General features: G+C 41.5%; 1 protein-coding gene across 1 annotated transcript; it reads right to left on the reverse strand.

Annotated features, from left to right (window-relative positions):
- Nucleotides 1-29,942: 29,942 nt before the first annotated feature.
- LOC122658872 (26S proteasome non-ATPase regulatory subunit 4 homolog) lies at nucleotides 29,943-57,789 on the reverse strand. Its single transcript, XM_043854011.1, has 11 exons — nucleotides 57,705-57,789; nucleotides 57,491-57,604; nucleotides 57,263-57,368; nucleotides 55,051-55,165; nucleotides 54,753-54,959; nucleotides 54,355-54,658; nucleotides 48,397-48,517; nucleotides 34,924-35,027; nucleotides 34,775-34,843; nucleotides 30,531-30,604; nucleotides 29,943-30,165 (listed from the first exon to the last, which is right to left on the reverse strand). Exons 1-10 carry the CDS (start codon nucleotides 57,714-57,716, stop codon nucleotides 30,560-30,562), a joined length of 1,197 nt encoding a protein of 398 aa, XP_043709946.1. The 5' UTR covers nucleotides 57,717-57,789; the 3' UTR covers nucleotides 29,943-30,165; nucleotides 30,531-30,559.
- Between the last annotated feature and the right edge of the window lie 14,300 nt (nucleotides 57,790-72,089).

The raw sequence follows: 72,089 nt of genomic DNA on the forward strand, positions 1-72,089 counted from the left end.
ATTTTATTTATTTAAAACTCTTTTTTTAATGATGGATGTGGCGATGGAGCACACGCTACCAACCATCCCCGCACCTAATGCCCCTGCCCATGCCACCTGCCCGCGGCCAGCAAGGCTCACAGACAGCAACCAGCGCACAAGCTGCCCACGAGCAGCCTGTGCACAGGTTGCTGCCTGCGGCCTGTGCATCTGGCGCAAAAGGTAGCTACCTACAGCAAGCCATAGGCAGCACCACGCGCACGTGCGCAGCCTGTCTAGTGCGGGCTGCACGTAACCCGTGGGTGTTGCCCACGGCTTGTGCCCTTATGCGCGTGTGTTTTTTGGTAGATTTGTTCTGCAATGTTTCCCTCCTAGTATTAATTTTAAAAAAAAAAATTTACAAACTAGAATTTTTATTTGTTTTGTTTTTGGAGGATGAAGATGGGTGAAGAGATTCTTCTCTCCACCCACTTGGAATTAGAGTGAGATTTTAATTGGCAATGGGCTTGGATACATGTTATCACATGTGATGTAGTGGTTCAATAATTGAAGAAATCCAGTGTTATGCTTGCTTACTTTAATGATGTTCATGCATGATGTTATATTATGATGTGATTATAGGATTGGCTATCTAATTAAATAGATGGTAATTTGATGTATGTGATGCATTGGGATTATGGGTGGATGTGATGCTTCTCTCTCTTTCTCTTTCTCCCCCTTTCTTTTTTATAAACAAATGTACTCCACCCCATGGGCAACCCAAAATGGTGGGTTGGTTTCTCCATGCGGGGTTTTTTTTTATGGAAAGAAAAGTGTTTAGAATATTTTTCTTAGGTTTCCATTGTAATTTTAGAGGAGTTAGGACTCCCAGGGCGTGTTGATGATGATCCACATGTGGCGCTCAAAGCTTATGGAGATGCAAGTCACCAACTTTGGAGATATGATTAGGCGGAGGAGATGATCAAGGCATGGCATCCATGGCTTGATTGATGCACCCATTATTAAAAAAAAATTATTGGTTTTATTTTTATTGGGAGGGTTCTTTAATTGCTTCTGATAAAAATGTCATCATCCCATAATCACTATTAATTAATGTTGATTAATTATGTTATTTGATTCCATCCATAATATGTATGTGAGAGTTGCTTTATCTCTCTTTGATTATAATACATATATGATATGAACTAGTCTAAGTTAGTAGACATGTCCATGGCCTCCCATTGAAGGTAAATGTAGAGATTGTGTGATATGACCCCGCATACACCGACAGGATATTGCCAGGCTCGTTATTACATGGTTATCTATATTTACCTCTATCTGATACGTTGGGATATGGATAGTGAGAGGGCACTGCGACAGTGGGCCATCTTTCATGATTCTAACTAATGCAATAGGTAAATGCACGACTGGGGTGTATGTGTCACACCCCAAACCATCCCCTGGGAGGATTAGGTAGGTGACCCGAATTGCATAACGAGAATCCGTCAAATCCCACGGATCTAAAAACAGTTAATACATTCACGGTCCCACATTTATCACATTACTACAAGTAAGATTAGAGTGCTGCAGATAAACTACAATTATAATAACAAAAGAGAAAGCGTAGCGATATGGGAATGTTGGTGATATATATACATATGTATGTTCTGAAACATTCCCCATTACAACCCACAACTAAAAAAGTAAAACTGACATATACATAAGCAAAAGAAAAGTACATATATATACAGGGTGAGATAACTCAACCCTAAAAAGGAAAGAAAAGACTAAGATAGAACCAAGGATGGGGATAAACTCCTATCAAAAACAAAAAGGAGTCCTTAAGACAGAAAGCATCAGAAGCACTCCTCACTGGTCTTCATCAATAACCACTGAGAAAGCTCGCATCATCGGTACGACCTCCGTCGAGGTCCACACCAATATCATCATAATCATAAAGGCTCTCCTCCTCGTAATAAGCCGCCACGCCACAGCGGCATCCACTTGCAGAAACATCTAGAAGAAAAACATATATAACAGAGTGTGAGCCCCACTGAGCCCGTGAGCAAAACATATCATCATACATGCATATGCAACCACATTCCACATGTTCCTACATGATATGCAAGTCCAGATTATTTATTAGCCACCTAACAATACAACTAAGTCAGGTTAGTGCTACTATAATCCCCAATACATGTATCCTTGGTGTGGACTTGGTTACCCTTTCCCGCGATACACCCATTGAGTTGTCGGAGAGAACCAGCCGACTCCAGCATCTCCCTACCCAGGTCAGCCCGATCGGCCCTCTAGATTGAACTTATGAGGTAACCGACTTAATATCAATTCACCTTACCGATGCAAAAACTTTATTTGGCATATAGCCATGATTCACCTTTCGGTGCTTCCCAAGCTTGTAGCCCGAGGCTTCCCAGCATATTTGCCCTAGGGCATCCCAGCTGTGCTGAGGCTTCCTGGGATAAACGCCTGAGGTTTTACGGTAGTCCTCACAGTTATCCAACACCTTAACCCCTATTGGCAAGGGTACATAGCACGGGTGATGAAACTCTAGCCCCATGTCTATATGGCATCGTATGAGTCGGGCGGTGTCAACCGTATCCCATACTATGGGCTATCACCGGCCTCATTTCCAAGCCAACTACGGCATCTAGTCTATCAATCACACTCATCATGATTAATTCAAGCAGTGTTGATCAACAGTCACACGATGTGTAATAATTGAGAAATTTTAATTGAATAAGTAACGCAACATCATAATTAAAGAATTTAAATTGCCGGCATAATTAATATTATTACACATACATACACGATAACATTTCACTCACCTGGGTTTGGTTCTAGGAATTCAGTTGTAGTTTCAGTTCTGACTGCAGTTTGGCTGTAGGCCTCCAGCGCGGGATCAAACCCTAGATATAAATAAAAAATATGTCACTTAATACTTTGAACTGGTTTTGGATGTCCTAGGGTTGATCTAGGCTCACTGGGTTGACTTGGTGTACAGTTGGTCATCACTTGGAAATCTCTAGGCCTTGCACTGGGCCTTAGGCCTATGTCCCGATGCATCATCCAGAGTTTGTGGTCTAGAGGCAGAATGGTTATTTATCACATTAGTACATGTCCCCAGGTTATACAAGCTTCACAGTATAGTCCCCAACTTGGTAGTGCTGCAAGACCATCACAGACAGGGTTTCCAAGTCCTACGGGGCCCACTTGGGTACCCAAGGCATTCATACATGTGGACAGATGTGGGGAGGGGCATTTTGGTTATTTTCCCCCTTCCTACACTGATTTATGGCCCATGGGTGAAGATCCCCAAGTCAGATCAGTAATCCAGCAAAATCTCATTCACTGGGTGATGTCTCTGGGTGATGTCTGCATCGCCCAGAGATTGCAAAATTGGAAACAGGCTGAGATTCCAAGGTTGCAGGCCATGGGCAGTGCATGGATCTTCTCCCTATGCATGTTAGGTCATCATGGACCCCCAGGGGTATACTTTGCACTGGTCCTTGTGGATTTTCACTTGGGCCCACCACTTGGTTGCCAGGAGCTGCCCAAACAGCCCAGTAAATAGTAACCCAGCATATCTTTGGTTGCAAATCAGGGTTTTGACTGCATGCAAGGCCGGATTCATGTGTAAATCAGCAATCTAAGCCTGCTACAACCTAGGGTTAGGTTACATGCAGCCAGGGCACACAATCTAGGCCCCAGACTGCCTGTTCTTGGTGTAACAGGGCAGTACAGTCTAGCACAGCCCATGTTTCGGTCTCAGGCTGAAGAACAGTAGCAAAAACACCACAAAAACCTCAGATCCTTCATGCATCAGGTTTGCATGGTGGATCTGAGATGGTTCATGGCAGCCCCCAGCTGTTCTGGGCTGCCAATGGCCAGAAATCCATAAAAAAACACAGAGAATCATGGAGGAAAAATAGAGAACAGCAGCATAGCAGTATGAGGAATATGATGTTTATACCTTGCAAGAGGTCTGGTGACAGATTCAAGCCAAGGTGAGGTTTCCTCCACCTTCTCCTTCTCTTTCCTTCTTCTTCTCCTTCTCTTTTCTCTCTTTTCCTTCTTCTCCTTCCTTCTACAGTTTCAGCAGTGCCAAGAGCTCTAAATGAGCTAAGGCACCCCTATTTATAGCCCAACCCATAACTAGGGTCTGTTTGGCTGTTAAGGCCCTTTTTGAAAATGCATTTTTTACTGCATTCTCAGTCATTTTGGGCACATAGGTGGGGTCCAAAGTGATTCAAGGGTATGAGGTGGTCCCTTAGACTTCCCTCAACCTATGGGGGTGCCCATGTCCAATATGGGTGGTCCCCACATATCAAATCATGGAAAAACTACATTTTCCCACTCTGGGTGATGTCTGCATCGCCCAGAGATTTCAGCAAGGTTGATTCTCGGCTTGCACAGGGGTTTGACCCAAGGTCAGGGCCTTGCACCCACATGTCACTCAGGGCATTTTACACCTATTTTTAGGGGTGGGTCTCATATTTATGGAGATACGAGAGAATACCTGGAGTCCAAGCAGTACATTATGCTGTGGGCCATGCAACTGCAGGGATCAGCAATCCATCTTCTGACAGGTATGTAGGAAGACATCCTCAGGGTTTCTTCATCAAATTCAATCACTAGAGTGATACTCCACAGTGTGCTTGGATGCCATGTCAGGGGTTCATGTCCTTCAGTCAAGATTTCAGTCAGTCAAGGGCAGGGTTTAACATTTCTCCCCACCTTACAAAAATTTTGTCCTCGAAATTTGCTTACCTTGTAGTTCGAAGAGTTGGGAATACTTCTCTTTCATCTCTTCTTCTCGTTCCCACGAAGCCTCTTCTATGGGATTGTTTCCCCATCGAACCTTTACGAAGGCGATCGTGCGGTTACGAAGATTATGCTCTTTTCTGTCCAATATTTTTGTAGGCTGTTCTTCGTAAGTCATGTCCACATCCAACTATTCAGGTTTAGATGAGAGTACATGTGTCGGGTTGTTGATGTATTTTCTTAGCATTGACACATGGAAAACATCGTGGACTCCCAGTAAAGATGGTGGTAATGCCAATTGGTATGCTACGGGTCCTACTTTGTTGAGAAATTCATATGGACCAATGAACCTTGGGCTCAGTTTACCCTTCTTGTTGAAACGTAGCAACCCTTTTGTTGGAGGCACTCAAAGGAATATTTTTTCTCCGACACTGAATTCAATGTCCTTCCTTCGATTATCAGCATAATTCTTCTGCCTTGATTGGGCCACCTTGATTTTCTCCCTAATGACATCCACCTTGTCACAGGTTGCTTGTATCATCTCTGGCCCGAGATATCTCCGTTCACCAACTTCGTCCCAATATAACGGGGTTTGGCACTTATGAATGACCATAGAGAGCTTCAAATGGTGCCATGCCAATGGTGGAGTGGTAACTATTATTATATGCAAGTTCCACCAAGGGTATGTGGGCATCCCAACTATCGTTCATTTCCAAAACACAGGCTCTGAGCATGTCCTCCAGAGTCTGGATAGTTCTTTCTGACTGTCCGTCTGTCTGTGGATGGAAAGTCGTGCTAAGATTTAGTTAAGATCCCAGTGCCTTTTGTAAACTTCTCCAAAACCTTAAGGTAAATAGACGATCTCTATCAGATACAATACTAATAGGCACGCCATGCAAGCGGACTATATTTTCTATGTGTAATTGGGCAAGCTTCTCCATTAAGTAACTTATCTTGATTGGTATGAACTGGGCTGCCCTTGTCAGTCTGTCTACAAGCACCCAAATCACGTTCATGCTCTTCTTGGTGTTGGGAAAATTTGTCATGAAGTCCATAGCAATTCTTTCCCACTTCCACTCAGGTATAGGGAACGGTTGCAATAATCCATGCGGTCTGTGTCTTTCTGCCTTAATTTGTTGATAGGTGAGGCACTTAGACACGTATATCGCTATGGTTTCTTTCATACCAATCCACCAATAGTACTTCTTCAGATCCTTGTACATCTTCGTGCTTCCAGGGTGGATTGTATAGGGTGAGTTGTGTGCCTCTTTAAGGATTCGGTCTTGGACACCATAATCGTCAGGCACGCATAATCTGTCTCGAAACTTCAATGCTCCATCATGGGCCAATGAAAAATCTGAATCCTTATGGACTCCTTGTTGAACTTACCAAATTATTTTGGCTAACTCGGGGTCCAGAGGTTGCTTTGCAATTACTTCTTCTTGTATCGACGGCTATAGATTCATAGTTGCTAATTGTATAGCCGTTCCTTCGATCACGAGTTCCAGATTAAACTTTCGAGCTTCCTCTAACAACTGCTCGCTTACGACCAGGGAAGCGATGGATGCAGTCTGAGATTTTCTGCTTAACGCATCCGCTACAACATTGGCCATACCGGGGTGGTACAGGATCTCACAGTTATAATCCTTTACTAGTTCTAACCACCGCTTCTGTCTCATATTCAGCTCCTTCTGGGTGAAGAAATACTTCAGACTTTTGTGGTCGCTGAAGATTTCACTCTTTTTACCGTATAGGTAATGTCGCCATATCTTCAATGCGAAAACTACCGCTGCCAATTCTAAGTAATGAGTGGGGTAGTTTTTTTCGTGTTCCTTCAGTTGTCTTAAGGCATAAGGGACCACTTTACCCTTCTGCATTAAGATGCCACCCGATCCTATTTTGGATGTGTCGGTGTATACCACCAGTCCTCCAGTTCTATCCGGAATGGTTAAAATTGGAGCCATCACCAACCGGTTTCTTAACTCCTGGAAGCTTTTTATTTGAGTTAAAATAATACCGCAAGCGTACGGGTCAATTGTAGCTATGGGTAAAATACGAGGAGATATACGCTACCCTATTTTACTCACTTTAAAGTAATGCAAAATGAACCAAATTAAAATGTTAAATCAAACTAATTAAACTAACAAACTAACGGATCCTAACTCACAAGCATCAAACGAATTAAATTGGTATGAATTAAAATGGCATCCTAACACATCCATCTAACCTATCAAACTAACGCGGATTGGAAGGGATAAATTGCAGCCACACACCACAACCACATAAAAAGATAAAAGAAGAAGAAGGAGAATGATAAGAAGAAGAGAGAATGAGATAGAAGAGATGGAGAATGAGTTTAAGAGTTTAGAGAGTAAAAATCTGGATACTTGAACAAACCTTGCATGGCTTCGTCTTCTAAATCTCCAAGTCTTGTCATCAACTTAGGAATTTAGACTAGAAAGCTTAAGACTAAATTAGAATTATTACAACCATATTGAAGACATAAAATTAAAGCATGAATCAAAAGCATTACAACCATGGAATTGAAAGCATGAAATCAAACTACAACTTAGAAAGCCAAAAACTAGAAGAAGAGAAGAAGAAATTTCACTAATTAATTGAACTAAAAACTGAATTAAAACTAAACTAAAACTAACTTAAAAACTGAACTAGAACTAACTTGTTACAACCCAAAGGGCAAGGGGTATTTATAGGGGGAAGGGAGAAGAGAGAAGAGAGAAGAGGGAAGTGGTAGGAGAAATATTCCCTAAGAAAAAAGAATATCTCTTCTCCTTTCTCCTTTACAATGCCTTGAATCCCAAGAAAAAAAGAAAAAAATAGAAAGAGGGAGAGAAAAGAATCCTAGATACATAAACCTTCTATTTATTAAAAAGTAACTTTCTAATTCTAACTTGTGCTTCCTTTTCTTTGTAGGTGTCTTCTCCAAGCAATGAGATCAAGGCATCTTTGACTTTTCATCCTTTCATAGATGAGAGAATATCTTTCAAAAGAAATCTATCCCAATTAGAATTCCAAAAGTGCCCTTGAAAAGTTGGAGAAGAGAGGGAGCAAGGGTGATGACTAGGATTCCACTCACAATTAATGAAATGTCAAATCTGTCCTTCAAAAAATGTGGAGCATGGGATGCTTATAAGGGCCTCACTATAGTATTCCTTACGAAAAATCACCCAAAATAGACCCAAATTTCGTCCAATTTGGAGTTCAGGAGCCCAAGATATCTCAAGTTGAAGTTGGACTGCTCCAGAGCCTTCCAAATAGAATCTTTTGGCTGACAGAAAGATAACTTCTGATAATTGCACTAAGGCCCCTAGAATCCGAACTTCTGCTTTACTTTATCCCCGATCGACTGTCAATAATTATAAATAAACTCCTATCCACGAAAACGGCCGTAACTTCTTCGTTTCAACTTGGAATCAAGTGCTGTTTGAAACCGTTGCGAAGCTGACTCGACGGACTACGCTTGCGTACTATTAACACCTCAAAATTATGCTAAGGGGCCCATTGTAATCACATTCAAATTTGATTGATTGGCGTGATTCTTTCAGCGCTCAATCCAAACTTGATTTTCTCAACTCCTAGGCCATTCCGGCTATTCTTAGCATCTTTTGCTCCATTTTCACAAGAATTCACCTAAAACCTGAAAAGCTCAAGAAAACACCGAAGTAACTCTGTCCAATGTGGTAAAATGTATGCTTTATGCCCTATGATTTCACACATAAATGTGTTCATCACTTTTCTCGCATGCTTCATTCCATTCAAACTTGGCGCCCTTCATTATTAGCTTTGTCATTGGTGCCAAGATTCGCGAGAAATTTTCAATAAACCATTGGTAATTTTCGGCCAAGCCCAAGAAACTTCGAATCTCAGTGGCACTCTGTGGTGTTTCCCACTCGAGAACCGCTTTCACCTTATCTGGGTCCACTTTAATGCCGTCCTCGATGATGATGTGTCCCAGAATCTGATCTGGTGAAGCCAAAATTCACATTTGCTGAACTTGGCATAGAACTGGTGTTCCCGCAACTGCTACAGCATGAAAGGAAGGTGCTGAGCATACTCTTCTTCTCTTGGAGTACCCCAGAATGTCATCAATAAATACGATGACGAACTTATCCAACACATCATGGAATACTCTATTCATCATATCCATGAACGCTACCAGGGCGTTGGTCAACCCAAACGATAAGACTAGAAATTCATAATGTCTGTATCGAGTTCTAAACGCCGTTTTGTGAACATTACTACTCTTAATCTTCAACTGATGGTATCTGGACCTAAGGTTAATCTTGGAGAAAACTCTTGCTCCTTGTAGTTGGTCAAATGGGTCGTCAATACGTAGCAAAAGATATCGATTCTTGATGGTCAGCTTGTTTAACTCATGGTAGTCGATACATAGCCGCATGCTACCATCCTTCTTCTTCACGAACAGCACGGGTGCTCCCCAGGAAGATACGCTGGGTCGTATAAATCCTTTCTTCAACAGGTCTTGCAATTGAACCTGCAACTCCTTCAATTCATTAGGTGCCATTCAATATGGTGCCTTGGATACAGGTGCTGCACCAGGAATTAGGTCAATCGCAAATGCTGTCTCTCGATCGGGCGGTAGCTGGGTCAGATCTTCTGAAAAAATATCAGGAAATTCTCTGATGATGTCAAGTTCCTCCAAAGGCTTTATTCTTGCCTCGGTGTCCATCACAGTGGCCAAAAAGCCTTGACATCCTTCGTCTAGGAACTTTCGAGCCTGAAGGGAGAATAACATTATCCTTTTGGGTTTCCTCACTGGCTCACTTTGATAGGTGAATACTGACCCATCTTCCAGCTTAAATACTATCTTCTTTTCCGCACACATGACGTTTGCTCCATAGGCGGACAGCCAATCCATGCCTAATATCACATCAAAATCCTTCATATCGAGCTTTATTATCCGTGTGGTCAAGTTCCTCCCACAAATTTCTACCTGACAGGGGTCATAGACTTCTTTCAAGCTCACGACACTGCCCATCGGTGTGCGAACTACTAATTCATGCCTTATGTCTCTCGGTTGATCTTTCATCCTACTCGCAAAGGTGATAGAAACGAAAGAGTGGGATGCGCCCAAGTCGAATAGTACTCGTGCAGGGATGGTTGAGACACTCAGGGTACCTAGGGTTTGTATACAACTTGAGTCATGAATATACATTGATTATTCCCTAAAACTTAGCAGTGTTTAGTAGACTTACCTATCAATACATCAGGATTCGTCTCAGCTTCTTCATTAGTTAGTGCGAACACCTTTCCTCGTGTCCGATTGTCCCATGGCTGAAAAGGTCTAGCGTAGGGCTGGTTCGGCGAGTTATTGTTGTACCCACGCAGTCTGCATTCTTTGGCCATGTGCCCTTCTTTGTTGCACACGTAACACTTATAAGGTGGAACAATAGGTGTTGAGGCTTGGCTCACTTGGCTTGGGGTTGGTCGGACTGGTGAAGCTGTTGTTGTCGCTTAACTCGTAGCCGGTTGAGCAGGTCGATTGATAGTAGAGCGAAAAGGATTCTGACCCACTTGTGGCCTACAGTACGGAGTCGGATTGGGGCTTGAACTTGTTCCTTGATAAACTTTGTTTGGCCAACCAAAGGTCTGAAAGTTATTTGGCCTTTTATTCAACCCAGGCGACGTCGTAGCCTTCTCTTTAAATCTGCCTTCCATGGTCTTCGCCTTGCCGACCATCTAAGCATAATCCCAGATGTCCATAATTGACAGTACTTACCCGATCTCGGGTTTGAGTCCCTTCTCAAATTTCTTCATCTTACTAACTTCCCCTTTTAAGTGTTCCGGAGCGAAATGGAACAGATCTTCAAATCGTTGCTGATAATCTAGCACCGACTTGGTTCCTTATACCAATGCAGAAAATTCAGCTTCCTTCCTGTCCCTAAAGCTCTCTGGGAATTAGTTCTTGAAGAAAACCTCTTTAAATTGCTCCCACGTGGGATTCGGATGAGTGGCTTTTAGATTTTGCTTATTGGCCTTCCACCAAGCTTCAACCTCGTTCTGTAGCTGATAACCCACACATATCAGCTTTTGTGCATCAAATGCCTTCTTTAAGGCGCTAATCCACCGTTCCGACTACTTTGCCTCGGAGTTTAGTTTGGAAAACACGGGTGGTTGGAGTTTCTTAAATCTCTCCATCACCTTAGCAGTAGAGTTTTTTGCCAAGTGTTGAGGCACAGGTGGTGGGAAAAGTACGGGCCGGTTAGGTGGTGGAGGTGGTGCTGCACGCTCATGCATCATGGTTGCAAACTACGTAGACATTTGACCCAGCAATTCTTGTTGTTGCTGCATGGTTCGCATCATAGTAGTCATGAACACAGTTACCTCACCAGCTGCCATACCCGGCTGAGGTGTCGCAGCAGTGGCTTGAGCAGCCGCTAGTGCTCCTGACAAAGCAGCTGATGCTTCAGAATTTTGGGCCTCAGTTCCATTTGGCAATTCAACCTCCGGTATAACACGAGGGTGTTTTCCTTTACGACCACCTCGAGAACTTCTTGTGTTGACCATGGTTGCTTTTCTGAAAAGAGCAATATACCCAATCATCCAACACTCCTTTTTGAGGTCAACAGAATAATTCCTAGTTATGACATGTACATACCTATTCCACAGTTCCAGTGAAATTTTGTTGTCATACCAGCAAGGTGGATTATTATCTTTATATTTATTATTGCATGTATATTTATTTTTATTTTTTTTAAAGTGTTTCTTTTTACTTGTGTTCTTATCCTTTAGGTATTTTATGCGATGACAAGCTATGCATGACACACTATTTGATAGATTTTAAATTTTTAACCCAAAAAGCTTTTAAGTATATACTTGAGTCTAACAGGCAAGTCTCTGTAACTGCCAACTGGTGATAATGTTCTGCACGTACAGGTAGGCTATATCACCTCTAACCTCGTCAGCTAAGGATAGGTAAATGGCTCGATTTACAGGTTCGCTGGCATCCGCAAGAGCTAAATAGATTACTAGTTGGTTCTCGGCACGAGCTTGTACCACTTGTATCCTGATCAATCTTCTCCTCAGTTGCCTAATATATCGCATGCTGCTAGGGTCTCCAGGCTGGAACGGGGTGGTCTGATCCTATCATGAAAGGTTCTAAGCATCAAGTCACTATAAATACTTAATTAAAAGAATTAAGTACATGGTTGTAGGGATAACTTATGAGCAGGAAAAAATAAAAGGGTTGGCTTAAGGCGTCTTAGCGTCTAATTGTTCAACTTGACTGTATGATCTATTGGATCCTATTCTTGGTTGACCTAGGTGATGGGTAGGATGAGTCCTACATTCCCTAATCTCATAGATACATATTACAACATACCTAAATATCTATGTTCAAGTTTGCACAGCATCACACCACTCGGTTCATACATGCATGGTACTAGGCACATGTCATTAACTATTTATATTCACACTAATTACATATATGTTTAAGCATATTTATTGGTCATTATTTACTTACATACGAAGAAAAATTCCTGAGATCCCTATGTGTCTTATTTTTACATTAGAAATCTCCGAGCATTGGCTATATTCTCCTAAATAGGTTATTAGGTAATATTTAGATTTATTTAATTAATTAATTTAAATAAGTTTTTTTTATACATGTTATTTCCTTTATATGAATATTTTATAAAAATTTATGTTTTTATGTTTATTGAGGTATGTTTAGGCAAAATCCAAGTTTCCATAAGCTGTTATGCAAAAACAACAAAAATTTAATCTCTGGGCGATGTCTCTGGGCGTTAGATACATCGCCCAGTGCTATCGCCCAAAGAATCGGGGCTCAGATATAACAGTCCGAGAGGGCCCCATTTCACTTCATTTCTTTCCTAAAATTCTCTAAACACCTAGGGCAGAGCTTTGGAGCTTTGTGTGACCTTTTCCACACCAATTCCTTCCACTTTCACGGGTCCCCCGCAATTCTATGCAACCCTAGGTAAGATTCTTTACCCTTTTTCCTTACATTAGGTCATTTTCTTTGTTTTTCATGTTTTGGTTAGGGTTTTCTCACTTTCTTTTGCCCTAACTATTTCTTTTCTTCTCTCTTTCCAGCCTCATGTCTACTAGCCACAGAACGGCAAGGAAATCCGTAGCACGCAAGAGGCTACGGTCCGAGAGTGAGCATTCCTCATCCTCATCTGTGCCACCTACTTCTCCTAGGGAGGATTCATCATTAGAGGAGTCGAAGTTCGATCGGTTCCTGTTCTCTAGGTATGAGCACTCTAGGGACTGGGACAAGTTTAGGTCCCTAAAGATTGTAAATGGAGGACAAGTTTAGGTCCCTAAAGATTGTAAATGGAAGGATGGTACAGGTGGATGACTTTCACCAGTACAACTTGTACACTAGGATCAACACTCTAGGTTGGGCCTCTATGCTAGCACCTACAGAACCTTGTTATCCTAACTTGGTTTGTTACTCTTACTGCAACCTAGTGCCATCTGGGGCACGGGAGTTTGGATTGGAGAGCGGGGTCAAGGGGATGGATATTAGACTGACCACCACTACTTTAGTAGGGATCCTAGGGCTGCCTAACACTGGTGAGAGACGCTATTATAATCCCAGGATAGACATTTCAGACATGTTCTCTTTGGAGACCAGGCGGAGGGTCTTCAAAACACTGACAAGTTCAGAGGGTACTCCCAAATCTGAGGCTTTCTATAAGCCCAGTGCCCGAGTTATTAGTAGATGTGTTTCTTACAACATCTACCCGAAAGGCGGGAATAGGGACAGTGTTTCTATGATGAGAGCCTACATTACCTACTGCCTACTGGGAGTGGGCAAGGGGGGGTCCGGTGATAAACCTCCCGTATTTACTTCTTCAGGTCATGTTGCATCACGCTCAAAACCCTTTAGATGGGAACCTTCCATATGGGAAGTTTCTTACTTTGGTTTGCAGACACTTCAAGGTTCCCTTGGATGGTGAGTATATGGAAAGAGACAGGTCTAGGCCCATCAACAAGACCTCAATCTTGAAGATGAAGGTACCAGGGGAGCCAGGTAGTGATCCAAAGGAGGGTGATCAGATGGAGATGCAGGGCGATGAGGAGCAGGGAGAGATGCAGGGTGATGAGGGAGACATTCAGGGAGATGAGCAGGGTGACTTTGAGGGGATGGGTGAGCAATTTACTGACTTGCCCCCATATGGGCGGCAGGTGCCACTAGCTCGCATGTGCCAGAGTCATCTGAGTGGTCACAGGTGATGTCTCGGTTCCAGAGCCTTAGCACTCAGCTCACTGATATGGCGACCAGGATGGATCAGGGCTTCACGTCTCTTGAGGGTAGAGTAGGATCTGTGGAGCGACGCCTGGACTTTTGGGATACATTCTACCGAGTTGACTGGCTCTAGTCTCAGCCTCCACTAAGTGATTTACCACCAATAGAGTAGTACCCTAGCCAGCTTCCATATGCTCCAGACTGACTTGTCACTATGTAGTTCTGACTTTTATCTCACTTTTATAGATTATGTAGTAGGTTTTTTTTTTTATTTATAGTTTATGTATTTTCTTTTGTGTGGTGTATATATATTTTTTTAGCTCATGTAAACTTGAAGGTAGTACCTTCAGTCAAACTTCTTGTAGTGGCTCAGCCACAGTTATCTTTGTATTAATGTAATTATGCATCTTTGTCTCTTAATTACATCTACCTCCCCTGTAATCTTTTACTTTATTACACGTTTTAATGTTGGTAGCTTATTTTTCCTATTCTGCAGTTCGTGAATGTAAGAAGAGTCTCACGCTCTGATACCAAGCTTTGTCACACCCCAAATCATCCCCTGGGAGGATTAGGTAGGTGACCCGAATTGCATAATGGCAATCTGTCAAATCCCACGAATCTAGAAGCAGTTAATACATTCACGGTCCCACATTCATCACATTACTACAAGTAAGATCAGAGTGCTGCAGATAAACTACACTTATAATAACAAAAGAGAAAGCGTAACGATACGGGAATGTTGGTGATATATATACATATGTATGTTTTGAAACATTCCGCAGTACAACCCACAACTGAAAAAGTAAAACTAACATATACATAAGCAAAAGAAAAGTATATATATATACAGGGCGAGATAAATCAATCCCAAAAAGGAAAGAAAAGACAAAGACAGAACCAAGGACGGGGATAAACTCCTATCAAAAATAAAAAGGAGTCCCCAAGACAGAAAGCATCAGAAGCACTCCTCACTGGTCTTCATCAATAACCACTGAGAACGCTCGCATCATCTGTACAACCTCCGTCGGGGTACACACCAATATCATCATAATCACAAGGGCTCTCCTCCTCATAATAAGCCGCCATGCCACAATGGCATCCACCTGCAGAAACATCTAGAAGAAAAACATATATAACAGAGTGTGAGCCCCACTGAGCTCGTGAGCAAAACATATCATCATGCATGCATATGCAACCACATTCCACATGTTCCTACATGATATGCAAGTCCAGATTATTTATTAGCCACCTAACAATACAACTAAGTCAGGTTAGTGCTACTACAATCCCCAATACATGTATCCCTAGTGTGGGCTTGGTTACCCTTTCCTACGATACACCCATTGAGTTGTCGGAGAGAACCAGCCGGCTCCAACATCTCCCTACCCAGGTTAGCCCGACCAGCCCTCTAGATTGAACTTGTGAGGTAACCAACTTAATATCAATTCACCTTACCGGTGCATAAACTTTATTTGGCATATAGCCATGATTCACCTTTCGGTGCTTCCCAAGCTTGTAGCCCGAGGCTTCCCGGTATATTTGCCCTGGGGCATCCCAGTTGTGCTGAGGCTTCCCGATGTAAACGCCCGAGGTTTTACGATAGTCCTCACAGTTATCCAACACCTTAACCCCTGTTGGCAAGGGTGCGTAGCACGGGTGATGAAACTCTAGCCCCATGGCTATATGGCATCGTATGAGTCGGGCGGTGTCAACCGTATCCCATACTACGGGCTATCACCGGCCTCATTTACAAGCCGACTACGACATCTAGTCTATCAATCACATTCACCATGATAAATTCAAGCAGTGTTGATCAACAGTCACACGATGTGTAATAATTGAGAAATTTTAATTGAATAAGTAACACAGCATCATAATTAAAGAATTTAAATTACCGGCATAATTAATATTGTTACACGTACATACACGATAACATTTCACTCACCTGGGTCTGGTTCTAAGAATTCAATTGTAGTTTCAGTTTCGACTTCAGTTTGGCTGTAGGCCTTGAGCACGGGATCAAACCCTAGATATAAATCAGAAATATGTCATTTAATACTTTGAACTGGTTTTGGATGTCCTAGGGTTGATCTAGGCGCACTGGGTTAACTTGGTGTACAGTTGGTCATCACTTGAAAATCTCTGGGCCTTGCACTGGGCCTTAGGCCTATGTCCCAGTGCATCATCCAGAGTTTGTGGTCTAGGGGTAGAATGGTCATTTATCACATTGGTACATGTCCCCAGGTTATACAAGCTTCACAGTATAGTCCCCAACTTGGTAGTGCTGCAGGACCATCACAGACAGGGTTTCCAAGTCCTACGGGGCCCACTTGGGTACGCAAGGCATTCATACATGTGGACAGATGTGGCGAGGTGCATTTTGGCCATTTTCCCCCTTCCTACACTAATTTATGGCCAATGGGTGAAGATCCCCAAGTTAGATCAGCAATCCAGCAAAATTTCATTCACTGGACGATGTCTCTGGGTGATGTCTGCATCGCCCAGTGCATTGCCAAGAGATTGCAAAACCGGAATCAGGCCAGGGCACACAATCTAGGCCCCAGACTGTCTGTTCTTGGTGTAACAGGGTAGTACAGTCTGGCACAGCCCAGATTTCGGTCTCAGGATGAAGAACAGTAGCAAAAACACCACAAAAACCTCAAATCCTTCATGCATTAGGTTTGCATGGTGGATCTGAGATGGTTCATGGCAGCCCCCAGCTGTTCTGGGCTGCCAATGGCCAAAAATCCATTAAAAACACAGAGAATCATGGAGGAAAAATAGAGAACAGCAGCATAGCAGTATGAGGAATATGATGCTTATACCTTGCAGCAGGTCTGGTGACAGATTCAAGCCAAGGTGAGGTTTCCTCCTTCTCCTTCTCTTTCCTTCTTCTTCTCCTTCTCTTTTCTCTCTTTTCCTTCTTCTCCTTCTTTCTACTGTTTCAGCAGTGCCAAGAGTTCTAAATGAGCTAAGGCACCCTATTTATAGCCCAGCCCATAACTAGGGTCTATTTGGCTGTGAAGGTCCTTTTTGAAAATGCATTTTTGACTGCATTCTCAGTCATTCTGGGCACATAGGTGGGGTCCATAGTGATCCAAGGGTATGAGGTGGTCTCTCAGACTTCCCTCAACCTATGGGGGGTGCCCATGTCCAATATGAGTGGTCCCCATAGATCAAATCATGGAAAAACTGCATTTCCCCACTCTGGGCGATGTCTCTGGGTGATGTCTGCATCGCCCAGAGATTTCAGTAAGGCTGATTCTTTGTGGGCTTGCACAGGGGTTTAACCCAAGGTCAGGGCCTTGCACCCACATGTCACTCAGGGCATTTTACACCTATTTTTAAGGGTGGGTCCCACATTTATGGAGAGGAGAGAGAATACCTGGAGTCCAAGCAGTACATTATGTTGTGGGTCATGCAACTATAGGGATTAGCAGTCCATCTTCTGACAAGTATGTAGGAAGACATCCTTAGGGTTTTTTCATCAAATTCAATCACTAGAGTGATACTCCACAATGTGCTTGAATGCCATGTCAGGGGTTCTTGTCCTTCAGTCAAGATTTCACTCAGTCAGAGGTAGGGTTTGATAGTATATTAGCCGACAAGATCTAGGCATGACACCCAGGTGGCCGAAAATATTGGAAGCCCATGAGGCAGACAAATTAGTCCACACTACCACGGAGTGTATAATGACTCTGGACAGAGTAAGTTATGCATGCAAGGGTTGTAGGTATCCAATTCATTTTTTGGGTCATGAGGGAGACCTAAATCATGAAAGACTATTGATGTGTATGCTTAATTTTTATCAATGGTTCTTAATATGCATGTGTTTTTACTTGTACATGTGTAGAATATTACTCAATGACTGTCGTTAATTCTAACCTGTTAACACTCATTAGTGAATACAAATTAAATGATATAAATTATGTCGATTGGTACTGGAGCATTAAATTGCTCCTGACTGCAGAAGGACTTTACACATATCTTGATGAACAAGTTCCTCCTCAACCCGACTCGAATGATTTTGAGGCATATGAGGAGATGCAGGATTTCCTTAAGAGGGACTCCAAGGCATCGCTTTATATCCTAGGATCATTAGAGAAATCAGTATTGGACTCGGTCAAGGATATACGTACCTCAGGCGGTAAAATGGATAAGATTGCTGAATTGTTTAACAAGCAGCTGACACATGCACACTCCGATGTAGTGAGTCAAATCCATAACTATAAGATGTCCCAGGGGACTACAGTGATGGACCATGTCTTGAAAATGATTAATCTATTCGAGGAACAGGAAACTATGGGGACTAGGTTTGAGCAGCGGTACAAAACTGATATAATCTTAGCATCACTCACCTCTGCCTATGCATCCTTTAAGATGTCCTACAAGATGTCAGATAAGGAACTGGAGCTCATCGAGCTTGCTAATGCACTGGTAGAAGCAAAGGCCACCTTGAAATAGGATAAGGCTGAGGTCCATGCTACTGATGTGAAGCCTTCTTCAAATGGGAAGAAGAAGAAAAAGGAAAATAAGGCTAAGGCCTTGAAACCCAATGGTGGGAAGTCTGGCAATAAGAAAGCTAGAGGCAAGTGCTTCTTATGCAAGAAGGAGGGTCACTGGAAACGGAACTATCATGCATTCCTGGCTACTATGAAAGATAAAAAGCCAGATGATACTGAGACTGCTAAAGAAGGTACATGTGATGTTTACATCTTTATGAGTCTAATTTATCCTTTGAACCGACCAATTCTTGATTGGTGGATAGTGGTTCCATTGTTCACATTTGTAATGATTTACAGGGGTTCAAGGAGACAAGGAATCTGGAAAGAAATGAGGTGCCTCTTCGGATGGGCACTGGAGCTGAAGCCATGGTGATGGTTGTGGGAACTTTTATTTTGAATTTTAGTTCTGTTAATTTAGTTTTAAAGGATTGTTACTATGTACCCTCTTTTAAGAGGAAGATTATTTCAGTTTCAAAACTCGTTTTGGATGGGTATAGTTTTTCCTTTAATTCTAAGTTAATTATTCGTTTTAATAATTCTTTTGTGGCATCTGAATACATACAAAGTGGATTGTATTTTCTAGATTGTACTATTAGAACGAATATTGTTTCGAATGTTGATTTGAAATGGAAAGCAGCTCTAGTGAACTTGACATATCTATGACATCTAAGATTATGTCACATTAATTTGGACCGAATCAGTAGATTGGTAAGGGATGGGCCCTTAGAGTGTCTGAGGGTGGAACCATTCCCTACCTGTGAGTCATGCCTTCAGGGCAAAATGACCAAGAAACCCTTTAGCAAGGTATAGATTCAAGTATTTTATACATACTGACGTGTGTGGGCTCATAAATATATAAGCAAGGTATGGATTTGAGTATTTCATAACTTTCACCGATGATTACTCAATATATAGTTACATATATTTTATGCGTAGAAAATCAGAAGCCTTTGATAAATTCAAAGAGTTCCGAGTCGAGGTAAAAAAATAGCTCGATAAATGCGTCAAGTCCTTATGATCAGATCGTGGAGGGGAGTATCTATTGGATGAATTTAATGAACATCTCATATCGTAAGGGATAGTTTGTCAATTAACTAATCCTGGAACACCACAACAAAATGGTGTTTCTGAACGATGCAATCGGACTCTATTGGATATGGTCCGGACGATGCTCACTTATAGTGAGCTACCTCTCCCATTTTGGGGGTACGCTTTAGAAGCGGCTATTTATACTTTGAATAGGGTTCCAACTAAGTCTGCAGCTAAGACACTTTTTGAGTTATAAAAAGGGTGTAAGCCCAGCATTCAACACCTTAGGGTATGAGGTTGCATAACACATGTGCGAAAGCAACAGACAGACAAGTTGGAATCCAGGACTTCAAGATGTTTTTTCTTAGGCTATCCTAAAGTCACGATAGGTTACTACTTCTATGACCCAATTGACCAAAAGGTCATTGTAAATAAACACATCACATTTCTGGAGGAAGAAATGTTGACCAGGAGGTCTGAACCTGTAGTCATTAAAGAGTTATTGAATAACTTAGAAACTTTACTTCTAGAAGTGAGACCAATTGGCATACCTACTGAAATACCAACACCTCAAGAACCTCGACGCATTGGGAGGACTGTAAGACCACCCACCAGGTTTACTTTTCTCACCGAAGAAGAGCACATAGTGGAAGAGTTCCACATAGTGTCGGTTGAAATGGATGATGATCCGATAACATACTCTGAGGCTCTTAAGGATATTGATGCCACTAGGTGGCTGGAGGCAATGCGCTCTGAAATCGATTTGATGCATTCCAACAAGGTTTGGACTCTGGTCGATCCACTAATTGGCATTAAGCCGATTTGGTGTAAATGGATCTTCAAGAGGAAGAAGGGCGTGGATGGAAAGTTTGAAAGATTCAAACCGAGACTGGTGGCAAAGGGCTATACCAAGAAAGAGGGTATAGACTATGAGGAAACCTTTTCATCGGTGGCGATGATGAAGTCCATCAGGATTTTATTGGCTACCGTCGCATACTTTGATTATGAGATATGGCAGATGGATGTGCAAATGGCATTTCTGAATGGATTTCTTCAAGAAGAAATCTACATGCAACAGTCAGAGGGGTTCTCTTCCTTGGGAAGAAAGAAAGGTATGCAAATTACAGAGGTCCATCTATGGACTGAAGCAGGTAGGGGTGTAAATGAATAGCAAAAATTCGTTTCCATATCCGTGTCCGTATTCATTTAGCACTATCCGAATCCGTCCGAAAGCTAAACGGATACAGATACGGATAGGCTATAGCTATCCGAAAAGCTATATTTACATGTAAACCGATAAAATATCCAATCCGTATCCGTGTTCGTATCCATTTAGCACTATCCGAATTCGCCCGAAAGCTAATCGGATGCGGATGCAGATATAGCACTATCCAAGCCGAATCCGATCTGTTTGCATCCTTAGAAGCAGGCTTCCAGAAGCTGGAACATCAGGTTTGATCAATCAATCAAATCCTTTGGTTTTGATCAAAACACGGATGAACCATGCGTTTACAAGAAGATCAGTGGGAGTGCAATATGTTTTCTTGTTTTATAAGTAGATGACATATTACTGATGGGTATCGACGTAGGGTTTCTTTCATCAGTGAAACAATGGTTGTCCACTTTCTCGATGAAAGACCTTGGTGAAGCTAGCTATATCCTTATGATCAAACTCGAAAGAGATTGCCAGAAAAGGATGCTAATCTTATCACAGGCTACCTATATAGACAAGTCCTAGCCAGATTTAGCATAGAGAACTCCAAACGGAAAAGTGTTCCTTTCCGACATGGAGTTGGTCTTTCCAGATCTCAATGTCCCCAATCTCAGACGGATATTGAAGAGATGAAGAGGATTCCCTATACCTCTGTAGTAGGGAGTCTTATGTACGCTATGTTGTGTACGAGTCCGGACATTTACTATGCAGTAGGTATTGTAAGTCGTTACCAGTCTAACCCTGAACGAGAGCATTGGAGTGCTGTCAAGAATATCCTCAAGTACCTAAGAAGGACTAAGGACTATTTCTTGGTTTTTGGATTTGATCAGTTGTCAATTCTGGGTTACACAGATTTAGATTTTCAAACTGAAAAGGATGACAGAAAATCCACGTCTGGGATGGTGTATCTAATGGGTGGAGGTGCCATTGTGTGGCGGAATGCAAAATAGAAATCTACAACCAATTCCACTACCGAAGCAGAATACCTTGCAGCTTGCAATGCAGTAAAAGAATGTGTTTGGCTGAGGAAATTCCTATCAGATTTGGAGGTTGTCCCTGACCTTGTCAAGGGCCCTATTCCCTTGTTATGTGACAACAGAGGGACCATTGCACAAGCCAAGGAGCCTAGGGCTCATCAGAGGAACAAGCACGTGCAGCGGAAGTATCACCTCATCAGAGAGATTATCCAGCAGGGCGATGTGAGTGTCTCCAAAGTGGACACAACTGAAAATGTGTCAGATGCCATGACAAAGGGTTTGTCTCCTGGAGTGTTTGAAAAATACATGGAGGGCATGGGTTCAAAATGTATGGGAAATTGGCTTTAATGTACAAGTGGAAGATTGTTAGATTTATGTGTCTATCAAACCCGGTTCGGTCTGGTTCAATCCGGTTTTACTTTGTATTGAACTTTTATACATTTTGGTTTAATATTATCACATGCGATATAAACTTTTTGAGCATTATGTGTCTGTAAGTATTACTTAAAATGGTAGTCACAACTAGGGTTTGGGCTGGGCACCCTTATCATATAGTCGTCGCATTGGGTATGCCTAGACATGTAATGTCAGGGTACGAATGCGAGTACTCACATGATCGATGTGTGTATTGGCGAAGAATCTATTTTTTCGATTCCCTCATGTATTACTGCCAGATGTAGGAAGGGATAGACATGTGTCACCGATGCCCTGTATCTAATTGGACCCTGTCACTGCAAAGTGTGACCGCATTCTTTGGCTCATCAATGACTGAGGCTTAAGTAAGTCAAAGCCGGTGTTCTGGGAATGCGCAAACACTTTGTGAGTGAAGGAGTTACTCAACATGGTCACCACTGCCCGATTAGGGAACATCGAGATTGAAGTTGTTTGTGTATGGTCGGATCAGAATCTGGATCCAGTACCGTTTTGGAAATGGTTTTTGAAAAACCTATTTTACATAAAATAATAGATTATATACAGTTATTTGATTAAAATGTTTTATCAAGTTTTGCGGGACCCGATCAGTTACATAGACACTCTTATATGGGCATGTACTATGGAATGGGGTTTGCCAGTACAAGTGTACATGCCCTAGATTCCATAATGTTGGTGTTGATTAGTGGGGGGGTTATACACGATAATTTATTATCATATACAGAGTTATTTAGAATTTGCTAAAATACTTGGTTCTTTATTTAATTAATAGATATGGTGCTAATTATAATTATTCATAAATTAAAATAATTAATTAATTATATCATTCCCTATTAGATTCTACTTCTTCACCAATTAGAAGCACATTGAGTTTAAACAGGAAAGCCAACAAGGAGAGAGAGAGAGAGAGAGAGAGAGTCAGACTCTCACTGGGATTTTTTCCCATCTAGAGGGTTTTAAAAACCCTAGCATTATAAAATAACCAAAAATGCAGGAGGGGCCAGTGCTCCATGTTTTTGGCTCCCCCCCCCCCCCCCTCTTGGATGATTTTTGGTTCCCCTCTCTCTCTTGTGATATCTTCTCCTTCTTCTTGCTCTCTACTTTGTTTGAGAGTTAGAGTTTTGAAAACCCAGATTTATGCTTGAAGAACTGAAGAGCATCTAGGATTGGCTTGAAGAACCTTGGCTGCACCATTGGAGGTTCAGATCTGTTTGCTTGGAGTGCTCATCGGAGGAAGAACCATTATCTATTGGAGGAGCAACACTTGAGGCTCATCAGGTTAGCAATTCTATGTTAATTCCTGTTGATTTAATTGTATTGATTATTCATGGGATGTGAAAGTGACCCGAATCGATTGTTTTTCGTTGCGCATTCGGGTGTGGGATGGATTCCTCTATCCATGAGATGGAACAGGGATGATTTTTCTCTATGACATGGATCCCAATGATTTTATGGGACGTCAAAGAGACAGACTAGGCATTGGTTTGTCACACCAAACCCTAATAGGGTTCCAGTAGGGCACCATGGATGACCATGGAAAACCCTAAAATTAAAAATAGGATGCCCAAGCCAAATTAGGGTGCCCTAGGGCAACCCTAGGGTTCCCTAGGAACAACCCTGGAATTCCCTAAAATAGGGAACTCAAACTTATATTATTATTGGTTTCCCAAGGTGAACCACCATGATCCCATGGACCGTAGCATCGACCTACACCTCTGACCTCCCTTCACATATTTGCCCAAGTGTCCTGCCTTTATCATCTCTCCGATCTCTCTCTTCAGCTGAAAACAATCCTTGGTATCATGACCGTGGTCCTTGTAAAACTGGCAGTACTTATTTGGGTTGCGTGATGATCCGGCTTGCATTGGTCGGGGTCAATGAAGATATCCCCAATCCTAGATCTGCATCAGAATCTCCTTCCTAGAAATGTCCAAGGGAGTATAGTCGGGGCTCTTAGCTCTATTAGACTTCTCGGGTTGGTGATCAATGTTCGAATACTTATCTTCCTTATGGTCGTCTGCTTCCAACCTCTTCTTTTCATTCTTTCCTATGTTGCCCTTCCGAGCCTGCAATACTTCTGCCATGTTGGAAAACTTGTTGCACCTCTCCTGTAGTTCGGCCATGTTCTTGGTCGACTTTTGAGCCAGGTCCTTGATGAGCTCCATATTTGAGAGGTCGTTGCTCATTACAGTGTGAGCCGTAGCCTCATCCAAATCCTTTATGTCTAAGGATTCTTTGTTGAAATGGAAAACAAACGCTCGGATAGACTCATCCGATCTTTGCTTTACACTCAAGAGGTTGATCGTAGTCTTCTTGTGTTTCATACTGCTCTGAAAATGAGTAACGAAGGCCTTACAGAGCTCTGAGAAGCTAGTGATGAAGTTCGGCTTCAGCCACAAGAACCAGGAGGTAGCTACATCCTTGAGTGATGCAGGGAACGCTCGGCAAGAGATTATCTCTGACCCTCAGTACATCGTCATCATGGAGTTGAAGTAATTGATATGGTCAATAGGTTGGTAGCCCCGTTATATCTGTCAACGGGAGGAGGTTTGAACCCCAGCGGGAGAGGCACGTTCCTGATCTCGGTAGGATACGGGTGCTGCCCGAATAGTGAATATGTACTCCTGGTCATTTGTTTCTTTAGGCCTTCAAGCTCCTCACCAAGCTTCCACAGTAGCCGTTCTACTTCTGTCTCCTGGGATTGGCCATTACGCTCATCAACCTGAGGTCGGCCGTTATACTCGGCGTTATGGTCAGCTCGGTCGGCTCCTTCTCGTCCATTCCCTCGGGTGCTCATTCCTCGGGGACTCCACCGATGGTCTTCTCAGTGCATGGGACTTCGGCGCAAGTGACTGCGGTGAGACTCTTCCTGGCGCGTGCAACTCCATTGGAAGTCTTCTTGATAGCTTCGGCGGCCCCTCGGGAGACCTTTTTTCCTAGTCACCCCAAGAACACCAACCTTCTAGTGACCAAGTTCATCGGATCAGGGTCTACTCGCGTCCTCGATGCTGCTTGACATTCTTGCTCCCTGAGATTCGACTTTCCATTCTATCAAGGCGAGGGAGTCCGGCTAGGCAGTCTGGATGACCCTACACGGCTTACGTCTCTTCTGGTCATGTCTACTCCAAGTTTATTTGGCACAGGGGCTAACGAGGGTGCTACCGGTAGCTCCGGTAGCTGACCCAAGTTTCCCCCTGGGCCAACTAAACCATGAAGTTTCGGAGTAGCTTTTTGTTGTGGAGCACTTACAGCTGCAAATCCTGGACTTGTTGGTTATTCGTCGGAGCCTCTGGGTCCAAATTCTCTGGCAGTGGTGGTAGCTCCTTCTGTAGCCGACCCTCCTGCGCTGCATTCCTGACATTATTTTCGTTCACGGGCAAAGCCGGGTTTGCCGCGTTTGTGCCATGCCAAACTCCTCCTTGGGGAGGTCGCCTTGCTGTTCCTTAGCAACAAGTCTCGAGTGGGGGCAAATTTCTCGCTCCTCCGTTGGGTTGCGCCTCTTCCCCATGAGAAGCAGCGCTGTGCTGAGCTGATCTCGATCTCGTGTTCACCATCGTCTTGGTTGTTGCTCTTGGTAGAAACGACTGAGCTTAGTTGATGCCATTCCCACAAACGGTGCCAATTCTATTGCGTTTGGAAACCCTCGTCGTCCAGTCCACTCACGGTTATGAGCCTGTAAAAAACCAGGTAAGCACAAGAGAGCCAGTGTGACTCCAACCAAGGAGTCTCCGATGCTTAAGTTAGGTCTCCAAAATAGCAGCAGTTCAACTTAGTGAAATGTGAGTCATGTTTGAATTTCATACCTAGGTATTTATAGGGCAATCCCGGGCGGTTAAGGGGAGAGTCCTCATATGGAAGGAGTCCGCTTCAGGTAGGAGATCTCTCGGCGGAGTTATAGTTGGGAGGGGACTGTTCTTTGGTAAGAGTCCTTATTTGAGTGTGATACGAATTTGTCGATGGATGACGGTTGGATTCGGCTGACTCGGCTTATCCTGAGAATGTCGGGATGCGCTTATGTGGCCCCGCGATTTTCTCGGGTTATAGTTATCACTTCGGCTTTATGGCTCAATGGAGATATCCGACCCTTCGGTCTTGGTGCAGATGTCCGACCTTTCGTTTGAGCCGACCTTAGGCCCAAGCCGCCTAGATCTAAGCCGCCCCTAGACGACTCGTCCTATTAGCCGAACTTACCAGGTGACGACCCACCGTCTGAGTGCGAAGCACTCGGACCCTCAACAATTTGGCCTCAGCCGACCCTATATGGGTCGCCTTTACCTCTCGGCCACATGTGCCTTTTCTTCTAACCTGGCCAACCCTGCTTGATAGACACCGAACCTGGTCTGACCAGGTTCTTCCACTCGGCCTTGGACTTGCCACGTGTCGTTCTCTGATTGGTGATAGTTTTATGGCTCATCAATTTAATTATTATTTAATTACTTTTTATTTGTAATATGTTACATATATTATTATAGTAATTTTGGTAGTTATTTAAGGAAGTTATGAAGTTGTAGGTGAGGAGTGGGAGATGTGGGAGAAGTTTTAGGAGTTTGTAACTACTTCTTTGGTTTTGCCTATTTAATAGGCTAATATGAAATTGAAGGGAGAAGATTGAATCCCTAATTTATCTCTTAGAGATGAGATAGGCTTCCTTACCCAAGCCAAATGCCCTTGCTTCGTCCATAAAGCATAATTTCTCTCTCTCTCTCTCTCTCTCTCTCTCTCTCTCTCTCTCTCTTTCTTCCTCTTTCTGTCCCTATTATTTCTTTATGTTATTTTATTTTATTTTTAAATTATCTTGCACGTAAGAAATGGCATTAGAGCCAAATTTGAGGAAAAAGGTCGAGAAATTGGAAGATGTGGTGCATTCACTTCACATTGGACAACAACAAATTGTGGAAAAACTTACCCAAACCATGGAAAAGCTCACCAAGTTATTTGTCAGAATTGAATGGAGTACCAACCAATAACCTCACAATAGAAGCATCTTCAAGCAAGGTAAGGAGACCGAAGGAAGAAAAGGTAACCATAATAGTGTACCCGACGTAGCCAACGAAGAAGATGGAGAAGATGAAGAAGAAAATGAAGATGTCGAAGAAGATGAAGAAAAATAAGAATATATCATTAAGGAGATTCCATTCTCTACAACAAGATTGGCTCACCATGAGATTATCATTCTAATTTTAGTACTTGAGATATTTCATATTAAGATATGGGATCTTGGCGGAATTATTATTTCCTTAATTTCTTTGTCCTCGAGGACAAGGACACTTTCAAGGGAGAAGAAATGTTACGTATTATTTAATTATTTTTTATTTGTAATATGTTACATACATTATTATAGTTATTTTGATAGTCATTTAGAAAAGTTATGAAGTTGTACGTGAATGAGAGATGTGGGAGAAGTTTTAAGAGTTTGTACCTACTTTTTTGGTTTTGCCTATTTAATAGGCTAATATGAAACGGAAGGGAGAAGATCGAATCCTTAATTTATCTCTTAGAAATGAGGTAGGCTTCCTCATCCAAGCCAAACGCCCTTACTTCGTTTGTAAAGCATCTCTCTCTCTCTCTCTCTCTCTCTCTCTCTCTCTCTCTCTTATTTTTCTATTTTATTTTATTTTTAGATTATCTAGCATGTAATAAATCTCCTCCTTCAATTAATAGCAAATATGGCTCCTTGAGCAAAACCCATCAGATTAATTCCCAATTTGGGATGCCACCATTTGGACTGATTGCGAAGGAATAGTGAAGATGTTGCAGCAGGGAGAGGAAGAATGCCATGGGAGATTTTCCCTTGATGGGTGTTAGGAATTTGTTAGTTCAATTGAAATGTATTAATGTGGAGAAGAAAAACAAAGTCTGGTTTTAGTAGCCACCATTTAGCTAGAAGAGCTAGGAAGGATAATATTCATATTATGTTGATGATACTTCATCTTCAACTTTAATGAATTTGCTTTTCATTTTCTCATAAAAAAAAATTTTTGGGCTGCCAATACAATCCGAATCTATCACGTCCAGTGGTGAGACAACAAGGTCATGTTAGCAGCAGCCGTCTTGAAGACTAGCCATCAAACCTCCGGTGTAAGATCAAGAAACAAGGAGCAAAGACCGACCCTCCCATGTAGGTCTCTATTGCCATTGTCTGGGGCAATGAGAAAATGAAAAAAGGACTGTACCCAATGCACAAGGCTCCTGCATTTCGCAAGGTCTGGGAGAGGTAGATGGTAGGCAGCCTTACCCCCTTTGTGGAGAGGCTGATTCCCAGGACTTGAACCTGTACCACTGCGATGGCGGTAACGAGACCTTGCCATCGCACCAAACGACAACCCTCCAGCAATGAGAAAATGAAGTTATTCCAAAAAAGAATGACAGCTTAAAATATAAGGAAATATTTTGTATATTTGGAAGATTTATGATTGGATTTCAATCTAAAATTTGACATGTAGTCAATCTAGACTGTTCTAAATTTCCATATAGTCACATCACCCATCCACATGGCAAAATTCTATGTCGGTTAAGAGAAACTCTCTAGTCGTACATAGCTAATAAAACTCTTTACAACAATATTTACCCAGCGACATACATTCGTTCATTCACGTCATACACTAACGATGGTCCAAGGTGGGTATTAGAGTGGGCTAATCACCCTGCATCATTCTTAAAGCAGCAGCATCAGACACCCGGCTAGCATTATTCTGTCCCCTAATTAGTATTCGGTTACCCACACCAAGATGGGCTTGAGAAATTTTGAACCAAATGGTCCCTTACCATGCTTGAATGGGAGTGTAGATCATTAAGCTTACAAGCACTACCGTCAAGATTGTGGACAAACAGAAGACCAACAAACCAACCATAAAAACCTGAACCATGGCCTGCTTCAATTGCACAACTGCATGCATTGAGTTTTATTTTCCCCAGGAGGGGGAGCTGGAGCATAAAGATCAAAATAGTGGCCTAAGAGCTGAACATGAAAATTAGATGAACTGGGGTTGCTCATTGCTTATATGAGGCCAGAGACAAACATGTTGGGAAAATAAGATGTCGGCCCGACTCCCAGTCCAGCTTTCGCTTTATCCAAGCCAACCGACATTTATAAGATTGGTGACCATGTGAGCAAGGTTTTAATGTATGGTATCGGATCAGGTATTGGACACCTTCAAAACCGATATGACACCAATACAAATCGGCCTGTATCAAATAAGTTTCCCCTACCTAAAGATAGAGATGTTTTTTAACTATTTTACCCCTGGTCCATACCATTTCACTGTTACGGTATTGGCACGGTATCAGGATCTCAGTGGCTAGCGATACAGATTGCGAATCAGATACTGATACCTCGCACCATGCATGTGAGAGTTGCTAGGATGGCGGTGAAGTGCAGGCATGGAGTTTAGCCAATAATGGACTGACCGATTATGAAACATGATGTGGGCTGGTTTAACCCACGACCATAGCTGCAACTGAATCCATAATTCACCACCTAAACAAACACAACCTGGGCCTGACACCCCCTCCATCCAATTTTCTCTTCATAATCTATTTGAATTTTGCACAATCCTGACTACTTTATCAAATTTTATCGTCTTATCCCATTCAACCTAAACTGGAATGTTGCACAGTTCTTACTTTATTATCAAATTTTATTGTCTTATCCCGTTCAATCTACATTAACTTCCATAAATGTTCTTTCATCCAATGAACCAAACTGAGTTTGAGAGTATTCCATTTCCAATCATGACAAACTGCCCTCTCCACAATAGTTACATTCATTGAATTTACCGCTAATAGTTGCACGAAGACAGCTTATATGACTTAAATATGTGAAACATAAAACGAGACCACAGAGAAGATGAAGTTTATTTGAGCTTTATGGAAAAAATGCAGTTCTGAATGGGCAAACCTGTCCATGCAAAGTCCTCTATAGTTTATAAGAAACACTCCATCCATGCACATCCCACAAAGACACATGAACCATCAATGCTTCATCGTAACTACAACTATGGGCTCTCTTACCTGAAACAGAACAATCCATACATTTAAGCTTTGCAAGATTTGTACATACATTAGGATTATGTCTGCTTAATTTCTAATCAATTACTCAATTTGTGTATTACAAGAATACAATATCCCTCCAAGCATGGATTCTGAAGTCCATGTGAAACCTGGGATCAAATCCCTTAGCATCCTTCTGTTTCCAGGCCTTATGCATGTCGCCTACCTTTGAGAAACTCTTGCAGAGGGTGAACCACCAAGTGATACCGGAGGGACATCCAACTATGGGCATGCTTCCCTTCCATAGGAGCCCCATAGTGAGCCCAAAATAAATTAAAAAGAGGTCATGTACTGAGGTTTGGATTTCAAAAACAAAAATATTTTACCTCAAAGAATTAGCAGCGAATGAGCACCATTATCTTTCATCTTCACTCGGTGGCTTATCTTCATCCTCCTTTTGCTGGGACAATCGATTATGATGTTGCAATCAGCAATGACGTAAAGATCAAATATCTATACTATATGGGCATTTGACTTGTACAAGTAATGGTAGTCTTCAACAAAAATTTGCAAATTAGAATGACTTAAGTTTTGAGTTGAGAGCATCAGTTCTTCAAGGCTCTAATCTTTACTATTGCCATATTGTTGCTGCTTCATAATGTGCTAATGTATTTGCTGTAGCTTATCAATTCTACTGGTTATAGTTCAGTTTCTTTGTCTTTAATGGAATTAACACTGGGATCTGGCAAGGGGTTTCTACTTCTGATTCCTTCTTATATCAATGTTCTTGAAGTTCATTCATCCAAAAAAAAAAATCTTCTTGAAGTTCAATTGATCAGAGAAATTGGCCTCCAAGATCTGTCACTCATTTGAGTTGTAACATTTTTAGTCATAGCTGGGAGTAGGAATAGCCTCAGTCTCAGTTTTAAATTAGTCTTAAGGAGTCTAAATCAATGGCTGAGTGTTGTGTGCAACTCAAAAAATGTGCAAAGGCCAGAGTCCATGGAAAAATATCACCTCAATTTACCTGCCCGTCAATTTCCTCAATTCTCTCTAATAGAGGGAGGTGGACCCCACTCCGGGCAGTGTGTTCGGGCAGGGGATAGGGTGGTCATTTCTGCCCCAATTATATGGAATTGAGGAAATTGAAGGGCAGGCAAATTGAGGGGATAAAGATCCAGAGTCCATACCCACAATTTTATGAGTACAGTTTTTTGTGTTGTGGGAAATTTTCAGTACTAGTTGGGTGAGATTCTCAGGTGGCTTACCTGGTGAGATTTCAGTAGCATCGCAGGTGGACTTCCTGCTCCTCCATTTTTTTTTTGGTGAATAAAAAATTCATTACCAAAAGGGAGAATACACAAGGAAAGAGAGGGGGGGGAGCTATACAAAAAGATAAGCCCTAAGAAGCCGGGCCATCATAACGAAAAAGGGAAACATAAAAACCCCAGGATATAACAATATGCCTGTTCCTTGGGGTATCAACAAGAGGCTTAAGGGGGAGCATGTGGAGCTTAGAGCTAACATCAAAGTAGATGGCTTTCCAAATCATGTCAATAGAGCAAGAATTGGAGGTCCATCTACAGAGATTCCGCTCCATCCAAATGTGAGAAATAGCAGCCCCAAACACAAGCTTGCCGGCGGTATCACATATTGTACTACCCGAAAAGACCCTACTCAACCAAAGCCACTCCCTCTCGAATGGGAGGGGTCTCCTGCTACGGTGCCAAATAGAGGCCAAGGCTTTTTTTTCCAGATGGAAAGGGCTAAGGGGCAAGGGAGAAAAAGGTGGTAGATGTCCTCATTTCCATTCCAATAAAGAACACAAGAGGAGGAAACAAGGATGTGGCGGTGAAGAAGAATTGATTGGATGGGGAGGCAATGGCTAAGGGTTCTCCAAATGTTAAAGCTGTGGCGGGGGATGTGGCCTTTGAACCAAACAATGTTGTACCAGGGGACAGGGGGGGTATGGAATCTGAGAAAGTCCAAGGCTGAAGAAGTGCTAAAAAACCTTTTAGGGGAGGGGAGCTAAGTAACCTTGTCCGAGAGAGAAGGGTTGGGGGTAGGAGGGGAGGGAGAGACACCCAGACCTGGGTGAGAACGGAGGAAGGGGGAGTGGGGAGACCAAGATCCTAGGGAGATGATTGTGGAAGAAGAGGGGGAGGGGGGAGAGACGCACAGACCTGGGTAAGAAAAGGGGCGAAGGGGGAGGGGGAAGACCAAGATCTAGTGTCAGGGGAGAACCCTTGTGCATCCCTTCCTGACCTCAGATTTCTGAGATCTTCTGCAGGCCAGTAGAACTATTCATATAGACCACTCAACCTAAGTTTTAGGTTATTTTGAAATTTCTATCTGCAATACATGTCATTCACGCATTGATCAGGGATAAATGATTTCAAGCCAGGGAGAACTGATGTAATATTGGGTACCAGCTCAAGTACCATTGCAGACAGAAGACCAGGCCAGAAAAATAGTGTGGTTCTTGTTTGAACCAGTTTTCTGGTTCAAAATCTCTGCGGTTTCAAATTTCTACCTCTCCTTAAAACCAGAATGATGGGGCTTGCTTTTAGGCTATTACTTTCTTCATTTTATTATTACTATGGTTTTTTGTCAAGGCTGGAATGACAATTATAAATTCCAGACCTTATTTGAATCAGTTTCCTTTTCAAAGTCCTAGTTGTGTTAGGATACTTCTAAAGCATCCTGTGAATGGGAAGGTTCCCAATTCTGTTTTGTTTTATTTCATTCTTTGTTGGATCAGTCTTTCCTTGTTTGAGTCTGGGACTGTCCAACCCTATTCTATATAAGCATGCAAGGGACTACAGCCTCCCCACGATTCTAATGAATGGAATAGAGTTTTTGCTTGCTGCTTCTGTGGATTTCAGATCAATATTCTGCTGTGAGATTCAGTAGAAATCCCAGTGGATCCCAGATTAGGGTACTGGTGGGATTACAGCCCTACAATTCAGGTGGATTCCTGATTGCTACCTTCTCTTCTTTCTCCTCTCTCTTTTCCATTGATTCAGGTCAGGTTTCTGAACCTTTCTTTCCCCTATGACTGCAAGTTTCTATTTTCTTTCATTCTGTTCTGCTGTGCTAAAATACTAAACTGATGGGTAATATTATGCTCTATTTTTCTTCAGTTTACTACTCTGGTTTCCTGTTGCTATTTGCTAATTCTAGTTTCAGTTTCTCTATTGGTTTCTAAAATCCTTTTTCAATTCTACTTTCGAAAATTTTGGTTTCTAAATCCAAGATACTAATTCTGGTTTTGGGTTTTGTGTTTGCTGTTTAATCATAAAATTAATTCATTCAATTAATTCTTTTCTGAACCACTTGGAAACTGCTATCGGTTTACTGTTCTGGATTTCTACTCTAGAATCCAACTCCCAGTAGAACTGTAGAAGTACTCCATATCTTTGAATCTGACCAGCTAATTTTATTCAAAATTTGCATACCTATTTATCCTTCTAAAACAGACCTTCGACCAGAGATCCTGTTTTGAAAGAGCTTTTAAGTTTTCTCCTAAATCTGATTTGTTCCACCAGCGGTTTTGGATTTTCTCCTGGTTTTCTAAATCCTAACCCTATCAGGTGATTAGAATTCAATTACTCTCAAATACTGAATCAATTCTACTTGAATATTTAGGCGGGTTCAGTGGCAAGCAAAATTTGGCTGCATCTGGTCCGCCATTCTTGCTATTTTTAAGATCATATAATTACCACTTTGAATTCTTCACTTCTTTGGTGTTTCTGTCAATCAACATTAAATTTGCTCGCTGTCTGGTTTGATTCCTCCAATCTGGTGAGACGTTTCCAGATCTCAGATTTAACTCTTGGATCTATTTGTTGATTGGGAATTTGATTTCTACAAGGTGACGGTTTCTGCCATGATAAAAGATTAAATTTAAGTTACTGTTCACATTTCTGTTTACGTGCTACTGTATCACTGGTTCTTATTTCTTTTATTTGTTTTTCTAAACAAGAATGCCCATGTTAGGTGTGTTTAAATAGGGCTATAAGATTCTTTTATCTTTCAGTTAAGTTATTTGTTGTTTTGGACAAAAATGTCCCTATTATTAGAGTTATTGTAATTCAAGTTTGCTAAGCTTATATATATGCCGTTACCTCTCGTAATTGCTCATTCTTCTTCAATCAATTAACAGAAATTGCAGAGGAGCAGCTCTTTCTAGGGCTTTTCTATTCCTTCTCCCTGGGTTTCGTTAGATTTCAGCCAGATAAATCAAAGCAGACGACAATGGTTATCGAGTCCTTCAAGTTTACCCTAGATTAAGTTCACTTGAACTTTGAAACCTTAGGCTGACTGGAATCAATCTTGCTCCATGGAGAATGTACAATTCAAGAGAAAAACTAATGAGGCACAATATTATTCTGCATCATGGTTGACTGGTTAAGAGAAAAACTAATGATGCACAAAATTATTCAGCATCATGGTTGACTGGTTAGAGATTAACAAATACCAATATATACTATAGCTAAAAGATGAAGTTAATATGGAATCATATCAATCCACAATAAAAATCAAATGAGCCTACAGAAACAAAAGAAATCACATAGACCACATGTAACCAACATTATTTAATGTAAAGATTCAGATCAAATGAGCTCACTTCTGATTGCCCCTGCAGAGATACAAGCAAATCTTTCACAGAAGGATCATTTGGGTCAACTCCTGGAAGCTGAGAGAGAAAAGTTCCATGACATTAGCAGGTAAGTTAATACTGATCATTTATGGAGTTGGTAGATGTAAGTGACATACCGAACCAAGTATAGATGACAGAAATGACTGGTCTCCCAACACTTTGCTCATCTCTGTCTGAGTTGCTGAATCTTTTGCACCGTCTTGGACAGACATTTGAAGAGCTTCATGCAGCAGACAAAGGGTAACAGATTAGCAAATAATAGAACTAAATCCCAGACAACTTTATCAGATGGGAGACAACATTGCTCAGTCATCCCTTTCATATACCTAGTCACCCATTATTACATATAAAACATGAACTAAGTTAGTAATGCCAACCTCCCGAGTACTCCCAAAAGATTCAAGACACCAATATTGCTAGATGCCAGGAGTAACCAGAACTTCAGGAAATTTTGTTGAAATAATCCAAAAATAAAGGGCAAAAGAAGAAATATTTGAGAAACAATGGGAAAAAATAAAATTTCCCTATGCTTTAAAATAAGCATGGATACGGAATAGGAGCCAAAAAGTATCTATATAAAAAATCCATGAATGGAAAACAAAAGGAGGACAAGTACGCTCAAAGTAATCTTATTTTGAGCACAAAAGATCATGGTACTGCTTCCCCACAAAGTCAACATACTGAGAATATTTTTTTAATTTAATAATTTCATTCCTTAAACTCACGAACATAATGCTCAGTTTCATACCAATCAGTTCATTATTTTAGAATAGCACTATCAGAAGTATATTAGGTCTATAAATGTACATGTGGATATACATTTAGATCTCAACTCAACTCAAGTACTCAACAGAAGTCCTTATCCAACTGAATGGGGTTAGCTACATAAATCCTCCTTTGCCATTCAACTTTATTAAAAGTCACACTCATTTTTAATCCAAAACCATCTATGCTTAATCTCACCACTTCTACCAAAAGCCTTTTCAGTGTACCCATTGTTCAAAGGTCTTCTAATGTAAGACAGTACGACAGTAAGAAAGCTAGGACATTGATGCGGAAGCATGCTAGAGAGAAATTCCTCTGGTTTGATAAACCATTGCATCAGTTTTGATATTTGGGAGCATTATTGCAGAGAATCGGACTATTACTGTCAATTTCCCATGGGTCTAATTTTGAACTCATCCTTCAAGTGTGATTTTGGTGCCTTTTGAAAGGTTATCAAGTTAGCTATCCAACAAGCTAAGATCTTGCCATTCAGAGCTATATTTGGAAATTTATGACCAATTTTCCAGAGTAGTGCCAATCTGAGACAGCATTACTATTTTAAAAAGTCTCATCAGATCAGGAGTTTTATCTTGAGTTTATTTAAAAACTAATAGTTTTATTTGTTTAGGAAAGGGGTTAAGCACCAAGGAGTTTGCTAAAATTGTAATCAGGGTCAAATAAGAAATTCTAATAGGAGTCAAAAAGTAAAACTCGTGTAGGAAATTAGGGGATGTAGGGTATAAGGAATGGTTCAGCTTTTGGTTATGGTGGGAATGTAATGGGGGACCGGAAAGGAGAAAGGAAAGGCTTGATAGAAATCAGAATTAGCAGGGAGGGAAAGAGAAGAAACAGAAGAAGAAGAAGAGTGCGCACGCACACAGCCTTAGGCTTCAATTCATTCTTCAATAATCTGTCCAATACGTTGATTCCAACCATATAAATAAGAAAATAAAAGACTTGAAAAAAAGGAAACAACTACTCTAGGACTCTTAACAAAAAAGATAATTTAAAACTTACTAAAACTCATCCTATGAATCCTACCCAAATTAAAAGATCTCCTTACATAATTATCACAATAAAATAAATAATAAAATCCTAAATATCTACCAGAATAAAACCATATTTGGATCCGGTTAATCTCCATCTGGATACGCAACTGAATTTGGGTTGGTCCAAGGTAGTGCACCAGTTGGATCGGCCCGGTCCAAGATTCTCCTGCATTAGAATGGTTCTCTTCCAAGTCGTTTCATGTTCAAACCCTACCTTTGTTCATGGTGAGCTAACCCTATCTGATGCAGATAAGTCACCTAAAGGGTTTATTTTATTAAAAGTAAGCTTTAGGTTGGGTTATGTACGTGTTGGGCTTTTGATCTCATGGGCTTACTTTGTATTGGCCAATTTAATGAGCCTAAAATATGGGTAGAAAGTAGGAAAACGGAATTTACTTCATTAATTTAGTTAGACTCCTGTTTTGAGTCCATTTTTTCATTATTTTAGTTTCCTTGTCAATATATGTTACCTTATTAGTTAAGGATTGGGTTAGGCCTTTCCATTTTACTGTTTGTTTATAAGGGACTACAGCCTTGTACATGAATTTGATTAATGAGATTGAGGGGGGAAAAAACATAGCCTTGTGCATTGCTCTGTGAGAGCGTATAGTAAGATGCCATTGGTCAGAGGCCGTGGGTATGAGACCTGGGAGAGAGTGGGATACTCGATCCAATCCTATTCTTCTTTTCTATTTTCCTCTTTGTTTCTATATTTCAATCAATTTCGTTGTGTGATCTGCTACAAGTTCTTCAATTGTTGCCCAGATTTTTGAAAACCAAATCAGCATTAAATTTTATTCAAGAAGATCCTGCCTGGGGCTAGGTCCTTCGTGATCCAGCTCTATATTATTTGGTTAAGCAAAGGCGGTGGGCAAGATCGACGGTTGTGGCATTCTACTTCAAATTGAAGATTCATCATGCAAGTTAGATTTGACATCTCTACCAAACTCAAGGACGAGTTTTTTTTCAAGATGGGAAGAACTGATGTAGATCACAAGTCCACGTATAGCCGCAAGAACAAGCCCCAAAACCAGCCCAGTGTAGTTGTAGCCTTGTAGGATTCAACTGCTGTAAGAGGCAGCCTGGCCTGATGATGTGACAGGTTTTGTTGGTTCGATGGAGCATTTCTATAAAACTCGTGGTCGATTTTTTTTTCCAAGCAGGGGAGAATTGATGCAGAGAAGTCACCTAAAGGTTTTATTTTATTGAAAATAAGTTTTGGGTTGGGTTATGTAGGTGTTGGGCTTTTGATCCCATGGGTTTACTTTGTAATTGGCCAATATAATGAGCCTAAAATATGAGTAAAAAGCAGGAAAAAGGAATTTACTTCATTAATTTAGTAAAGACTCTTGTTTTGAGTCAATTTCTTTCATTATTTTAGTTTCCTAGTCAATTTATGTTACCTTATTAGTTAAGGATTGGGTTAGGCCTTTCCGTTTTACTGTTTGTTTATAAGGGCCTACAGCCTTGTACACGAATTTGATTAATGAGATTGAGGGGGAAAAAACCATAGCCTTGTGCATTGCTCTATGAGCATGGACCAAGAACTCGCAAGATCTCGCCGAGATTCTCGGTTTTTTGAAATAGCGAATCGAGATGCCCATCGAGTGATTAAATTACATTTTCTCGTCGAGATCTCGGCGAGATCTTGGTTCAACATCGTTTCAAGTGAGATGGGAGATAAATGAAAAAAAATTCAAAATCTCGCCAAGATCTCGGGTCATGGGGCATGGTTTCGGGTCTCGGGCCATGTTTTTGATCCATTTAACTCATTAAAAGAAGCCATCTCCACGGAACTTGCTAATCTCGACGAGTTCTGTCAAGAGGCCTCTTTAGCTCTCTCTTCTCACTTCTTCTCTCAAATCCTCTCTTCTACTCTTCATTTTTTCCATGGATTGAAAGCTTTTGGAAGGCGATTTTGCTGCCAAACTGAAGATTGAAACTCACTATTGCAAGATTGATCAAGTTTTTGAAGGATTTTTGAAAGGTAACCCATTTTCCCTAAATCTATTTTTTTCCAAAAAAATTGATGAAACCTTGGTAGATTCATGTGATTTTGAGTTATGTTACACAACATTGGCCGATCTATCACTTGATGGAGTCCGAATTAATTTTTTTTAATTAAATTTTTTATTATAATTTCTGGAAAAAAAATAACTTTTTTCAAAAAAGAAATTGAAAAAAAATGACTTTTTTCAAAAAAGAAATTGAAAAAAATAGGATAAATACTTATTGTTTGGATGTGATTTTCATGTATGTTAGACAAGTTTGCATGCTCTACAGCCTCATGGAGTCATTATTTTTTTTCACCTATTAAAAAAAAAAAAAATTTCAGATTTAATAATAATATTATTAAAATGTTTTAAAAATATATAAAATTAAAGAAAAAAACCTGTTTTTGTTGGAAAATTATGCACAACATATGTACATAATGTCCAACTTCAAATGGTATCAAATACATCATTATGTTATAATATTTTATACTTTAAGGTATAATTATTTTTAATAAAAATTGTAAATATTATTTTTAATTAAGTAATAAATACTAGGGTTAGGGAATAAATAAGAGATAGGTATTTGATTGTTCTAGTAGCTTCATATTATGTTTAATAGTTATGAATACAATACTTTAAGTGTTTAATACTTTACTTTAAGTTTGTAATAGTTACTAATACATGTTTTTTTATGTAACAGTGTCAAAAATAAGATATTTCTTACACAATGGGAGATATAGCATGGTTACATGGAGTCCCGATGTCTGAAGACAAAAAGAAGTCAAAGTGTAACTACTGCGGAAAGATTCCAATTCTGGAGGAGCAACTAGGTTAAAGCAACATTTGTCTGGTACAGGCAAGGATGTTGCCTCATGCTGAAATGTTCCGAGCCAAGTGAAACTGGCAATGGCACAAAACTTGAGAGGAGTACGAACAAAGAAAGCTGAGAGGGAAAGACAACAAATAATTTTTGATGAGGCAGTTCTAGAGAGGCCTCGTGTAGAGATCCGTGGAGCAGTAGGAGATGATACTGAATATAGGCCTACACCTGGTGAGTTCGAATCAGAGGCTGAATGGAGGATTTACCAGCAGACTTTGGCAGAGAGTAGACAAAGTTTTCATTTTGAGAATATAAGAGCATATGAGCAACCAAGAGGAGCTGGTGGATCTGGCTCAGCTGCACCAGTGCAAGAAGATGAGAGGAGGAGAAGCACTGGCACAAGAGATATCCCACGGCCCCAAGCCCGACCACGAGCACGTTCCCCAGATCCCATTTCTTAGCAGGATCCATCTACCTTTAGGCAACAAGATGCTTACCAGCCAACCATCCCGCAAGTGTTTGGTGGTAAACAAGAGGAAGCACGGAAAGCCTTCAGCAAGTTCATGCTATACAATGGCATTCCAGCTAATGTAGCACAAGGAACATATTATAATGCATTCCTTGACGCTGCAGGGAGGGCTGGCCCAGGATGGAAGGGGCCTACACCATATGAGTTATATAATGTATATTTGCCTCAAGAGGCAGAGGAGCTGAAAGAGTACATAGAGGGTCTGAAGCCAAAGTGGGACACATATGGGGTTACTCTTATGGCTGATGGTTGGGCTGGACCTACTAGACAGTCCATTATAAATTTCATTGTGAGTTGTAATGGGAAGACTGTATTCTTGAAGTCTGTTGATGCATCAAGCATGTAAAGGATGCATTACACTTGTATAAGTTACTGAAGCAAGTGGTGGAGGAAGATATAGGAGCAAAGAACGTTTCCAAATTGTGACGGATAACGGTTCTAATTTTAAGAAGGCTTGAGAGAAATTGATGAACAAGAAGAGTAAGAGGATCCGCCTCTTTTGGACTCCATGTGCAGCCTATTCTATTGATTTAATGCTGAAGGACATGGGGAAAAAAGCTTTGGTGGCTGGTGTGGTCAATAGGGCAAGGCAAGTCACCAACTTTGTGTATAACCATGGTTATGCTTTAGCCATAATGAGGGAAAAATGCAAAGGGGATTTAATGAGGCCTGGTGTCACTCGATTTGCCACCAATTACATTGCATTGAAGAGCTTTCAGACGAAGGTGATAGGTCTGAGGTCAATGTTTGCAAGTGAACAATGGTTTGGTTGGCAAGGTTCTAGGACAAAAGAAGGGAAGGCAGCACAACAGAACATTACAAGTGATCAATTTTGGAAGGACTTGTATAAAGTTGTTACCATATTAGAGCCAGTGGTGACAGTACTAAGGATGGTTGATACGGAGAAAAGCCTACCTTGCCCCACATATATGCTGCCCTGGAGAAGATGAAGGAAATGGTCCGAGCTGCAATACCCCGAAGTGCTCGGTCATACAACATCATTAATGAGCGGTGGGAGAAGCACTTGAGTCATCCATTGCATAAAGCTAGTGAGTTCAACACTTCAACATACTTTAAACTTTATATGAGTTTTTACATTTACATATTCAAAACTCAAAAGTTCTAAGTCACTAACAACTTATATTTGTGGTTTCCCCTTTACTAGCATACTATTTGAATCCAAAGTACCAGTACTCACATAATCTTGGGCTAGACACAGATTTGTTGGTGGCAGTTCAAACTGTTATTGAGAAGTTGGAGCCCAATGCCATGACACAAGCTGACTGCAATGATGAGGTGAGAGTATGGGACTTTGGTACTTTGGTAGTAAGTAAAGGAATGTAATTATTAAATAGCAAATACTAATGCCTCTAACAATGTTTGAAATTTAAAATGAAAATAGATTAAATTCTTCAGAGAGGCCTCAGCAAGTTTTGGTCGAAAAGCTGCAGTGGAAGGTAGACAAAAGTCAGACCCTGGTAGGTGGCAATGTGGCATGACATTACATTTATGAATTATAATTTTATCCCTTTAGAATGCACATATTCTTAATATTCTATGTTTATAATGCAACTGACTGGTGGGTGCATTATGGTACAAGTTCACCCAACCTGAGGAAGGTAGCAGTCAAAGTGCTCTCACAAACTTGTTCATCCTCTGGGTGCGAGCGCAACTGGAGTACATTCGCATTGATACACTCAAAGAGGCGGAACAGATTGGGTAGTCAACGACTGGAGCAGCTGGTGTATGTGCATTATAATATGAGACTAAGGATGAGGCACATACGTGAAGAATTTGAGACCAATGACAAAGATCCTATCGAACTAGCCAACATATTCCAAGAGGACTCTGATGATGATGAGGATCCCCTATTCCAATGGGTGAGGGATCGTGGTGCACCAGATATGAATGAGCCTGGAGGTAGGCCCGACTCCACCATTGCGTCCGTAATCGGTACAGATGTTGACGACTATATGTCGCAAGAGGGGCGTGCACATTCAGAGTCACCGAGACCTTTTGAGGCTGCAACAGGAACTGCTCCTGATGATGATGGCGGTGATGGTGATGGTGATTGTGATGACCCTGCTGGTGGTAATGCTGGTGGTGGTGGTGGTGGTGGTGGTGGTGGTAGTGGTGGTAGTGGCATGTAGAGTGGTGGTTATTATGATGATCGTCATGAGGGGATGCGCGAGCAATACCAGCATGAAGTGGGAACGTAGGAGGACCCTGTGCGTTTCATAGGTGAGCCTCAGTTTACACATGCCACACAAGATCAAGACCATGGTGGTCACAGAAAAACGTACAAGAGAAGGACGGGTCGCAAACACAATCAACCTCAGCATGATGACACGAGTATGAACACCATGCTAGCAAGTTTTGGAAGCATGAGTATGGATACTGATAGTGAGCATCAGTCGTGGCATTCATCTCAACCTCATCATCACTATGATTATGGTCAGGAGAGCACCGGTTCTGAATATAGTGCCTATGGTCAGTTTGGCCAGTCAACACATGAGTATGACTATCAAAGCAGTGGGTCTGGCATTGGGTCCACATTCCCAGTCCCATACATTCCTCAATATGACAGTAACAGAAGCAGTGGCTCTCACACTTCATGGCAACCGTCTCACGCCACTGTGCAACAGCTATACCCTAGGATAGGGGCCTTGCTATATGTGGATGACAACTCTTATATGACTGTTGTGGAGAACTATATGCAACAGTGGAGCAACAATATGTCATGGGAAGACTATGTGGGACAAGTAGGGAATGAATATGTGATTCAATCTCATTTTATGTGATGATAGTTGTAACTTGTAACATTGTTAAACTTAAGCAATTTGATGTATCACTTATTCACTTTAACATTTGTAATGCTTATTAAGTTGTTTTACTATTAATTGAATGTTTTGCTAACTTTCTATTACTAAATCATGTCATTAATGTATATAGTATGGTATTTTAGTACGTAGTCGCCTACCAACTTAGGGTCCGATGTAAAACAGAGATTTGGACTTTGTTTTTGCAAATTATGATAATGCCATTGTGTTTAAATGGCCTAAATTAGGCTGTATACCAATTTTCAAACCCAAAAGAGGTCTAAAACCCACCGAGATAGGCTTCCGAGTCGGAAAAAAAAAATACACAAACTCGCCGAGATCTTCGAGCCGAGATCTTCGAGCCGAGGAGATCTCGGCTCGACTCAGTTTTGGTCTGGGCCGAGATGGCTCCAAGACCCGAGTATTCGAACCTTGTCTATGAGAGCGTATAGTGAGATGCCATTGGTGAGAGGCCGTGGGTGAGAGACCCAGGAGAGTGGGATACTCGATCCAATCCTATTCTTCTTTTCTATTTTCTTCTCTGCTTCTATTTCAATCGATTTCGTTGCGTGATCTGCTACAAGTTCTTCAATTGTTGCCCAGATTTTTAAAAACCAAATCAGCATTAAATTTTATTCAAGAAGATCCTGCCTGGGGCTAGGTCCTTCGTGATCCAGCTCTATATTATTTGGTATCAAAGTTAAGCAGAGGCGATGGGCAAGATCAACGGTTGTGGCAGTCTACTTCAAATTGAAGATTCATCATGCAAGTTAGATTTGACATCTCTACCAAACTCAAGGACGAGTTTTTTTTCAAGATGGGGAGAACTGATGTAGATCACATGTCCATGTGTAGCCGTAGGAACAAACCCCAAAACCAGCCTAGTGTCATTGTAGGATTCAACTACTGTGTGCCGCCTGGTCTGATGATGTGACAGGTTTTGTTGGTTCGATGGTGCATCTCTATAAAACTCGTGGAGGATTTTTTTTTTCAAGCAGGGGAGAATTGATGCAAAGAAGTCACCTAAAGGGTTTGTTTTATTGAAAATAAGTTTTGGGTTGGGTTATGTAGGTGTTGGGCTTTTGATCCCATGGGTTTACTTTGTAATTGGCCAATATAATGGGCCTAAAATATGGGTAAAAAGTAGGAAAACGGAATTTACTTCATTAGTTTAGTTAAAGTCCAATTTTGAGTCAATTTCTTTCATTATTTTAGTTTCCTAGTCAATTTATGTTGCCTCATTAGTGAAGGAGGGGGTTAGGCCTTTGCTTTTTAGTGTTTTGAGTCTGTTTACAAGTCTTCTATGTAAGTTTATAAGGGACTACAGCCTTGTACACGAATTTGATTAATGAGATTAAGGAAAAAACACATAGCCTTGTGCTTTGCTCTGTGAGAGAGTATGGTGAGATGCCATTGGTGAGAGACCAAAATATGATGAGAGGCCATGGGTGAGAGACCCAGAAGAGAGTGGGATACTAGATCCAATCCTATCCTTCTTTTCTATTTTCTATTTTCTTCTTATTTTCTATTTCAATCGATTTTGTTGTGTGATCTGCTACAAGTTCTTCAATTGTTGCCTAGATTTTTGAAAACCAAATCAGCATTAAATTTTATTCAAGAAGATCCTGCCTGGGGCTAGGTCCTTTGAGATCCAGCTCTACAATACTATCTTTTTTCTTACTCGGTTTACAGTTCTATTTGGGCCCATTGCCCACAGATTTCGTAAATCTCCTACATCAAATATTTTGTCTGGAGTGTGGCTCATAGCCATGCAATTTGGCTCATCGCATGTGGGACCCGCCTCGATTAATTGATTAAAAGTTAGTTATGATAATTCTAAATATGTTTGGTGGTTCTCCCATTAGTTAAGAAGTGGATCAATGATGCATTTACGTCCAATATGGGCAAGTAGGAGTTTTTGTTTTAGGCTGCTCGGTTATTTTTGTAAAACTCCGCCAGTGTTTTGCTGCCGGTCCCAAGCCCAGATAAAGGAGGAGGGTTGATTCGTCGGGTCAGCAGCCTGCACCCAAAAAACTTGAGCCAAACTCTTTTTCATGGATTCTAGGACCTTATATTTTCGACTTCATGCTAGGGCGTTAATGTAGAAAAGCTAGGCTGCAAGAGAACAACACTAACAGACCTACAGAAATCCAGAATTGCAGTGACCAAAGTAACAGAACATATGGACAGAAAATAAAAGAACTAATAACTCTGGATCAAACCAATGCATGGAACTGATATTATAACTGAGGAATGGTCTAAGACCTAAATCTTGGACTCATCCAATGGGAAGATTTAAATAAACGGGTAGGAACAGAAATTAGAGAGTTAAGGAAACAGAATTAGGAAGTGACAGGAAAATCTTGTAACTTTCAAGCCAGCAATCACACAGGCTTTAGACTTGGATCGAAGATAGTAGAGTAGGAGAGGAACACCATATCAGAACCTCAACACAATCCAACAGTTAGATGTTCAGTAATCAAAGACTGAAGTTCGACATACAGGGCTATCGCATACACAAACAGGATGACAAAATTATCAGGATTTCTAAAAAGATCAAGGAGCAGAAATAATCAATTAATAAGGAATAAAAGAGAACTGATATTACCTGAACTTCAACCACGATAATGAAGAATTGGGGCTGGGTATCACAGGAACTGGTATGAAATAGGGAAGAAAAAAATAAAGAGAAAAGAAGAGAAAAAGAAAAGGATATGTTCAAGTCTCCCACTTGAACTGCAGAGCAGCCTCCCACCTAACTAGTCTTCCACTAGGGTTTCTGCATCCCACAAACCTGCCTCTCAAAGTCACAGCATAACTCTGGGAGAAGCGGTGAGGAAAGATATGGATAACCAAGGCCTTGTATCAAGTGTGACCTCAAATGGAACTGATTGGAGGGTAAGGGTCCATGCAGACAACCCCATTTTGTTGGGATAAGGCTGAGTTGTTGTTGTTGGGTTATTTTTGTAAGTTGACAAACAGTATTTTAATTATGTTTAGCAACCATGGAGTTGAGTTTGTTTCAAACTCTTTGTCAGTTCTTCCTGTTTAGATTACGATTAGGACTTTGCTTTCTTTCCCTTATATACATAAGCATCGATGGATACAGGATTTGGATTTTTCGAATGAAGTTTTTTTTATACTGTTCCTTCCAGGAGCTGTGGGTGCGCAAGTCTATTTCCTCTCCTCTGATCTCCTCATCTGTTACAGGTGCGATCTATCCCTTCTCTCTCCTTCATTCCTTCCATTGACCCTTGTTAGTCTTCATCATCTTCTATGTTTATTTCTTCCTTCCTCGTTTCTTCCTCTTCTGTTAAAGTTTTCTTTTGATTTCTCAGTTGAACTCTGTTTGGGCGGTACTTGCAGCCCCAAACATTGAAACCAATCTTCTTCTGGTTCTCATCGGATCAACTACAGATTTTGAGGTGGTGTTGGTGCTAAGAATGTAGGGTCAAAATCTGGTCACGGTTGGAAGTTCTAGAAGGTTCCTAATCTACTATTCCTACTGATTTCAGAAATTATTTTCAATTTCAATAACCAAATACCAGCCTACCGGTCTGTTACTGGTTGTATTCAGGAGGGCTGGGGGTTGCGATAACCTCAAACCAATCAGTTGTCTTATGAACAGAATCCTCCATTTGAATCAAGTCTGACTTCTGTGTATAGTGAGGACTGAGGAAGAAGAAGGTTATTACTTCTTAATTACATATAAGGATAGTTTCTTATACAGTTACTCAAAAGCCCTTCTGACCTGAGTTTCGATTCTAATTTCTCCCACTCTTGTGATATTCCAGTTTAGTCCTTCTCTTTAAAATTTATTATCTTCTATTCCTTGATTCTGTTTACCTTTATTTCAAGGGTCCTGGACTTTGGCATATTTACAGAATTACCACTAGCATCTTGTGTTTGGATTTATTCATTCTTGAGGGGCCATAGCAATCCAAATTTAACGGTTCAAAACCCAGGATTGCATTTAAGAGTTACTCAAAAAAATGTTCTACCTTATCCCCAAAAAAAAATCCTTCTAGAAATATAAGTTTGCCAGAGATGGGTCTCTATAATGGAATAGATTCCATCCGGTGATGTAGATCAATGGTGGTTAGAGAATCCAACAATGACCTGTCCAAGTTCATCCCCCCATTATCCTAGAGCATTTTTGGGAGAGATTTTTTTTAATTTCTGTGTGACCCATGCCAGCTTGTGTTAGAGAAAGATGCTGCCAAGAAGCCATAATGCGTGAGAGATTTTCTGGTGAGGCCCAGATGCTAAGAGATGTGATGGTTTCCTATAATTTAGGATTTTAACTGTATTTATTATCTAGTCCTTGCGTGGGGGACTTAGTAGCTTTAAGATAGATTCTTTTTTTAATTAGATTTGTTTATGTAATTAATAGTTTTTAATCCTAGGACTCTTTCTATTTCAGTTAACTAAATAAATTGGATTTGATTTCTAAGTAGTTTCCAATTAGGATAACGTTTAGCTTGTAAGGGGATTTCTTAGGAAGGATTCAATTGCCGTAATTAATTAACAATTATAAGTAAGGTAAAGCTGATGGATTTCAGTAGCCAACGAATTGAAAAAAAAAAAGAGTTTTGGTTTTGAAACCATTCCATGCAGTGAGATGCAGTGAGATGCAGTGAGGTGGGAGACCTCTGGGTGAGATACCCTTGGCTGAGACAGCCTTTCCCCTTCTCTTCTCCAATCAATACCTCTCTTTTCCCCTATTCTGGTTTTATTTCCCTGCAAATCTGAGAGCAACCGAGGTTCCAAACTACTGCTGGGATTCATTAAATCAATAGAAGATTTCATGCTGTACTGCTACCATAGTTGCTGATTGAAGAAGGCCTCCAAATATCCTGTAGATGCTTCTGTTCATTGAAGAGTCTACGATCCTCCTGTAGAGTTGGTTGCAGCCTACCTATTCTATATTTCCTGGAGCTCATCTCTAGATCCCCAAGCCACTCTTTTTAAGTATTGAGAAACGAAGAAATAGGACCCCTCATTGAAGCACAAGGAGCCCAACCTGAGGCCCATCAAAGGCCCATGTAAAGCAGAATGTCCAAAATCGAGGCTCAGGGGCAATGGAACCGTACAGGACAAATCCTCCTGGTCCAGTTGTTTTATGGTAGCTCTGCATTTTTACTGAGATCTGATAGTCTACATTAGATTACAGATGACAAAACAATAAACCCAGCTTCCATAGAAAAATGTTATAACTAATAGCAATGCATACATAAGCTGATAAGGATAAGCAGATTGACAACATATATTTAAAAAAATAAAATGAAAGTAATAAAACAAAAAACAAAACACGTTGACAAATATAAGGACTTTTTCTTCTTTTGGGTACTCTACACATAGAAGTGCATGCACAAGAAAACACATATAATGAATAATTCTAATAAATGTTGCCCCTTCAACAGAACTTATACTTCAAACCTTTTATCATGACTTATATTTAGCTTCATGTTTCTACTACATGAAACTACATAAGTACGAGTGTACGACTCAATAGACATCAGAATTGAATAATAAACAAATGGTAGAAGCTAATTGTGTTTGAGACATACATTAAAAAAAAAAAAAGCATCTCAATAGGAAATAAGAGCTTACCAAAAGCCAAATCTTGATCCTCTCTAGTTGCCTCCAACATATCTGTGTCCACTGAGGGACCAGACTTAGCATCATCCATGGACATTGCAATAGCCTGCTCTAGTAATGCTGCCTCATCATCCTATTACCAGTAAAAGAGCAGTTAAAGAAAAAATAATTGGTTGCATATCTAAAGACAAAGAGGATCAGTAAGTGCAGTTGTCCAACAACTTTTGGGAAATCCAATCTCTATCAGATGCACCATTGACAAAAGGATCTAGAAAAAATAAAATTTGGAATTTGTGAATTAATAACATCTTCTATCAGTAGCATCCAAGATTTCCTCTCATTTATACCCCATGAAAATTTTCAGGTGACTACTACACAGATATCCTAAAACTTGTGTCAGGTCAAGAAACAAAAGTCTGGATGTCGTATGTTTTGTAATGACTCCTGCTGTAGCAGTGATTTCCGCCCAGGTTGTGGAATCTGCTATCGTTTACCCAAGGGAGTGTGATTTGTACAATCTGGTCTTCTACTGTTAGCTGGTGTCATAGTTCCAATGTTTCGTCAACGGCCTGCAGTTTACAGTGCATCTCTGCTATCATCTTGGTGTCTCCCATAACCTACCATCATGTTGTTGCTGCTGGTATCTCTGCCGCTGCAACTTTTTGCTTCTGCTGCTGTCCCTGACGCTTTGATGTGTTACTGCTGCTGTAGTCCCTGCCACTGTCTTTCTGCAATGCTCCCGCAAGCTACCCCTCCGGCTGAGTTTGCTTCCACCCCCTCTGGCTATTTGCTTCCACTGCTCCTACCCTATTTTGTTGGTTGAAGGTTGAAGACAACCTTTACGGTGGGTTGGTACAAAACCCTTTCTTCTGTTGTTCAAAAAGCACCCCTCCTTTCTTCATTTATTCCTTAGTTTGTCCTTATTTTATTTTCCTTCCTACTTTGTCCTATTATCATTATTTCTTAATCTCCATTCTGTCCCTCCCTATTCTTATCTTAGGTCTCACTAGCCCTCCAAGATTCTGTTATATTACTAAATCGCCACCCCCTAGTGTAACCTTCAGCATGTTTACTGGATTGCCATTACTTCTCATATTAGAGTGATTTAATCCTTAAGGGCCTCTTTGGTATCACTTCTCATTTTCATTTTCTGACAATTTTTCACTTTTTCATGTGTTTGGTATCGCTTTGGAAACTCTTTTTTTTTTAAATAATTGAAAACACCCCCAAAATGATAATAGACTCTTGAGTCTATTATGGATTATGGTCAAAATCTGTTTTTCCTTCATTTTTTCACTCTTTAATGAGCATGTGCTCATATGACCCAAATATGAGGGTTAAAATAGACATTTGATCGTTAAAATAGAAAGTTAAGTCCCTTTTTCAACTGCTTCTTCTTCTCCTTCTTCTTATTCCTGAAACGAGAACTCTGGGTCATCCAGTGTAAATGGTTATGCCGTTTATGGTGAATAGTGAGAGATTGAAGATGGCCGAGTCTGGTTACATTTTTTTTGTCGTGGGATTTCTTCCTGCAACGAGAACTCTGGGTCATCCAGGGACTCGAAGTCATGCTTGCCGGCAACTATGAAAGTCACGGCTACCAACTTCTGCCCTCCAAACTACAGCAAGCCTGATGTTCAGCACTGGTGTAACCCACCACTAAGACATTTTGATCTCTACATGCCCACGTTTGTGAAAATTGCTCAGTATAAGGCAGGCATTGTCCCTATCCGTTACCACAGGGTTCCATGTGTTAAGACCAGAGGCATTACTTCGAGATAAAGGGAAACCCTTATTGGATCCTTGTGCTCGTTTACAATGTTGCCGGTGCTGGAGATATTATAGATGTGAAGGATGGGGAGAAATGAAACGAATTTGGAGCCAAAACTGGTTAGCGAGTGTTTATTTGCAAGGGCAAAGCTTGTCATTCCAAGTGACTACTAGTGATGTTAGGATGGTTCAATCAAGCAATGTTGCACCGGCTAATTGGCAATTTGGTCAGACCTTTGAAGAAAAACAGTACACTTGAGAGACCTTTGAAGGAAATTAAAACAGCTTTTTATTTTAATTGCAGCCATAGGGGTTTGGCAGAGGGAGACTAAGAGTAGTGAGACGGGTGGTGCCTGAGAAGAAAAGGGTTTGTTCGCAATTGAGGTCTGATGCAGAAGGGGTTGAGGGTAGTGACGTACTGGGTAGTCTGAGTTTTATCTGAATTCTTGCGCTTCACCGTTCCGTACTACAAGGGAAGAAGATGGGTGAAGAGTTGATTTGGGGAAGAAGATGGGTGACCAGTTAAAGAAATTGTAATTAAAATTATTTACACAGGTAGTTACCAAACGGTTTCTCATTCTATATTCTTTTATGTCTAGTAGCTACCAAACAGTTTTTCATTTTTATCAAAAATGATTTTTATTTTTAAATAGGCCATAATAAAATGAAAAGTGATACCAAAGAGGCCCTATGTGAGCCCATGACCAATCCTAAGGAAGGTTATTGCATCAAACATAGGCACACACTCACCAGATGTCGCCCTGGACTATTTATCTACTCTGATCTGATCTATTGCTGCTATTGATGCTCTTGTGATGCTCGGATGTTGTTCTTTGCTCAGATTTGTTTAAATCTGGCCTATCTAGGATCTTATTTGCTACGGCTGTTTTTGGTTTGGGGTTCAAGTGTTGCCGATCTTTCATGATGCTGGTTATTGATGTCATATGATGATGGATTATCTTTTGGTGTCCTCCACTGCATTCTTTGTCCATATGTAGTGATGTAGATTCTGGCCAGAGGAAGAGGCAAAAGACCCATCGGACCAGGCCCCCTTTTGGGCCAGAGCTGGACCAGCTCGAGCCAGCCAAGGATCCACCAAATATGCCCCACGATTTTGAGAAGATTCCCCTTTGACCAGTCAACTAGGATTGGTGCACTTTAGTAGTTATTATATTTAGTAGTTTCTAATTTGTTCAGTTATAAAATTTAGTAGATTCTCCCGACTTGCTGGGCTGTGCCTCTTTCCTCTTTCAGTTTTTTTGTATTTTCCTTTGATCATTTGTCGTTTTTCTTTTTTTCACTTCTCATATCATTTTCCCATTCTTCTCTTTCACTTTGCAGTTTTTACCTACTTTGTTCAACTGGATCCATGTAGCCGACCCCATTAAGTTGGGATAAGGCTGAGTTTGTTGTTGTTGTTGTTGTTGTTTATAAAATTTAGTAGTTTCTAATTTGTTCCTTGCATGTGGCTGAATTATAAAGCCTAGTAGTTCTAATTTAGTTACCTTCTATTTTAGTTAGGATTTAGTAGTTTCTATTTTGCTAAGTTTCTATTTTAGATTAGCCTCTATTTTGGAAAGTTTATATTCGATTGTTAGCTTGCGGCATCACATTATAATAAGGAACAGAATTTGAAAAAATAATTTTCTGGCCAAATTAGCCATTGAATTATGGGAGTTCCTCCTTGTTTCAATAGCTGAGATAGCTATGGGTGAGAGACCCAGGCTGAGAGAGCCATTCCCCCTACCCCCTTCTTCTATCTTTTCTTGTCTATCTTCTCTTCTGTTGTTACCCTGCTCGATCTCTGTTGGTGAATGCTGCTGCTTCTGGATACAACAATCAAGACTGCTGTGATCTCTCCTTCACTTCTGAGTTCTGTCGTTGCTGCTGCTGTTGCTGATCAAACAAGGAGACTTCACCCCCTGCGGATTCCAGTTCTGCTCCAGTTTGGCTGCAAGCTACAAGACCCCACAACTCCATAATCCTTTCATCAGATTCTGCAGAGTTTTGGAGCATAGAGTCCCCTCATCAGGTCCTACACTCGATCCTGGTTTGGGATCAGGCTCCCTCTGGTTTGCAAGTTCCATCCAGACATTCTATTTTGGTGTCATCCCTGCAACTCTCAACTCTGACATCAGAATTGCACCAGGGTTACAGCATAGGTGCACCTCCATAGGACCTCCACTCAATCCAAGTGTGAATCCAAGTTGCTGTTTGGTTTGGTTTCTACACCTAACTTCCGTACTTTCTATTTTGGTGACATCTCTCTTTGGCTGTCCCCAGCCATCCGAATTGGCTCAAATTTTGGGAGTCACTTGTGCAGGTCCAGACTTGAATTCGACCCTAATATTAGCACCTTCTACTAGCTGAAACCTGTGTTCCAGCATATACCTCTATTCTGAACCTGTGTTGGTCCATACCTTCTACTAGGGTTTGTTAATTTGTTATTGTGGGTTTACTTGGGACTAATTTTGACCTAGTTTAGTCTTACATTATGTAGTGCTACACATAAAGGGGAGATCAAAGATTATTATTATCTACTAGCGTCATCTGCTCATGTCCTTAGCAACAAAATTATCTTATAAAGATGGTTACGTATTTAAAGCAACAAGATTGTAACTTGTGGTTCCCAACAACCTTATGTTGTTTCTTGTGGCTCCCAACAACCTTATGCTGTTACTTGTGGTTCCTAGCAACATAAGGTTCCCAGCAATCTTATGATATTACTTATATTGTTACTTGTGGGTCGCAACTACGTTATGATCTTACTTGTGGTTCACAGCTACCTTATGCTGAACTATGCTGTTACTTGTGGTTCACAGCTACCTTATGCAGTATTTGTGGTTCACAGCTATCTTATGCTGTTTTCTGTGGTTCACAACAACCTATACTGTTCTTTTATCCACGGTTCGCAACAACCTATGCTGCATTTTATTTGACTTCTTTGCGAAGATTACAACTTGCCTTCTTTGAGAAGGGTTTATGATGTTGTTACTGTATGATATTTTGGCTCGCGAATGAAGTTCTCTCTGTGCTCACTGGCGTCTACAACTGCTGTATATGTTCAAGACCAGTTCTGCTGTTAATATTTGTTCTTCCAAGCTGAAAAGCCTTTGATATATATGCTCCAACTTGAGGAGTATAAGTGTACCATGAAGGGGAGAGTTTGTGTCAAGTCAAGAGTGGAGGTCTATGTTAAGTTTTGTTGAATCATTGTTATTTACTTTAATTAGTCTTTTGTTGTAATTTGACGATTAATAGGACTCTTAATACATTAAAAACAAGGACCTAGGCCACAATAGTGATTATTCTAAATCCTATCATGGCGCTAGGATTTCCCCCTTTCTTTTTCTCTTCTCCTCTTCTTCTTCGTAGATTCAGGTTGGTGATATCTGATTTTGTTTCAAGTCACTTACTAAAACTATATGCATATCGACAAGTAAATTGAAATCTCCCAGGAGAAAATGGTTTCAGATAAGGGACACAAGTAGAAATCATATATCCATTTCTTGGATCCTTATTATATCTACATTGGACGCATAGGTAGTAATCCAAACCTTCATGGAGAAGGGGGAACGAAAAAATACAGAAATCAGGTATCCCAAACTTAGGAGGAGTAAACGGGTGTGGCAAAAAGAGGAAAGAGTGGGAAAAAAAATATATCCACATATGGAAAGAAGGGGAGAAAAACCAGCTGCAGAGAGCAAAGATCATACATTCCTCAGGAGAATAAAGGAAAAAATGAACCAAGAACATTTTCACTACAAAATCTAGAAGGATGAACAAAGCAGGAAAGAAAAGAGAAGCAAAAGGGTGCACGAACCTGGAGCTGTGGATTTTGTAGTGGGAGAAGAGAAAAGGGTAAACAATAAAATGATTTAACAAATTGTCAGAATGGTAGATAAAAGACAATGAAAAGGAAGACAAGCAACAACTATCTCCTCAACAGGATAGAATGGAACTTGCTGAAAGAGAGGAGCAAAACCAAAAAAATAATGTGGAAATGCCTGATAAAAAGAGAGGATGGATTCTCCCACTACATAAATGGCATAGATTGAGATGTAGATTCAGATCTAGATTTGGTTGTAGATGTAGATATATAGGATAGTATAAACAACTTGTGCAACTATGTTCAACATATTGATGTCTAAGAAACAGAAAAATGATATATGAAAAGATAGAAACTCCTACGAGACCAACCATTAGATCATTTCTTTTGTTTTCAGATTCAGGAGCTGTAATGCTACCCACTTCAGTCATATTTGCATCCTGAGAATTTAATGGCTGCTCTCCCTTTTCGTGTCTTGCAGTTTCCTCAGCAGCCCTTTTTGCAGCAGCTTCTTGCCTTGCCCTCTCCTCTTCCATTGAAACCCTAAGGGCAAGAGCAAGCTCAGGATCTAAGTTGGGATCCACACCAAAATCAATGCCAGAAACACCACCTGCTGCAGCTGCCGCCGCTGCAAAACCACTTCCTCCTTCCCCATCTCCAGTGAATATGGGTGTGCTGCAACAAGGAAAAGCAAACTTGATCACTTGACACGTATAAACTGGACTAAACAACAAAAATGCAAAAATCAATTGAAAACTTCACCACTCACCTTATAAGTACATCAGAGAGAGCATCTGAACCAGGAGGAACATGAACAATGTGACTGCTGTCATTATTATTGACAGAAGAAAGGAGGGCTTCCAGCTTCTCCAGCTTATCATCATCATCACCAAAGTCAACAATATCAAGTGCCACACTATTCTTTTTTAACTTCCTTCCAATTGCTTCCAGGACTTTCTTGTCATATTTGACTGGACTGAAAGCATCAATCAATAATAACAAAATTAAGAACTTAAAAAGGTGACCAAAAATGCAAAAGCATTCCTAGGGACCCAAAAAGAAATCACCTTCCAGTAAAAACAATGATTCTTTGCTGCTGCTTCTTGTTTTGGCGATGCTTGAGAGTGAGCTGAGCAACTTGGATGCCCGCAGCTAAATTCATTTCACCACCTATTTCTAAACCTGCTTATACAAAGAATCAGACATTTAGCAAGTAACATATGTCAACATGTAATGAATTCGATAGTGGCGCAACTTTCTTTTTATGGAAATATTATTTGCTATTATTTAGCATAGATGCAGTTATTCCCAAAGATATAAAGAGTTTGCTCATCAATTGACCAGTGATAAGATTTAGTTCAAGGGACTGTATCTTGAGGAAGTTGTTATCTCATGCTATCAATAGGGGTATCAAGAAAGAAAGAAATAGAAGGGTGTTCAACAACAAAACTCACTGAAAAACTCAAGAAGTGGCCAGAATATGTTCAAACCATAGTTACGAGGCGCCTTGGTCGCCCAAGCGGGCAGGCTCCTAGGCACCTTGTTGGTGTCGCCTTGTGTCCAGGCCCCCTCCAACACCTTGGATCACCTAAACACCGTGACAACTATGGTTCAAACATTGGAGCCTGGGACTTGTCTCTGACTGGGCCTTCAACTGTGAGGAGTACAGCAAGTTACTAGATCCTCTTTGGTGGAATTTAATGAATTAAGACTTCTTTCAGCATTCCGAGTCTTGGTAGAAATATCTGTCCTAGTCAGAAAAAAAAGGGTGTACCCAAAGTACGAGGCTACCACCCCTGCTGGGTCTAGGAAGGGTCATAATGTACACAGCCTTACCCCCGCTTCGCAGAAAGGCTGTTTCCCGACTCGAAAATGGAGCAACTTTACCGTTGCACCAAGGTCCGCCCTCTATTGGGATTCCGAGTCTTACCAGAAATACATGTCCTAGTCCAAGTTGGATTAAAATTCCTTTGTCCTCATCCTATTGGGATTATAACAACAATCTGCCCATCCTATTGGAACTAGGATTCCTCATACAATTAAGATTCATCCAATTTTTCCATAGCCTGACATGCTCATTAGTTTAGCATACATAGTCACATCTGAGAATTTGAATGTTAGAAAAACAGAGAAAACATGAAGAGAGCAACAAGGCAATCTAACTGCAATGGATAGCCGTAGTAGTTACAAGAACAGAAAAAAAAAAAAAGCAGCACAAGCTTAACTGCAGTAAAGAAGCTACCAAATTCCTAGAATGAACCAATAATCATCCGTCCCATAACAAAAAATAAAAACTAAAGCAGCACAAGCTCAACTGCAGTAAAGAAGCTACCAAATTCCTACAACAAACCAATAATCTTTCATCCCATAACAAAAAAAAAAGTATGAATTACTATGTCACCCATAGCATATGTTTATAAACTTACAACTATTCCCACTTGTACAAAGACAGAGGGAAAAAAAAAAGAAGAAAAAAATTAATTTATTTTCTTAGTTCTTGACTAGAGACTCCTAATATAACTCCAATGACTGCTTCACCCCTTTCATGAACAAACAAAATATGAAATATCAACTAAGAAATGAATTCTATATTAAATTGTTGACCAATTAAACCACCTAAGATGGAAAACCCAACACAGAAACTAAGAACCTATAAGTAAATTGACCAAACTTTCCCAATAGAGCTCAAAATCCCAAATCTTGATCTCGTTGGATGATAGGTAATTGAATAAGCTTTCAAAATGCTCAAAAATTGTACTAAATGGAAAATGATGACCTTCCAAAAAAAACTCCAAATTGAAACGACAATAATAAATCATATAATGACTATAAACTCAAAAAGAGAAATTGCCTATGCAAATCCCCACATGCATAACTACCCTAGAACTGACTATGTACCTCATCAAAAAGAAACACCATAGTATGAAAGGGAAGTGCTCCTTCATCACGAACAGTACACAAATAAAAAACTTTCATCAGGTCTTTTAGATGATGAAACCAATTATTCCCAGCCCCATTTTTATAGATGGTTAACTAGAATAGACCATATATCACAAAAAGGGACCAAACATGTAAATTATCAGATTTCATATAAGAACCCCAACTAAAATTTCATTAGCTAAATATATCCCATACTCCCAGAGTATAGTCAATGTATAGGCGATCATGTGGACAGAGACAAAGTTTAGCGGATGGCAACAGTTCAAACTATAACATCAAAGAAGCTCAGAAGTTAGAACTCAACACCAATTCTCCTCAAAAGAAACTAAGAAATCTTACTGTGCATGCAAGCCAAGATCTTGCCAAGATCGCTAGTCGGAGTGACCAACACACGTACTCCTTTCCCAGCCATTGTTAAAACTCCCACGGTATTCTCCGGATTAGACTGCAAACCAACCAAGCCTATTTTAACTTTTGCATCATACATAAACCCTAAAATAAATTGAGTACCGAAAAGGAAAAAGTGCAATCCACAAAAAACCAAAATTAAATTAGATAGTTCATTGCCTGTGTTTTAGCTCCACAGATGAGATTAACTGCGTCGGCTTGGGCCTGAAACCGCGTAGGCGCATAATCACCGTTTCTCATCCATTCAGAGTTATCAATACAGATCATGGTAGCCTGAGGAACAGAAATATCGATCAGATGAAACCCTATCCTAAACTAAGATAGCATAAATAAATTTAACAGAGTGAAAACAAAAGGTAGTTCCATAGCTGACCTCGAGCACCATGGCGAAAGTTTGGAATAACTCGGACTAATCAACCAGATTTTGCAGAAACACACCGTTATGGGAGAAGAAGCTATACTAATTTATTTTCTATACTGTACCATTATTTTAGTTTTCAAATATACCCCTTAACACTTTCCTTTCATTTTTCAAACATATCCTTTTTTTTGGTGAAATTTTTAACATACCCCTCAACATTTTCCTTTATGATACCCAAGGTGCTTGGAGTTTAAGATTGATGGGTAATTTCAGAAACATAAAGCCTTGCTCTAATAGTCATTGGCCGCGTTGCTGTGTCTGCGCAACACGGTCCTACCAGGCAGCTTGGCAGTAGTGGATCAGGATCCCCTTCGCATCCTCCTTTCTCTTTCTCTCTCCTCTCCCCTATATAAAATGACTTTTCTACCCCTATTGATTGAACCGGTAACTATTAATTGAACCAATAAGGGATCCTCATTGGCTCTCATCTGCTTGCATAGCATCCGCAACTGGGCAAGAAACACCTTCCCTTTCGAAATATACCTGTAGACGCTGATTTTTGTCACCCCCTAATTGGCGATGATGATAACGGGACATGGACAATGGATGACGCACCCCCCCCCCTCTTTTCAGACCCAAAGATACCTGGCCCATAAGACCAAGAACCATGCTGAGCACAAAATGACCCATTTTAGGCCCAAAAACAAGGAAAAATGGCACTGCACGCCCACGGCGCCGTGGACTCTTCCCACGGCACCGTGGGTACCTTTCCACGGCACTGTGGGGAGGTGTACCGGATTTCCACGGCGCCATGAGGGGGTGTGACATCAGCCTGCTGACGTCACCCATGACGTCGTGGAGGACTTTTTCGGCCAGGAGAGAGAAAAGGTCCCTCCCTATAAATAGGAGGGTCCCCTCCCACATTTCCCAAGGAATTTTGGGTAGAGAGACCCTCCCCAAGTGATTCCTAGTATCTTTGTCTCCCCTTTCACCCTCATTTCTCCTCCTTCTCTCATGAGTATGTGAGTATTTGAAGTTTTCTTGAGGTGGACAGATCCTTCGATTGTCCCTCTGAGTATAGAGCGCTTTGGCTCCTTAGCTTTGGTATCCCGTCTGTGCACGGATAACCATCGAAATTCCCTTGTTACAGATGTTATTCTGTCTGTTTACTCTTTTCCAAATCACTCAAAAGAGCCGTTACTCTGCCAAGAAAGAAGTAGCGTCGGTCCATTTGTCCATCTCCCCTGAGCCAGGGACATACAACCATACAGGTATAATTATTGCATTTTTGTTGATTCAATGTAGTCCTTTTATATTTTACCATTTTAGTCCGCATTTTTCACATATATAATGTAGTTTATTATACTTTATTTCAATGCATAGCATCTGGATGTAGTTCATAATATCCCCCATCCCCGTAATAAGAGAGAAACAACATTCGTCCTTATGTAGCATCTAACACAGAGAGACCGGCTTTGGCCGGGCGAGGTGGGTGCCTAACACCTTCCCACACTCATAACCTGACCCCTTACCCGAACCTTTGGTCAAACCATATGGAGTCACGTAGTCCGATTCCGCTCACCACGGGTAGGGCTACACTTAATGGGTCCTAGGCCCTAACCCTAGGTGGCGACTTCTCATTATGTTAACATTTTTAATGCATGATCCCAATCCCCTATTCATCATACATTGACAATGCTATCCACATCCATACACACACACATGTATCTCCCAAAACCCTATGTGACTAATACACCTACAAAAAGGGCTGAGGAAACCTTCGTCCCGAAGGACCGCGGTACTTACAGTGGCAACTCCACTGGGGAGATGGTGGACAAATGTCCACCCGAGGTCAAACTCTCTAAATAGGTGCTATCAATAAATGACAGAATGTTCTCTCAAAACTTTTATAAACAAAAAAAATAATAATAAAAGAATATAAAAAAAATATACAAAACAAAATACAAAAAAAAAAAAAAATAAACAAATACCATAATATATTTGTCTGGCTAACCCTTGTGTGTACTAACCGCATCATGCATAGTGCTCGAAGTGAAATCAAACGACGGGGGTACTCCCTGTCATGCCTTTACCCCCGGGGAGGTGAGGCACGTCATGCTAAGTACTCTGAGATCAGATGATAGCCGCTTCCTGTACCACTTTCTTGCACACATACACTGCATGGAAACTCCTCTTACCCCCGTAGTTAGTCGTTGGACCCCATGAGTAGTCATGGGTAATTCGCGGCGAAGCTACAGCCCTTGATATTTACTGTACGAGTTTAGAATCACCAGCGAGGGTATTCACTAGTGTGCTGTGGAGTGCTCTGCTGCTCAAAAAAGGCACTAGCTCGATTACTTTGAGTTTGTGTGACCTATTCTCCAGGTATGTCAAAAGAACCACGTGCCTACAATTCGCGACCACGAGCGATAGGTATATCGGTTCTGTCAAGGGTGGCCTTGTTCTGTCCTATGGAAGCCTACCCATTACATGCATCATGTAGGAAAATAGACCACATATGATTAGGGTACGACACAAACTAACATTTATTAGCTGTAAGAAAGACCGAGTTTAGGGTCATTTGACGATTAACCTGGTTTTGATATGAGATACCATCAAAGATAAGGAATTCCATAGTCCCACGATAGTCCCTCAAAGAAAAATGGAAGTCCACTTCCATATAATGGAACCCCATGTCCCTCGAAAAAGAAAAAAAAAAAAAGAAGGCGTCTCATCTTGACTCCAGACATAATCATCAATGACCCGGTAACTAGGATCTTTCTTTTGTTTGTTTTTTGTTGTTGTGTTCGAAAATGCTTGGGCAATGACGACATTCGAAGTCTGGTCTCAGAAGGAGTCTGCTGAAACTCTAATGATCACTCCGATTACTTGAGTCGAATAAAATAATAAAATGAAACAAATGTTATAAAATACCAAAAAAAAATCAAAAAAAAAAAAAACTCAAAAGGAAAAAAAAAAATAGATAAATAAAATAAAATTCTTCTTTAGCCTTCTTAGGGTCTAAACTAGGTATTCTTCTCTCTTTCGTAGAAGCACGATTCTGTCCTTATCCATCTGGGTCTGATGCGACGGAAGGTTGATTCGAGCCAACCCACCATTCTCCTCAAGATCCCTGATTCCTTCTCAGTCTTCTAGTTCATCTTCTGAGATATCACTTGTGAGTAACATGAATCCTCTGGAGGATCACTTATCTGAAAGTCACGTCGAAGATCGAGTGGATAGGTTGCAAGTAGACATGGCCGAAATGCACCAACTCATGGCACAACTAGTTCAGTCAGTCAATGAACTATCTAGGGGAGGATCCATAGCTGGACCAGCAGAGCAAGAAGTTCGGAAAACTAACCCCGCAACCCTCAAGACTCCAATCATCATACCAGTAGAAGAAGGGGAAGATAGCCACCCTATAGACCCTCCTGAGACTGAAAGGGAGAAGAAAATGAGAGAAAAACTAGCCGAGTTGGAAGTGGTTGTCAAGGGCAAAGTCAAAGAAAAAGATGAAGAAGACCTGGTGTTCTTTCCCGAAGGGAAAATCCCCGAAGATTTCAAATGGAAATTGGATAAGTTCGACGGATCGAGAGATCCTAGGGCTCATCTCAAGATTTTTGCCACCATTGCCAGATCATGGGGACTTTCTGAAAACCAAATGGGACAGGCGCTCTTATATTCTTTGGCCGGATTTGCTCTGAGGTGGTTAACCCAGCTTGATCACACCCAAACCCAGTCATGGGCCTTTGTGGTTAAAGCCTTCACTAAGCAATATTCATACAACACTGAGATGGATATTACTCGAAGAGAATTGGAAACCTTGAGGCAAGAACCAAGTGAAGAGTTCTCAAACTACATCATGCGGTTCAGGGAGAAGGCCGCGAAAATGTGGAACCGCCCTACTGAGGAGGAGCAGGTCGAGATATTGTTAGAAAATCTGTATGGGAAGTACCGTGAGAAGATATACTACCAGCACATCAAAACATTTGATGCTCTTATGACAATCGGGAAGAAGATTGAAGATAAGATCTTTAAAGAAAGGCAGAATCAGGGTATGACCCGTGAAGCATCAGGAAGCTATTCGGCAAGGAAAAGCCCAAGAGCCAAAGGAGGAAATGCTGTAGGGACAAGCAGCCAGGCTGCAGAAGTCCAGGTGGTAGCCACAGGATCCACCCCTCTCATGATCCAAACTGAATCTGAAGCACCTAGGAGGAATTTCAACTTTGAAGGAATGATGCCCTTGTTGTTATTCACCAAGCTCAAGAAACAGGGAATGATCAATTCCGTTCCTCCTAAGCCTGTGGATTTGAGCAATCCACCTACCTGGTATAAGCCCAATCTGTATTATCATTACCACGACCAACAAGGCCATCATACAGATAGATGCCTAGCTCTTAAGCATGCGATCCAGGACTTGATTGACGAGGGTAAAATTGAACTTCAGAAGAAGCAGCCGCCAAATGTCACCACAAATCCTCTACCTAACCATGGAGTAAATATGCTTCAAGAGGATGCCGAGCAAGCAGATCCTACTACCTTGATTCATCTAGTCGGGAAGAGGAAGCTAATGAGGGCACACGTCTATATAGCAATGTTGACCAAGAAACTTAAGGAGGAAAAAGAACCACAGATTCGATAGGAGGTGTCTCAGGAAGTGGATCGGCCCGATTCCCCTTTCTATCATCCAAAGTCAGAAGGTGCCACATGGGTAGAATACCAGATACCTGCATGGAAAATCTCACAACCATTGGTGAAGGGGACCTATTCCCTAGAGTCGTCTACGGGATCAGTGAACATGCTGCACACCATTCCAAGATCCTACCACATTTGATCCAGCCCATCCCGTGGTATTCAGGAAGAGATGAGCAGTCACGGCAAGCACGGGCAGAAAGGATGCAGATTTGCATTTATTGCGCCCGAACCAACTGTGATGGGAATATCCGAACAGGCGGGCAACCATGTGACCAAGGTAGAGGTATAGCATCCATCAACCGGCTTCAGAAGATGGATTTCTTGGAGTATGGATTAGAGGGTCTCGAGATAATGACACCATTGTGCAAGTATGGTTTCTCATCATCCGAAATATCTCACCTAGTTCCTGAAGAAGAAGGAGGGACTGAAATCACCAGAGTCACACCTCAGCTCCTTAAAGCAGTCTCAGCACTAGCTATTGGACAAGCTCTGACCAAAGAAGTCTCTCTTACCCATGAAAGGGGAGATATTGACAATAGCTCAGATGAGGAAGATGATCAAGATATCCACGAGGGATGGATAGAGTATGCTGAGCAAAGTCCAACGATGGAGGATGAAGGAGTGGAAGCGATGGATTGGGTAAATAACATCGGAAGCGATGATAATAATGACCCTACCAGCCTTATTCAACCCGTATCATCAGATGAGTATGAAAGCAGAGATGATGAGGAGATATCATCTCCAGAGGTTCCCAGAGGCGATTGGACGGTGTCCAGAGAAGATTTCGAGTGTTGGAACATGAGCGCCTTCTATCAGGTCGCAGATATACTCGATGTTTCCACCCATACTCAAGAGATCCTGTACAAGGCTACTTCTCTATTTCCAGATCTGGTGTGTAGTAACTTCGGAGCACGTTGTGAGAGCTTGGTGATGCCAAATGAGAGCGATGAACTCGCTCGAACCCTCCATGAGCTGAAAAATATGACTTGGTTAGTCAATGCTTTGGCCTGTGATCTATTCGGAACTCCTCCAGAAGACCTGGTCTTGTATTCAGATTCATTCTCCTATCCAGATCCACCCCGAAGAAGTGAAACCTAGGACGCATGGATCAATGATATCAGCCTCGGGGAATTTTAGATTGACCCCACCAGAGGTATCTTTCCTATGGACATCGATGATGAAGGGGAAGAGCCGTTGGAAGAAGAACAATCATCTGAAGAAGATGAAAGTGAGCAATAATCTGCATCAGAGGAATCCAATGATGAAGTGTCCGAAGGGGAAGAAGAAATGGAGGATGAGGAACCTTGGCAACCAAGGACATGTCTGGAGAAGTATGAGAACATTTGTGGATCCGCACCATGGGAATTATCATTTCGGGTGAGCAAGATCCACCGGGATATAGATAAAATCCAGGAAACACTCATGAAGACGGTGATCTTGGATGATAAGTACCAGGAGGAGCTTCAACAGCTGAAATCTGTTAAAGAATAGTGGGCACTCCCTCAAGCAATTCGTCATTTGGAAAACTCTGTAAAGTTAACTTTGGCCTTGACACAAGACCTATGTGGGACTCCTCCCCCGTCTCCGTATTAGGGTGACAGAGAATACCGCGCATGGGCAAGAGCACATAATGATTTCTATATGTGTCATGTCAATGAGGGAGAAGCGGTAAATGACCCAACAGGGAATATCTACCCAGTTATTTCAACCCCAGAAAAGAGGTCCGAAATTTCAGTTTCCCAAGGAGAAAAGAAGGATCGCAGCTTCTATAAGTCATTGGCGGAAGCAAGGAAGATGTACCAAGCGGCTTCGGAGGCTTTTCATGCCATTGGCCAATTGATACCAGAAGAACCCCATACAGTCCAGCAGGTTGCTGAAAAGCAAGAAACCCTATCAGGAATCCTAAATCAAGCCCGAAAGTCTATCGTGGCCTTGTCTGATGAAGGAGGTAAAACCCGAATTTGTCCCAAGGGTCCTCTTATCATCACTGATAGTGACGAAGAAGATGGGGACTTTTGCCCAGTCCGGTTGATCATTAAAGAAAGAGAGTCAGAGGTGGCCGAAACCAGGAGTGGCCGAAACTTCAAGAATAAAGAGTTGACAGTGGAAAAATATTGGTCTAGCCAGTCCACGACAGTTGTTGAGCCAGAAAACCAAGTACTAGACCAATTGAAGAAAGCCCAAGCCAACATCTCAATCTGGGGTTTATTAATGGCATCACCAACCCACCGAGAAGCTGTTCTGAAAGCTCTTACCAAGGTTCAAGTGCCCATAGAAATGGGGCCTGAGGAATTATCTCACATAGTGGGGGCCACTTATACCATTCAGTCACTCTTTTTCTCAGAAGAGGATTTACCCCCAGGAGGAAAGAATCACAACCGGGTACTTTACATTACGGTGGAATGTAACAAGAATCAGGTCCCCCAGGTTCTGATAGACAATGGGTCCGCCCTCAATGTGATGCCCCTCAAAGCAGCCAGATGCATGGGTTTATCTTTGGACAAAATGAAGTCGTCCAGTCAAACCATCAGGGCATACGACAATTCCAGAAGGGAGGTGATTGGGATTCTTACCACCAGTGTCAAGATTGGACCAGCCTGCTTTACCATAGACTTCCAAGTCATCGATATTCAAGCATCCTTCAATATGTTGCTTGGAAGACCATGGTTACATTCAACAGGAGCCCTAGCATCAAGTCTTCATCAAAAGCTGAAGTTCATATATGATTAGAAAGTGATTACCATTTTTGGAGACCCGGAAATGGTACACACTTTGGCCAACATTGAAGTAGGAGGTTCATCCTCGCAAGAAGTGCAACTGGGTGGGTTTGAAATCGGCCACATTTGTACTACCTCTACAAGTGAAGAAGACCAGAGTCTAGGGAAATTCCTGACAATGTGGAGCGAAGCCTCTGTAAAGATTATGAGAAAGATGAAATATTTCCCTGGATTGGGATTGGGTAAAAACCAACAAGGGGTACCGGCATTCCTGGAGATACCAGCCAATGCCAACCATTGTGGATTAGGGTTTAACCTGAAGAACCCAGGGAAGAAAGCCACAGGACAGACAAATAGTGCGGCAAATGGTGAGCCATATTTCAAGACTCTGAACAGATACTTCGTGAAAGAGGGAGAAGACTTCCCTTACTGTGGAAATCCAGAACCATGGTTCAATCAAGAATAGGGCGAACGTCTACCAGGACTTGAAATATTCTTTAAGAATGAAGTAGACTGGATAGCCATGGAATTGGATCAAGCCAGCAAGAAGGAAGTCACAGGGGATCAAGGGATTGGCAAACTGTTCGAAGTAGCAGTGATCATTGAAGAAGAAGAAGAAGGACCGACACCACATCTTCTCATACAACCTCTCCAAGGATCCATAGCGAATTGGGCAAGAATGATGGAAGATTTCCATATTAATGAATCTGAAGTTGTAACCAGCTCTAGTATATTCCTGTCTAAGTCTGTCTCTGAGTCTATATCTGAGTCCGGTGGAAATATCCAGTCCATTGGGTCTGTCTGTACTCTTCCCCTTATCATGAATGAAATTACTGATTCCGAGTATCTTTCTTCTTCTTCTTCCTATTCTTCTGATGATGATAATGTCTTAGAACATCGTAATCTGTTAGAACAATTGGAGCAAAGAAGAGCTCAACCCGTCCGAGAGGATACCCACCCTGTAAATATAGGGACCGATCAATGCCCTCGAATAATCAAAATTGGTGCTTCTCTCAACAATAACGAAACATCCCAAATGATCTCTCTCTTCAAGGAATTTGAGGAAGTCTTCGCCTGGTCCTACAAGGATATGCCCGGCATTGATCCAAAGATTGTGCAACATGAATTACCAACACATCCGGAGGCTCGCCCAGTCAAGCAAAAGTTAAGAAGGATGCGGCCGGAATGGAGTGAGAAGATCAGGGAAGAAGTAATCAAGCAATGGAATGCAGGATTTCTTCAAGTAACTCAGTACCCTCAATGGTTGTCCAATATTGTCCCAGTCCCTAAGAAAGATGGGAAGGTCAGAATGTGTGTGGATTTTCGTGACCTAAACAGGGTCAGCCCGAAGGATGATTTTCCGTTACCCCACATTAACATTTTGGTAGACAACACTGCAGGCCATGCTCTACTGTCCTTCATAGATGGTTTCTCAGGATATAACCAAATTAGTATGTGCCCAGAGGACAGGGAGAAAACTACCTTCACCACACTCTGGGGCACGTTTTGTTACAAAGTAATGCCTTTTGGGTTGAAAAATGCTGGGGCAACATATCAAAGAGCGGCCACGGCTATCCTACACGACATGATACACAAAGAAGTAGAAGTATATGTCGATGATATGATAGTCAAATCTATTGACCGACATGGCCATATTGCAGCTCTCAGAAAGTTCTTTGAAAGAATCAAAGAATACAAGCTAAGGCTGAACCCTCAGAAGTGTGTGTTTGGGGCCAAAGCAGGAAAATTACTAGGATTTCTTGTCAGCGAAAGAGGGATAGAAGTGGACCCTGACAAGATAAAAGCCATCATGGAAATGCCACCACCCCGGACAGAAAAAGAGGTACGAGGGTTTTTGGGCCGCATCCAGTACATCAACAGATTCATATCTCGGTTGACATCCACTTGTGAACCTATCTTCAAACTCCTAAGGAAGAAAGAGCCGAAAGAATGGAACGAGAAATGTCAAGATGCCTTTATGAAAATCAAAGAGTATCTACTTTCTCCTCCTATACTTGTCCCTCCAGTGTTCGGTGAACCTTTGCTCCTATATTTGTCAGTAGGAGAAACGGTCGGATCAATGATGGCCCAAGTTGGCAAGGCGGATGGAGAAGAGCATGCAATCTACTATGTGAGCAGGAAATTCATCGAGTATGAAACTCGATATGCCCCAGTAGAAAAGACATGTACATCTCTGGTTTGGGTAACTAAACGCCTAAGGCACTACATGGTGTCACATCCCGTCAGGTTGATCTCTCGTATGGATCCAATTAAGTACCTCTTCAAGAAACTAGCATTGACAGGAAGGATGGCTAGGTGGTTGTTGCTATTATCAGAATTCGACATAACTTATGTCAATCAAAAGTCTGTGAAAGGGCGAGCAGACTCTGACTATCTAGCAGCATTTCCCTCAGAGCATGATTCCTGAGCAACAGATGACCTCTTCCCAGATGAAGATTTGTACTCCGTAGAAGCCAGACCAACTTGGGGGTGGCAACTGTACTTTGATGGAGCCGCCAATCAAAAAGGATTTGGCGCAGGGGTGTTATTGATAACCCCAGAAGACTTTTACTTGCCGATGGCCTTCAGATTGGAATTTAGTTGTACCAATAACATAGCAGAATATGAAGCTTGTGCTATTGGGTTAGAAATGGCTCTGTCTGTAGGAGTTGACAAAATTAAAGTTTACGGGGATTCCTCTGTGGTAATCTGTCAAACACAAGGAAAGTGGAAGACTAAGGATGAGAAGTTGAAGCCCTACCAAATCTATCTGGAACAACTGACGCAATGCTTCAAGGAAGTTTCTTTTGAGTATCTGCCCAGGGATAGTAATCGGTTCGCCGATGCTTTAGCCACTTTGGCGTCCATGGTAGAATGTGATACTCGAGACAAGATCCAGCCCTTCCTAATAGAAAGAAGGACTTGCCCAGCATATGGAGAACCAGTCAATGCGCTCACCGAGGATGGAAGACCTTGGTATGCTCCAGTGGTCGACTACATCAAGGAAAGGAGATATCCTGAAGAGTTTTCAGAAAGAGAGAAGAGGCATTTATGAAAATATGCCACTCAGTTCCTCCTCCAAGGAAACTTGTTGTATAAGAGGTCTTATGATGGTATCCAACTATTATGTGTGGATGAGGATCAGGCTCAAATCATTATGAAAGAAATCCATCAAAGAATATGTGGACCACACATGAATGCAAGGATGCTGGCCAAGAAAATTCTCAGGATGGGATACTATTGGGCCACTATGGAAGCTGAATGTGCTAACTTCGTAAGGCGATGTCATAAATGCTAGATATTTGCCAGCATCATTCATATTCCTCCGACAGAGTTGCACTCATTAAATGCCCCTTGGCCATTTTCTACCTGGGGAATTGATGTGGTTGGACAAATAACTCCAAAGGCTTCAAATGGACATCAATTCGTGTTAGTCGCCATCGACTATTTCACAAAATGGGTAGAGGCTCAATCTTATGCAGTCCTAACTTCCGCCAAGGTGGCAAAGTTCATAAAAGAGAATCTCATCTGCAGATACGGGGTGCCGCAACAATTGATTTCAGATCAAGGTCTGCATTTCAGGGGAAAAGTGGAAGAACTCTGTAACCAATTTGGCATTAAGAGGCATAAGTCTACTACTTACCGACCATAGACTAATGGAGTAGTAGAAGCAGCCAATAAGAATATGAAGGTCATATTGCAAAAGATGGCAGATACACACAATGACTGGGCAGAGAAACTTCCACTAGCTTTATGGGCATATCAGACATCTATCCGAACCTCTACCGGAGCTACCCCGTATTCTCTGGTATATGGGATGGAAGCCGTATTACCAGTAGAAATTCAAGTCCCTTCTCTTCGAGTCTAACTCGATAGTCAATTGCCAGAAGGAGAATGGGTAAGGGCCAGGTACAAAGAGCTCAATCTCCTGGATGAGAAAAGGATGAAGGCCATGGATAATCTCAAGAAATATCAGCAAAGAATGGCTAGGGCATTCAATAAAGGTGTCCGCACTCGGAGCATTGAGGAAGGAGATTTGGTCCTTAGAGAGCAGCGAGCTCCAATCCACGACCCAAGAGGAAAATTCCGACCCAATTGGAGTGGACCCAACAAAGTCAAGACCATATTGCCAGGACAGGCGATCCAACTCTCTGATCTTGACGGAGAAGATCTTCGGGGTCTGGTCAATATGGACCAACTAAAGAAGTATTTTGTCTGAGACATGTGAAGCAATTTGAACTACGTTCGACCTGATTCCTCCGAAGGGATACGTAGGCAACTTGATGTATTCGGGTACGGTCTCAAAAAAAAAAAAAAAAAAAAACGAGAAAAAAAAAAAGAAGAAGGTATTGTATCGGTTTCCTCCCATAAATTCCGCCAGCTGGCGTTCCTTGCATATATGGGTAAATCTCGCCATTTGGCCTTCCATCCTTGACCTAGCTTAGAAGTAAAAGTCATCTAGAGTTGGTTATTAACAAAGGATTTATTCATTTTGTGTCGCAAAATGCTAACCCAATCCTTGATACAGGTAGCATGAGAGGACCAAAGAAAGAAGGACTCGACAAGCAGTTGCGTCAGTGGACTCTCCGGATGAATGTGGACGAGCCTACACTCCTAGAGGATCACCATCTGATAGTATTAGGAAGGATCGGTTGCTTCAAGCTCCATCATGATTTACTAAGGGAAGTGTCGAAGTGCTGGAACCCCCAATTGCACGCGTTCCACTTCGGAAAAGTCTGGTTGGCTCCGACCATTGAAGAATTCCGGACTTGCATGATGTCACCCCCTCGAGGAAAGTCGTTCCTCCCAACTATGAAGAAAGAACAGCTCTTCAAAAATTTGGGAGATTTCTTTGCCATGAATAAGAAGGAGTTAAAGCAAGTTCTCAATTATGACAAGGTGGATGCGTTGAAAGTTGTGAAGATCTTCAACAACAATGGATTTGAAGAAGAAAGACAGATCCGACGCAAAAGGTGGGCATACTTATTCTATATGATTGGGAGGTACTTATTAGCATCTTCAGGAAAAGGCATGTCCCCAATAATTGCGGAAGTGGTGAGGCAAATTGAAGAAGGATGCGACATCGCTCCTAACGTTTTAGCAGAAATGTTCAAAGGGTTTGATACCATGAGTCAGTCTCAGAAATATGGTACAGATTTCCTTCATGGATCTTCGGTGGTATTCCAAATGTGGTTGATGGAAAAACTAAAACTGGTCACACCAATTCCGTGTCCTCACCTCCGGCCTATGCATTATCAAATACAAAGGGAAAAGTCAGAATTCCACAAGGTCCAAGACTGGAAGAAATATTTGGAGGAGAGAGATGTCCAAGAAATCCAATGGAACTGCCCTTGGATGAAGGCCGAGAGAGAAAAATCAGAAACATCAGGGAACAATTATGTGAGATTCATGGGTTTAACTCACAACAGTTTTTATATCACTTCCTTAGTATCTCCGAGGCAGGAACAACCTAAGATGGAAAATTTCAGAACCTCAGAGATGTGACACAAGAAGTGGTGATGCTATTATCCGAAAAATGTTACAAATAAGTGATATCAATTGGATGTTCCTATCTTTACTTGTTTGTCTTTCTTTTCTCAATTTCTCTATCCTTGCTCATGTAATGGAACCATTTACCAATGGAATTTGTGCTTCTAAGGAAAGGGATGGAGTCTCATGTGCATTTCAAAGAAAGAAATATCCAATGAATTCATAGACAATTCGTTTGTGTACAAAAAAAAAAGAGAAGAAAAGTGTACATAAAAATTGCAGCAGTATCCATACCAAAGTGTATAAACAAAAAAGAGAAGGGAAGGAAAATAAATGCACATAAGTGTAACAATATTTCCAAATAAAAAAAATATATAAAAAAAAAAAAAGAAAAAAAAAAGAGAGGAGCGGTCATGACTCAGGGGAGTAATCGTCAACATCCAAGCCTCCCCCCTCTCCGCTTTGGGACGCTATCAAGGCATCCCTCTCGACCTCAGCCCGCGTAAGGTTGAACTGCAGCTGATCATTTGCAAGCCTAAGTCTCTCAATCTCTCTCCGACAATGGTCGAGCTCAACCCTCCAAAAAAGGAGAGAGAAAGAGAGAGAGAGGAAAATCAAAAGATAAGCAAGAAATAACAATAATAAAAATTGAAATAAAAAAAAAAAGAAGAAAAAAAAAAAGAAAAAAGAAAGGGGGGGGGAAGAGACAAAGTATTACCATACTATGGCCCACGTCCACACGCGAGATGATCATCTCATCCATGCTCGCCATCATGCGCCTCATATCGGCGTATCGGCTCGCATCCACCTAAACATGATAACCACCCAAGATGTCAAGAGTTTGAAAAATAATGGATGAAGTTAGGAAAGTCGGATGTGCTTACCCCGTCATAAGGAAGAGGGAGGCCTAGGTCCGTATCCGCAGCCCGAGGGGGTGGTAAGATGACCTCAACCATCCTAGGCTCGTGGTGGCGAATGAACCACGAACGATACCCTGGGATGTGGTCGTCTGGACCAGCAATCCGCAGGGCTGGAACCTCTCCGGAAGGCCCAACACCGACTCCACCTCCCCTACTCGGGAGGCGAGAAGAACTCCCACCACCATAGACCCCGGAATCATGGGGCGACCTGAAAGCTGTCAAGAGGAGAAACACATCGAATAAAAGCTAGATTAACAATCCGAGGAGAAGAGGGGAAAATGGAGAAGATCTTACCGAGGACCCTCGCGGGTGAGGGGACGCAGACGTCTCTCTCGGAGAAGGAAGTCGGTGTAGTCCGTCTCGGCTAGCACCAACCCAATCGCGGGCTCACCAACCCTCCAGTGCCTGATCTCATCCCGATCCATCAAGGCTGGCTGATGGACCCGAGCAGGAGGAGGGCAGGGCACCAAGTGAGCCTCAGACCACTACAGGGACACTCGCTCTCCCAAGTAAAAAGCAAACCCCCATGGGCCCTCAAAAAGGACCCTGCGAGTGGAGAGAGCTGAGGCCCT

Source organism: Telopea speciosissima, chromosome 4, assembly GCF_018873765.1.
Source record: "Telopea speciosissima isolate NSW1024214 ecotype Mountain lineage chromosome 4, Tspe_v1, whole genome shotgun sequence".
NCBI lineage: Eukaryota > Viridiplantae > Streptophyta > Magnoliopsida > Proteales > Proteaceae > Telopea > Telopea speciosissima.

Coding starts and splice junctions, on each gene's coding strand:
- LOC122658872 (XM_043854011.1), bottom strand. Junction 55,166..57,262: donor GATCTTGGCTTGCATGCACA/GTAAGATTTCTT, acceptor TTGTATAAGCAG/GTTTAGAAATAGGTGGTGAA. Junction 54,960..55,050: donor ATCATTGTTTTTACTGGAAG/GTGATTTCTTTT, acceptor TGATGCTTTCAG/TCCAGTCAAATATGACAAGA.